This window comes from Nelumbo lutea, chromosome 1 (genome assembly GCF_056320005.1).
Source record: "Nelumbo lutea isolate HS-2025 chromosome 1, American lotus-T2T, whole genome shotgun sequence".
Classification (NCBI taxonomy): Eukaryota; Viridiplantae; Streptophyta; class Magnoliopsida; order Proteales; family Nelumbonaceae; genus Nelumbo; species Nelumbo lutea.
The window spans coordinates 139,571,705-139,643,793 of record NC_142684.1 but is presented as its reverse complement, the minus strand read 5'-3'; the positions used below and the strand labels follow the sequence as shown (position 1 = coordinate 139,643,793).

The 72,089-nt window shown below is 37.7% G+C and overlaps 3 protein-coding genes across 4 annotated transcripts; all 3 read right to left on the bottom strand.

Annotated features, from left to right (window-relative positions):
- Positions 1-15,995: 15,995 nt before the first annotated feature.
- On the bottom strand, positions 15,996-20,485 carry LOC148877920 (F-box protein At4g22280-like). The gene is given in 5 exon segments (XM_088970796.1): positions 15,996-16,548; positions 16,660-16,698; positions 16,806-16,970; positions 18,358-19,253; positions 19,256-20,485. Coding segments are annotated over 5 exon segments (1,455 nt in total). The 5' UTR covers positions 19,347-20,485; the 3' UTR covers positions 15,996-16,284.
- A 1,389-nt stretch (positions 20,486-21,874) lies between these two features.
- On the bottom strand, positions 21,875-25,143 carry LOC148877919 (putative calcium-binding protein CML43). Its single transcript, XM_088970783.1, has 2 exons — positions 25,121-25,143; positions 21,875-22,478 (listed from the first exon to the last, which is right to left on the bottom strand). Exons 1-2 carry the CDS (start codon positions 25,141-25,143, stop codon positions 21,875-21,877), a joined length of 627 nt encoding a protein of 208 aa, XP_088826909.1.
- Positions 25,144-28,993: 3,850 nt separating this feature from the next.
- On the bottom strand, positions 28,994-49,804 carry FMN/FHY (riboflavin kinase/FMN hydrolase). 2 transcript variants are annotated; one of them, XM_088946561.1, is made up of 11 exons: positions 49,488-49,804; positions 47,924-48,039; positions 47,175-47,361; positions 34,602-34,732; positions 32,629-32,698; positions 32,463-32,528; positions 30,258-30,412; positions 30,048-30,143; positions 29,650-29,801; positions 29,492-29,575; positions 28,994-29,390 (listed from the first exon to the last, which is right to left on the bottom strand). In XM_088946561.1, exons 2-11 carry the CDS (start codon positions 47,997-47,999, stop codon positions 29,265-29,267), a joined length of 1,143 nt encoding a protein of 380 aa, XP_088802687.1. In that variant the 5' UTR covers positions 48,000-48,039; positions 49,488-49,804; the 3' UTR covers positions 28,994-29,264. The 2 variants fall into 2 exon arrangements, with proteins under 2 accessions (XP_088802687.1, XP_088802697.1); XM_088946571.1 differs by having other exon boundaries at positions 47,175-47,372; positions 49,488-49,769.
- Positions 49,805-72,089: the final 22,285 nt, after the last annotated feature.

The following is a 72,089-nucleotide window of genomic DNA, read 5'->3' as shown; positions in this document are numbered from 1 at the left end:
AGACCAAAAAGATTTAGTGCATCGCACGTACAAACACTCACACCCGACTTGGCTTGGCGCACGCGTGTGAAAAGCACCCCCAACCCCCCTCACATGCATGGAATATCTATAGTCCTCTCCTCCTATGGGTCCCTACCCATACAGGGAGAAAAACTACAAGTATACTCCACTCCCACTCCTTTCCCAAGCAATGTAGGACAAGAGTCATTTAAGGGTGGGAAGAGGAAAGGACAAAAGACAAGAGACGGAGGAGAGAGATTCTTGTAAATTTGAATCTCCCTCCAACAACCTATAATATTAACTAATAGAGACAAGCAATCCTAGAAATCCAAAAGGACACCTACATCAAACCCTTCAGAAACAACCCAAAGAAACACCAAATAACCCACAAAAAAGCACTTAGTTCACTAATGGGACAACACATTTAGTCATTACTAAAAAAACCAAACCTAAGAGTGGGATTCTCACATCTAAAACACCCAAAACAAAGTGATGGCTCGAAAACATGCAACCAAAACAACAAAAAAAAATGGAGCAAACAAAAAGAACACCAATGGAACAAGACAAAACTTGTGGGCAGAAAGAAAATACTAAAAGTCATAAGAAGGAAATTAGTGTAAATAAATGAACCACAACTTGCAAGAAAAACCTTGGTTAGTAAGGGAAGAGATCCCGTAGTCTACCATGCCTTCTCCCATCGCTAGTATCTCACAAGTCACAACCCTAGAAAAAAAGTAGAGAAATAAATAGTTGAACAAGTGAAGAAGAAAGGAAGAAGAAAAATGAGAAAAGAAAAGAAGATGAGATAAATACAAAACTGTTGGATTTTAATCTCATAAGAGATTAAATCCAATGGGTTTGATTGATCAATTACATGAGAAATTGCACCTGTACACTTGATTGAAAAAAAAAAAAACAGTTTTTCTCTTATAAAACCCAGTTTTGAACTTGTCCCACATTAGAAAATTATAAGTTTTGTTTTCAGTATTTCAATAGGAGATGATTTACATTCCTTAGAATTAGTACGCAATGAGGTGCTTTAGAGGCACACTTTGCGCGCACCTGCGTGGCTCGCGATGGGCGGCTCTGGTTTTGGTGCATTGAAGACCATCGATCACTGTTGATGAGATCAACGGTCATGATTCGATCAAGTGTGATCAAGAGGCACAATTCAAAGTTAACAGTCACCAACTGTTAACTACTTTTTAAACAATCACAATATTTGAAATTGTGACTGTTCAATGTGCCTTCTCTAAACCAGCACCTACTTTTTCTTCATACCTCTTCACAAATTATTTAAGGAGCATGAATCAGACTCCAAAACACACAATTTCGAAATTCACTCACTCTCTCTCTAAGTCTGATCTGCTACAGTCTCACAAAATGTTTCTTTGGAGACTCTTCAACTTTGCTGGTTGCAGATTCTCGCCCAAGGCTCTGTTGTATCCTGGGAATGAATTTGCCTGTAACCCAACAGCAAACTCAGTAAAACTGAGTGGGGGCAAATAACATTCTAAAGACAGTGTCTTCAGACGCACCTCAGAGCTTCTCCTCCAAAGTTATAGTGACCCCATTTTCTCCAACAATTTTAGAACGTTATACTGCAATGGAGGCAGAAGCAAGCATGACTTCGATCAAGATGATGAACCAAGATCTTGTTCAACTAGACCGGTTCAATGGAGCAAATTTTAGCCGATGACAAGACAAGATGATCTTCTTTCTGACCACACTGAAGCTATACTATCTGTTAGACCCGAATATGCAATCACTTCCTGAACCCACTGACAAAGACTCAGAGAAACTAAAGAAGGAAAGAGCAAAATGAGAAGATGACTCACTTCTGTGCCGAGGACACATACTGAATGCTTTATCAGACCGACTCTACAACTTCTACAAGGAACTTACATCTCCAAAAGAAATTTGGAAGGCCCTGGAATTCAAATACAAGGTGCAAGAAGCAGGTACGAATAAGTATCTTATTGCAAAATACTTTGACTTCACCATGAACGGCCATAAACCCATACTAGAACAAGTTCATGAACTACAGGTGATAGTCAACAAAATTCGATCCTTTAACATCATCCTTCCTAAATCTTTCCAAGTGGGAGTAATCATTGCCAAACTTCCACCCTCTTGGAAGGATTACAGGAAGAAGTTTCTGCAAAAGGCTGAAGAACTTACCTTGGAGCAAATTCAGCAACACCTTCGTATTGAAGAAGAATCTCGAATTAGAGACAGTAGGGATAATACCCCGACCGGTAAGCTGAACTCTAAGGTCAATTTTGTGGAAAACGGATCGAAGAAGACTAACCCTGCATTATAAGTAAAGAAGAAGGATGTGAACTTCAAGAAGAGTAACAATAAGAAAGGATCCTGCTATGTTTGTGGAAAGAAGGGGCATTATGCCCAAGTCTGCCGAAATCGGAAAGGTGGAACCAAGTTTGCAAACATGGTAGAAGACAATCTCGTGGCCATGATTACTGAAGTCAACGTGGCAGAATTGTCTTCTGGATGGTGGTTTGATTCAGATGCCACTGTCCATGTTTGCAATGTTCAAGACATATGAAGAAGTGACTGATGGACATGAGGTATAGATGGGAAACCAAACATGTGCCAAAGTTGTTGGAAGAGGTAGTGTAGAGTTGAACTTCACCTCCAGAAAGACACTGACTCTCCTGAATGTTCTCCATGTTCTTGACATTAGAAAGAACTTGGTCTCAGTAAATCTTGTTTGTAAGAGAGGATTCAAAGTTGTCTTTGAATCTGACAAGCTAATCCTATCAAAGAATGGGATGTTTGTTGGAAAGGGATATGGTTGTAATGGTATGTTCAAATTAAGTATTAATGAAAGAAAAGTTTCTGCTTATATTGTTAATTCTTTCTCTTTATGGCATGATAGATTAGCACATTTGAATTTTAAACCCATAAAGAACATGAGCAAACTAGGTATAATTGCTTACAACAATGAATCAACTGAAAAATGTGAAATATGTGTAAAATCTAAAATGGCTAAGAAACCTTTCCCTAGTGTTGAGAGAAATTCTCTTATAGAACTAATCCATTCTGACATATGTGAATTCAATGGTGTATTAACTAGAGGAGGTAAGAGATACTTCATAACATTTATAGATGACTTTTCTAGGTACACCTATGTCTACCTTATGAGAACTAAGGATGAAGCCTTTGATGTGTTTAAACTATATATGACTGAAGTTGAAAATCAACTAGAAAAGAAAATTAAAATCCTTAGAAATGATAGGTGTGTTGAATACTTTAAAAAATAGTTTAATTCTTTTTGTGAAGAATTTGGAATAATACATCAGTGTTCTGCTCTCTATACCCCTCAATAGAATGGCCTGGCTGAAAGAAAAAATAGAACACTTACATAAATGATAAATTACATGTTGTTAAAAACTAATGCACCCTTAAACCTGTGGAGGGAAACACTTCTAACAGCCTGCCATTTACATAACAGAATTGTTTTTAGAGTTAATAACAAATGCCCATATGAATTATGGATAGGAAGAAAGCCTAATTTAGCATATCTAAAAGTGTGGGGGTGCTTAGCATATTATAGAGTTCCAGATCCTAAAAGAACCAAATTAGGACTCAGAGCTAAGAAATGTATGTTTGTTGGATATGCAGAACATAGCAAGGCCTATAGGCTTCTAGACTTAGAGTCCAACATAATAATTGAAACTAGAGATGTTGAATTCTTTGAAAATAAACTGTGTTCTGAACCTACAGTAAATGAATCCACAGAAAATGACAGAGAAACTCATATCTCAATACCTGTTGATAATAATGAGACTGAAAGAAGAAATGACACAACTGTAACACCTACAATAGGACTTAGAAGAAGTCAAAGACAAAGAACAGAGAAACACTTAGGTTCAGATTTTATCTCCACTCAGTCAATTGTATTTTTGGTTGAGGTTGAAGATTTTAAATAAGATACCTATTGTCCTAAACATTGAAAATGATCTAAAAACCTATAGTGAGGCCATGACCTCTAGAGATGCTGCCTTTTGGAAGGAAGCTATAAATGATGAAATGGATTCAATAATGTTGAATAACACATGGGTACTAGTAGACCTACCTCTAGGATCAAAACCAATAAAATGTAAATGGGTGTTTAGAAGAAAATACAATATTGATGAAACTGTACAAACTTTTAAGGCTAGATTGGTAGCCAAAGGATTTAGTCAAAAGGAAGGGATTGATTATTTTGACACCTATGCACTAGTGGCTATAACAACTTCTATTAGAACACTTATAGCATTAGCATCCATTTATCACTTGTCTGTTCACCAAATGGATGTTAAAACTGCTTTCTTGAATGGTGATTTAAATGAAGAGGTTTACATGGAACAACCAGAATGATTTGTTCTTCTTGGAAACAAGAAGAAAGTCTGTAAACTGGTTAAATCACTATATGGATTAAAACAAGCACCTAAACAGTGGCATGAGAAATTTGATTCTTGCATTTTAGCTTTTGGTTTTAAACATAATAGTGCTGATGGATGCATTTACTCAAAATTCACTGAAAATTATGGAGTAATTGTATGTTTTTATGTTGATGATATGCTTATTATGGGTATAAATATGGTTGGCATAAATGAAACTAAAAATTACTTATCCTCTGTCTTCAAGATGAAAGATTTAGGAGTAGATACCGTATTGGGAATAAAAATTAAAAAGCATAGTAGGGGCTATGCATTAAGCCAATCACATTATATTGAGAAAGTACTTGAGAAATTTAAGCATTTGGGGTTTAAAGAACATAACACGCCATATGATTCTAGTATATAAAGCTAGTAGAAAATACTGGTAGAGCAATTACACAACTTGAGTATACTAGTATAGTAGGAAGCTTGATGTATGCTATGTTGGGTACCAGACCTGATATTGCATTTGTAGTAAGTAAACTCGGTCGGTTTACAAGTAATCCCGGTGTAGTGCACTGTAAGGCAATTGGGAGAGTTCTTGGGTATCTCAAGAGAACCTTGGAACTTGGCTTGTTTTACTGTGATTATCCAGCTATACTAGAAGGGTACACTGATACAAGTTGGATTACCGGTAATGGAGATAACAAGTCCACATATTGATGGATTTTCGTCCTTGGGGGTGCAATCTCTTGGGCATCCAAAAGACAAACTTGTATATCTCACTCGACCATGGAATCCGAATTCATAGCCTTAGCGGTTGCTAGAAAAGAGGCTGAATGGATTGGGAATTTATTATTGGATATAAAACTTTGGCCTAGTCCTATGCCTCCAATTTTCATTTACTGTAATAGTGAGACAACTCTATCAAGGGCCTACAGTAGTACCTACAGTGGTAAGTCCAGACATATAAGTCTGAGACATGAATTTTTTAGGCAACTGATTCAAGATGGAGTCATCACTATAACCTATGTGAGGTCAAGTAAAAACTTGGCTGATCCTATTACCAAGGGTTTGGCCAGAGAATTGATAAGAATGACAACTAAAGAGATGGGATTAAAACCTTTTACTTGGTCACCTATAATGGTAACCCAACCTGAACTAAAAAACCATCAGTATTGGGTTTAATGGGTAACAACAAGTTACAGCAATGTGACTGTTAGCACTAACATTGAGAAATTTCCCATCACAACATAAATAGTACTGTCTGTTATGATGAGAGGTTGAGATAAACTCTTAATGAAGTTCTGAAATGTGTCAAATAACGGAGCACATAGTGGAACTTCACCTATGTGAACATAGAAGTGGTGCCACTTCTCATGAGGGTTTGGGTTTGTTCTCAAGATTGTTCATGAAATCAGGAAAGAAGCACATGGCTATAATAGTGTTGAGCAAAACTTGAAACTCTTGCAGAGACTAGACATTTTTGTGTGTATAGGTGTCTCCGGTCTGTCTTGAGAGTAATTGGTTTAAGGTCTTACCACCAATAACTTTGACAAGGCTCTGAGATAACTATACTAACAAGAGGTTTTAGTTGATAAAACACCTTTTGTATGCATAATTGTATCATAATAGTTTGGATTGAGAGAGAACTATGTAATTGATCAATCAATGTGGGGGATTGTTGGATTTTAATCTCATGAGAGATTAAATCCAATGGGTTTGATTGATCAATTACATGAGAAATTGCACCTGTACACTTGATTGAAAAAAAAATCAGTTTTTCTCTTACAAAACTCAGCTTTGAACTTGTCCCACATTGGAAAATTATAAGTTTTGTTTTCAGTATTTCAATAGGAGCTGATTTACACTCCTTAGAATTAGTAGAGGAGAGTATGGGGATTCGATACCGCGCAACGCGCGCATGCGTGTGTGCGCGTGTGTGCGACGCAATGAGGCACACTTTGCTCGCACTTCGCGCACACCTGCATGGCTCGCGTTGGGCGGCTCTAGTTTTGGTGCGTTGATGACCGTTGATCACCGTTGATGAGATCAACGGTCACGATTCAATCGGGTGTGATCAAGAGGCACAATTCAAAGTTAATAGTCACCAACTGTTAACTACTTTTTAAACAATCACAATGTTTGAAATTGTGATTGTTCAAGGTGCCTTCTCTAAACCAGCACCTACCTTTTCTTCATACCTCTTTACAAATTATTTAAGGAGCATGAATCAAACTCCAAAACACACAATTTCGAAATTCACTCTCTCTCTCTCTCTCAGTCCGGTCTGCTACAGTCTCACAGAAGGTTTCTATGGAAACTCTTCAACTTTGCTGGTTGCAGATTCTTGCTCAAGGCTCTGTTGTATCCTAGGAACGAATTTGCCTGTAACCCAATAGCAAACTCAGTAAAACTGAGTGGGGGCAAATAACATTCTAAAGATAGTGTCTTCAGACACGCCTCAGAGCTTCTCCTCCAAAGTTACAATAACCCCATCTTCTCCAACAAATACCTTTACAAAGAATAAAAGCCTTTGTGGAAGAGGAATACAACCTAACAATCCAATGGGAATGGGAAACAGAGGGAAGAGGAAAAAATAGAAGGACAAAACAAAACCCTTGCACAAAAGTAAAAGAAAAGGAAGTAAGTGACTAGAGAGAGAGAGGCAGGGAGAAGAGTTGACAGTTGAAATTTTTTGCCAACAAAACATGTTCCACTCCACTACCAACTTATTTAACACCACACGTGTCACCATAGACTAGATCCACCCATGTATGAAATATGTGGTGTAAGATCACGTTGGTAGAGGGTTGGGACGTGTTACGTTGGTAGGTGATCCAAACTCGAGAATTGGCGGTGGTATAATGAAAAAAGACTGGATGCGGGAGAGGAGGACTAGACCAACTAGTACACTTCGTGAATTGCACGTCGACTATCAGTTCTTAAGCGTCTATTGGCTGACAACTCAACTATCTTAAACATAGCCTAGCCGGTTTTCGTCAGTCCTCAAACATTAGTCGATTCCTGTTAGTTTTGGAACGTTTGCTCGTTGACAACTTAACTACCGTAAACATAGTCTGGCCAATTTAGGGTAGCTGAAAAAGAGGGAGAGAGACGGGCAAGACTCAAAGCGTGATTTTCTCACACGTTCACCTAACTTGCATGGGCTAAAAGGTTGGGTTTTTCATACGACACTCGCATGCATGGATTCCATTTCTTGGATGGGGAAGAGGTTGAATCTGCAACATTTTGCTTTTAGGCTATAGATATAGATATATAACGACTTTTTACAAAAAAAAATATACCAAGTTTGGTCATTTGACAAAATTAGTTATGCTTTTAAAATAGTAAGTAGGAAAGATTTTTAATTTTCTAGAACAAAATTACCCTCAATTAAAAGACGATTCATAAGAAGCCCCTTATCATTCTTTACTTTCTTGAAATCTCTCTTCTATCAAGCCAAAGAATCGTTCGAATGCTATGTTGGAATTGACTCAAAAATAAAATTAGTTATGGAAAGTGGCTATTAGTGCATGGTAACCATAAAGTTAGTTACAGAAAGTGGCTATTAGTGCATGGTAACCACAAAGCCAGTTATAAAAAGAGTGGTTGTCTTGTATCTTTTGCTCCTTCTACAATTTTAATGAAAAATCTCTCTCTGGAGTGTGTGCTCTTTCCGTGTACGTAGGAGGATTTTCTCCAAAACACATAAATTATTGTATCTTCATCTCTATTTGCTTGATTTTTTTGTTTACTTTGCCATTTTGCGTGTTCTCCAATTTTCTTCATGGGGTTAATTCAGGATACGTAATCCAACGCTTCTACACCAACAAATGGTATCAGAGCAAGGTTATTAAATCTATGAAGTACTTACGATGGAGAAGATGTTGACTTTAAAGTTCAAGGTGGAGAAATTTGATGGAAAGATAAATTTTGGGTTGTGGCAAAAGAGGGTGAAGGTAGTTCTGGTACAACAAGGTCTGCACAAGGCTCTTCTTGCAAAGGAGAAGGTAGGGAAGATGACAAGTGATGATTGGGCTGAGTTAGATCTGAAGGAATTGATCATGATTCAATTATACTTGGCAGATGAAGTGATGTACAACGTACTCGATGAGGAAACCACCATTGGCTTGTAGACAAAGTTGGAGATTGTATATGACAAAATCTCACACCAATAGGTTGCACCCCAAGAGGCAATTATACAGTTTGTGTATGGCCGATGGAACCAATTTATTGGATTATTTGAGTACATTCAATCGATTAATTGCATAACTTTTCAATGTAGATGTGAAGATTGATGAAGAAAATAAGGCGATTCTTCTCTTCTCATCTCTCCCAGAATCATATGACCATTTGGTGACAACCATCTTGCATGGAAAGGATACGTTGGTGATGGATGAGGTTACAAGTACTTTGCTGTCAAACGAGATGCGATGAAAGCCTACCTTTAGTGATAGTGAAAGTTTGACTACAAAGGATTCGGGTTATGAACGGGGCAAATCTAAAGAGAGGGAAAATAAGAAGAATAGAAGCAGATCAAAATCCAAATTGAAGAAAACACAATGCAAGTGGTGCAAGAAAGATGGTCACTAGCTAAAGGATTGCAAGAAATTTGCAGATGCTCAAAAGAACAAAGGAAAAGCTGCAGATGGGGCAAGTGTTGCTTCTAATACAAAGAATGATAGAGATCCTTTACAGTTTTCTCAAGTATGGATCCCTTGGATACTTGGATACTTGATTCTGGGTGTTCTTATCATATGTGTCCTTATAGAGATTGGTTTTCTGCATACGAGTCCCATGTTGGCGGCACAGTTCTTATGGGAAATAATGCCAAGTGTAAAATTGTTGGAATTGGGACAATTAAAATCAAGATGTTTGATGGGATTGTTAGAACATTAATAAATGTTAGACATGTCCCATATCTTAAGAAAACTTTAGTCTCACTTGGTGCTTTAGATGATCTTGGGTGTACATATAGTGGGGCTGATGGAGTCATAAAAATTAAAAGGGGTGTCATGGTTGTCATAAAAGGAGAGAAAAAAATATCAATATATAGGTTAATTGGAAAAACTGTCATTGGGGATGCAACTGTCACATCCACTTTAGATGATGATTCTAGTTAGTTATGGCACTTGAGGTTGGCACACATTAGCGAGAGAGCAGGCATGATAAAACTGCACAAAAGGAAATTACTTGATGGTGTTAAATCTTACAAATTAGACTTTTGCAAATATGGTATTTTTGGAAAGTAATGCAAGGTCAATTTTACAGCATCTACTAAAAGAATCAAGGAGATTTTTGAGTATGTGCATTTAGATACATGGGGTTCATCGCCAGTGACTTCTAGTGGTGGAGCATGATATTTTGTTAGCTTTGTTGATGATTATTCCAGAAAGGTTTGGGTGTACTTCATGAAGCATAAATCTAAAGCTTTTGAGAAGTTCAAGATTTGGAAGGCAAAAGTGGAGAAGAAAACCAGAAAACAGATAAAATACCTACGAATAGATAATGGTGGAGAGTTTACCTCTATAGAGTTTCAGAAATTTTGTGCAACAGAAGGGATTACTTGACATTTTACTACTCCAAGCACTCTACAATAGAATGGAGTAGTAGAAAGAATGAACAGGACACTACTAGAGAAGGCAAGGTGCATGAGAATCTTTGCAGATTTATCAAAGCAGTTTTGAGCCAAGGCACTTAATATGGCATGTTATGTGGCAAATAGACCATCTTCCAAAGCATTGGGACTCATGACAATAGAAGATGTATGGACTAGTAATTCTGTTGATTACTCAAATTTGAGAATTTTTGGATGCCCCTTGTTATGTCTTGTTGCAAGATAGAGAGAGGACAAAGCGTGATGCTAAGTTAAAACCTTGCATTTTTTTGGGATACAATGAAGGGTTGAAAGGGTTAAGACTTTGGAATCCTAACACCAAGAAGGTTGAGATAAGCAGAGATGTTATATTTGATGAAGTTTCTATGTTGAAGAAAAATCAGTAGCAAATCTGAGATGGTGAGAAGAACAATACCTTAATTCAGGTGGAGCTAAGTGAGGAAGAGAAAATAGGTAGTGAACCGGTCACTACAGATTCTTCTCATCAAAGCCAAGAAGTTGCACAATCCCAAGAGAAACCAACATATTCCATTGCTTCAAGCAGGGCTAAAAGGAACATCAAAAGACTAGTCAGACTTGATGATGCAGTTGCATATGCATTAACAACTAATTGTGATGATCCAATGACCTACAAGGAGGCAATGAAAGATAAGGACAACTCACTATGGATGGGTTCTATGAAAGAGGAGATGACTTCTCTTTGGAAGAGTGAAACTTGGAAATTAGTAGAATTGCCTAAGCGTAAGAAGGCTATTGGGTGCAAGTGGGTGTACAGAAAGAAAGAGGCTTCATCTGCAAGCGAACCAGTTAGGTACAAGGCAAGGTTAGTAGCAAAAGGATATGCACAAAAGGAAGGAGTGGAGTTCAATGAGATTTTTTCTCTTATAGTGAAACACTGTTCCATTAGAATCATGTTGGTGATGGTAGCTATGTGGGATATGGAGTTAGGGCAGCTTGATGTGAAGACTACTTTTCTCCATGAGAGCTTGGAAGATAAAATTTACATGGTGCAACTCGATGGGTTTGTCGAGAAAGGCAAAGAACAACTGATATGCAAGTTGAATAGGTCGTTCTATGGCCTTAAGTAAGCACCGAGACAATGGTACAAGCACTTCGACACTTTTATGACTTCACATGGCTACATCAAAAGTAACAAAGACAATTGTCTTTATTTTCATTTCCTTCATAATGACTCCATTATACTATTTATGCTTTATGTCGATGGCATGCTTATTACTTGTAAGAGTTTTCATGAGATTGCTAAGTTAAAGCAGGAATTGAGCATGGAATTTGAGATGAAAGATTTAGGTGGACAAAGAAAATCTTGGGTATGGAAATTCAAAGAGACATGCGCAATGGGAAATTGTGGTTGACCCAAAAGGGTATATTGAGAAGGTATTGACCAAATTCAATATGAAGGAGACTAAGACAGTGAGTACACCACTAATTCAACACTTCAAACTATCTCTTCAACATTGTGCAAAGACAGAGGAAGAACGTGAGGAGATGATACATATACCATATGCCAATGTAGTTAGATGTCTTATGTATGCTATGGTATGCACCAGATCAAACTTATCTCAAACAGTTAGTGTTGTGAGCAGATTTATGGCTAATCTGGGGAAGGAGCATTGAAATGCTGTAAAGTGGATTTTGCACTACTTGAACAACACCCAAGATACATGTTTACTATTTCAGAATGGTTTGAAAGGAAACAAAGTGGTTGGGTATGTAGATTCAGATTTTGCGGATGACCTTGACAAAAGAAAGTCTACTACGTGATATATTTTCACTCTTGGTCAAGGTCCTATTAGTTGGAGATCTACATTACAAGACACGGTGGCTTTGTCTACTACAGAAGTAAAGTAGATGGTAGCAGTAGAGGCAGCCAGGGAAGTTGTATGGTTGTAAGGATTGGTTCAAGAGCTTGGAATTGATTAAAAGAACATTTGTGTTCACTGTGACAGTTAAGTTGCTATATGTCTTGCAAAGGATCCAGTATACCACGCAAGGACTAAGCACATAAATGTGTGGTATCGCAGGCTCAGAGATTTTGTAGCAGATGGTGACGTTCAGTTGGAGAAGATTTCTTCCCAAATGAACATAGGAGATATGATGACCAAGCCATTTCCAAGGGTGAGAGGTTCAAGCATTGCTTGGATCTTTCAAACATATAACAGTGCTAAGTTGTGAAGGCCCCAGGAAGAGGGGATATTCTAGATAGAAAAATGGAGCAGGGTGAAGAAGAGAGCTGGAGATTTTTTTATTTTAGTCAAGGCGGAGAATGTTGGAATTGACTCAAAAATAAAGTTAGTTACAGAAAATGGCTATTAGTGCATGGTAACCACAAAGCTAGTTATAAAAAGAGTGGCTATCTTGTATCTTTTGCTCCTACAATTTTAATGAAAAATCTCTTTCTAGAGTGTGTGCTCTTTTCATGGACATAAGAGGATTTTCTCTGAACCACGTAAATTTTTGTGTCTTCATCTCTATTTGCTTAAATTTTTTGTTTAATTTGCCATTTTGTGTGTTCTCCATTTTTCTTCACGGGTTGATTCAAGATGCATGATCCAATGCTTCTACACCAACACACTATTCACCTTCTTCTACCTTTCGACACCAAACTGGGCACAACAACGACCATCTTCTCTCTAATCCGATCTCTCTTTCTCTCTCTCACCTTCTCTTTCCTTTCCCTTCTTTTCTCTTCCTTCATCTTCCTCTTTCTTTTTCTTTCTTCTCCTTCCTCTCATTCTTCTTCTTGACATCGTCATCAAACCATTTACTAGAAGTTGGTTTAGTAGATGCCTCATCACCAATTCTAGCAAATTTTCCTCAGATCATGACCGCTTTGTGACAAAATGTAAGGGATTTGACTCAAAAGAACACGAAAATGAAAATAAAAAAAGGAAAATGAAATGCATGGAACAATAAAAGAGCTTACTTGGCCCTATTTTGGCCTGGGTTCGTTTGCTGCAACAAGGGATACCACAATCTGTTTCAATTTGTTATTTGTCTTCAAGTAGATCAATCCACAATATGATCAATGATGCAATAGGAAGAAGCGATGCTTCAAGCGTAGCTCGTACTCAAGACTTATCAACCAGTGGTGCGGAGAAACTATCCACTACTACTAACGTCTTTCAACTGGCATATGAAAGAAACTAGTGCGACCATTTTGGGACAAGTAGGATTCCAGAAAAATGGTGATAAATCACCAAAATACTTATAATACTATATCAAAGTAGTGACAGGCCGAACCACCACTATTGGCTTGAGTTATAGCGGCGAGCAGAGGAAGAGAGAGGGAGAGAGAATAGGAGAAGAGATCGAAGGAAGACTTATCCTACCGAGTTCTACGTCGGGAGGAGGAAGACATTGAACAATAACTTCGATTTTCTTGTCCCACTCATTATTTTAAAAGCATAATTGATTTTGTCAAATGACCAAACTTGATCATTTATTTCTATATCATAGATTTTTCTATATATAATATATAATTATATAATTATATAAATAATATAATTATAATATATAATATTTTAAAAGTAACGAATCGGATCAGGTCGAAGTATATCCAAATAACTCTTACCGGATCGAGTGGAATCCCATCCGACTTATTTGCAGGTATAGGTTTTCCTTCATTTTTCTTCAACCCAAGTGTATGGGGTTGATCAATACAATTCTTTCATAAATGTCTCTAACTTCAACTGAAAGATAATTGGCGCTTATTGACACGTGAAAATAGCAATTTAGATTGATCAACTCAAAAAAAATCTGATGAAAAAAGAAAATCTTCTCACAATTTTGTATTGACTAACCCATACATAGAGGTATCAATTCGACTGGATTTGGTCCAACCCGATCCAGTCCGATGTGAGTCCACTTGTAAAAGTGTTTTTGTAAAAATACTTGACTTTATGCCGACTTCAGTTTTAATCGACTTCAAATTGAACAAAGATTTGACCTCAAACAGATTATTGAAAATTTGGCTTAGATCCAATTTAAACTAATAAGAATATGGACCAATTTATTTTGAATTGGCCTAATCCAATAATTATAATGATCTATCCAAATCTAATTTGATAAAATTTGAATTAGATTAGATCCAATCCAAAACCAGATTTATTTCTACCTACCCATACGTTGTAGGTAGAAACAGCAATGATACAAAAGTTTTTTTATGATTAAAAAAAAAAATATATATATATATATAAGAATTTACATAAGAAAGCAACCAGTCTGGATGATAACTCCAAACCCCAATCTCTAGCATGCTGAGCCATAATACGAACTGCCGTATTAATTCTCCTAGAAATATACTTAGGCCATATTTGGAAGTGTTTAAAAATAAATGCTAGTTCAAAATAAACACTTATCTTGGCCATTAATCACTTATTAGTATTTAGGAAATAAATCCAAAATAAATGCTTATTTTAAAAATAAAAACTCATTTTTTAAATGCAAATTTCCAACTTTTTTTAAGCACTTGTTCAAATTTTTTATTACAAAATTATTCCTAATTGAATTTTAAAATACCACTTACAAAATTATTCCTAATTGACTTTTATTATTTTTATAAAAACACTTACAAAAATACTTTTACAAAAACACTTTCAATAAAGTAATTTTTTAAAAGCACTTTTATAAAATCATTTTTACAAAAATACATTTTCATAAAAGTGCTTTCACAAGTCTTAAAACTACTTTCATAAAAATGCTTTTATAAAAATATTTTCATAAAAGTACTTTTATAAAATTTCTTTCATAAAATAATTTTATAAAAGTAATTTAATAAAAGTGGTTTCAAAAGGATATATTTTGAAAAATTGAAAAAAAAAATGAAGGACAAACATTTATTTAAGTGCTTATTTAAAAAAAAAAAAACTACCAAACGTTCATTTTTCTCTAAGACTATCAAACGTCCAGTGAACTTGAGAAAGTTAGGGTGCCAAATGCAAATAAATACTTATTCAAATAAACACTTATTTTTACCTAAACACTCCAAAACATAGCCTTAAAAGACAGCATTATCAGAAGGCTTTTTAATTTGCCTTATACAGCGCAAAATAGACCAGCAGGACCATGACAGACAAAAGAGAATCTGAATTTAAATGAATATTCTTCCATCCATAGCAAAACACATTGAACTTTATATATTGCCCTTAATTCAGTTTCTGTACTATCTCAACACCTCCCAAAAAAGCCCCTGCAGAAACCAGAAAATTTTCGTTAAAATAGCCAACAAAACCATAATAATTTTTTTTTTTTTTTGGAGTTGACAACACAACCACAAAATCCTTGACAACTCCCATTCACTCCTGCATCACATTTTTTCTGATCAGCAGCTCCATCAGATTTATTATAAACTAAGTGATCTCTGATCATTGCGGCAAAAAGTAGCTCTATTATCCTTGTTCAGTACTTACCTGAAAAGAGTCCCTACTAACCAAAAACTGTTGCCTTTCATATATTACTTGATTAGTAGGATTCACCATCCGGTATCCACAGCACTTTTAGTTTGTTATTAAAACAAAATCATTCTAACATACCACAAATAGTAGAAAGCAACAGCTATCCAACACAGAAACTTGTCACTTTCTATATTGTCCATTAGTCCTTCAAGTTTGATAACTTTTTTTATGCACAAATATCTTAAAAAATTCCAGTCAGAGAGGAAGAATGTATCTCAGACCATCCTTTCTGTTTGGCAAATTTTTACCAATAAATGTCAATGATAACAGGTATCTTCTACTTTCATAAATGATGAACTACAACCTATTTCGAAAACTTCTACCAAAAACAAATCTATTTGGAAAATTAAATAGCAGCGCTTATTCTCCCTCCAATTAAATGGAACTTAGATCAAAATATATTTCTAGCAATGCTTTTTGCAATCGAAATTCGAAAATGCTAAATTGTTTATTATTAGATTTCATACATTCAAAATATAACAATTTTTAATTCATTGGGTCAAAGTGGAAGAAAAAAGAATCCTCATTATAGTCGCATTATCAGAAAACATTATCTGTTGAATGTTAAAGCTCTTGAATTAAAGCTAAAAACATGATTATTTCAGAAACTCTCTGCCTCATCCATCCCTTTACCAAGTGAGAACTTGCCACAGCATTTTTTTTAGTGCTATGTATGTCAGAGATTTATGGTGATCATCAGGTACTACAACTAAAACCCTCACATATATAACAGGTTGAATACATGAAGGTTGCAGAAGAATCCCATGACCAAAGACATAAAAAGCTCCATAGGTACATGGAAGATTTAGGTGACGACAGCCATAATACTAGGAGAGTCACGCAGAAATGATTTTATAGTCTTCCTCCATTTCCTTTTCCGTTTAACAGTTGCCAGATTTGAAGAAGTGATTATGATTTTTTCCAACTTCATTGCATTCTTCAACAAAAACCTCAAAAACCGGAGTTCATTCTCACATCCTAGAAAATTTGAGATCTCAACAGACTTGAGATGACACGATGTGAACTCTGGTTCCGGTTTTCCTGTATTGCTTTTGGAATAAAATGATTCCTATACAACAAGCAAAACATGTTAGTTAAACAATGTACCCCAATAGACTTCTATTAATTAACCTAATAAAGATCAAACCTAATATATAAAGTACTAGATGCCAGAGATTACCATAATGTAGCTCCTTCTTATATCTAATGGGCAACTTCGCTGAATGAAAGTCAAATTATATAAAAGACCATAAGTTGACATAGCTCAAATGTGAATTAATGGATAAAATAAGCAATAAGCCTGAGACAAAAGTGTATAGGAAATACCTCCATTAGTTCCATCACAAGGGCTTCTATAATAGGAGAATTTTCGAGCAAGTATGTTATTAAACGTAAGGATGCAGTGCTACACATTGTTGTCAGCCTCAAGCATCTAAGATTACAAAATGAAATGTGAACTCGTTCTAATACAGCTGGAGCTCCTGAGACAAACTTAACCGATAGAAAAAAAGGATAAAGAAATCCATTTAGATAATTGTGGCAACTAAGAGGCGAAAAATTTTATATATATACATATATATATATATATATATATATATATATATATATATATATATATATATATATATATAAACAGGTGCTCTCTGGTTCAGATGAATCCCTTGAGAACTTGAAGCTAGTTCTCAGTAGATTTTTCACCAACAAACCCAATACTCAAGTCTATAGAACATTTTTGTGTCATTCAATTTTTTCATATTACAGAGACCAAGAAGCATTTAACTCAAGAATATAATGTGTACAGCAAACTACAAAGTTGCCAAAATAGAAATCTCTCGAGCAATTAGCAATCTTATTCTGAAGAAGATATACACCACAGAATGCGGTATGCTGAATTATCTAGCACATTAATAATTTCTAATTTTTAGTAATATTTTGATGAACTAATTTGGATCTCTGAACATGCTTAACAGTTTCTAACATCTCTAATTAATAACATGTTAAGAAGATCTTTATGTATAATTGAAAAGTCAAATTATACTACGATGGTATAGATTCATCTAAATATTACCATGATTAATAACATGTTAATAACTTAAGACTCCATGATTGAGAAAATTTCTTTATGATGATATTACCATGTCAGTATTTGCACAAATATCATCATCATCATCTGAGCCTTGTCCTAACTATATGGTGTTGGCTACATGAATCCTGTAAGTTCCATATCCATTATTAAATTATGATAGCATTTGCAAAATATAGAAGTACAAGAAAGGAAAAAGGAGGTTCAATAATTCAACAGACATTTTTCTCATTTTTCTCATACTCATTCCCCCTGCCATCCACCTCCCCCCCCCCCCCCCCCCCCAAAAAAAAAAAAAAAAAACGAAATAAACGAAATAAAAGAATACCCTTTTCACTTCTCTATGGAAGCCAATCTTTCAATTCTCATCCTTCACATATTGAATTTATAACTTGTATGAAGTGTCTTTTTTAATCCAATAAATGAATTAGTTGGCTAGGTATTTATTGATGATGAACAACCGAATACATATTAATATCTTCAATCTGAAGAACCCAATACTGAAAGTTGCAAAAGAGAAGAGTAAAAAAAATTACAAGCACCCCGCACAGGCAAATGCAATTTGGGTGGGGCTTAGATTGGGTTAGAGCTAAGCGGGCCTAAGTTGCACCCGTAGCAAAAACTTAATGATATCATCGGTGAATCAAGGGAACGAATGATGGCCTAGCAAAAAAGAATTTTAGTACAAGGAATGATGATGAGTAAGTCCATGCTATGTTATTTTACTTCAATTAAAATAAAAGGAAAAGGAAATATTACCTCAACCGCCCATGGTGATTAGGATAGATCTTTTGCTTTGCCAAGACTTCTGAGAATCTTCATCATGCGTTGAGCATATTCTTCTCTTAACGACCTAAGTATCAACATCGCCATCGCCATGTCCGATTCCATGCGATTATATATAAAATCCATCTCATCTATAATTCTCCTTCCAATGTTAGCCTTGTCCAGAGAAGGCATGTCCAATAGAGTATACTCATTTCTTATGGATCTTCCGCACCTGAAATACTTTAGGTTGGGTGTATCTATCGTGAAGTGGCACCCGCTGTCATAATCGTCATCACTTCCTATAACCAACTCCTTTAGTAAAAGAGAACTAACGAGGAGATACTTCAAAGGATGGAAATAGCAGTAGTGAAAGAATAATTTTTCCAGGACGGGACACCCCGAGAGGAAGTTGCGTATCGACTTCTCATTTATGAAACTAATTGATCCAAAAGACAGGTATTTGAGAAGAGGTAAACTCACTGAACCGGGTAAAGTTAGAGCAGAAAGTCCGAATGAATTAGATTTCAACTTCAGCGTCTGCAAGGAATTGCAGATGTATATCTCACGGGGTAATCGAATATCTATATCACGAAAAGCTTGAAGTTGAATTTCTTCAATATTATAGCTTATCGCAACAAGGATCCATGCAGTGAGGCTATCAACACAACAATGTTCATCACAGGAGATATTGAACTTCACTATGTCAGTTCTGTGGTTACGAAGGAGGAGTGCCCTGGACACAAAATTCGTAAAGGATTGCTCTCTTTTCCTAGTTTGCTGTCTGATCGAAATCGAAGAGAATAGGTTGTGGTCAAAGTTTAGGTACTGAAGAGATTTCCAAAGGTGTCTCCATCTTCTGGACAAAATGCTGGTCCGAACAACATGCTTCATGTCAAGGAAGGAGAGGATATGGAGGACTATGTGGTGGGTAAATTGCTTATCAGTCTGTCTTTTACCTCCCTCATGTTATCTTCATCGTTCGATTTCTTCCGTTCCTTTGTATTCCCTTCCATCATTCACTGGTTATCGCTCTTCACGAACCAATGCAACACAGAAATAATCACAAGTCACATAAACCTGCAGATGTGCAAAGCAAAAACGAAAGCTGAGATAGTGAGAGCCTGAGACGAAACCCTAAGCAGAGGAAGGAAGAAAAGGAGGGGTCTGGAAATATTTGCCTTGTGCCGGAAGCTATCTTCTTATTTTAGTTCTTCTCTAACAGGAAATACAGTTCTTGATTCTGTTTTGTAGCAAGCTGTGTCCAAGCCCATCCGAAACCCACATCAAGCCCATAATTGAGGACTGTCTCATTGATGTTCAAAACTTCAAATCCCAAGCCCATCCGAAACCCACATCAAGTCCTACTCCTACATGCTACATGTGGTTTATTGCTACTGCCAGCTGGAATACAAGCCAAATTGAAGAGCTCCAGCTGTCGAAATATTTCTGCACACGTGGCTACTTATCATTCCAAATCTTCAAGTTGCTTCTAGATCCTTATTCTCTTGCTCTGTAAATATTCTCTCCGTATCTCGGCTCCCTTGTGTTTCCCGTCTCCCGCTGCTCTCTTTCTCTCAATCTGTTAGATCCGACATCCGATAGCCAAATCGCCGTTACTTGCAAACTTTTCGCCATTGTTTTCGTTTTTGTATCCGTATTCATCGCGTCTGTTGTTTTGATATCTAGAAGGAACAGATGCTGGTTAGCTTGAGCAGTGTCGAGATTACGGAGTGTGTTTGCTGATAACAGCTTCGCACAATGATCGGCTGCTTTCAGACGCCAGCTATATCAAATCTTCGATCATCCTATGGAGCAGGTTCTCCTCTCCCATGAACCTCGCTTTTGTCCCAGATCGGATACATTTCTTCCTTCTTCCTCTTCTTCTTCATGTTCCTCGTGAGACGTCTTTAGGCTGTAGACTTGCATGGCATTTCATGTAATTTTAATATAAATGGACCTGATGATTTGCAATCATCTGATCAGGTTACTTCTGCTAAAGCAATTTGTTTGGAGAAACTACTCTGATCCTTTGTTTCAGTCCCTCTTGCTGGTCTGGCGGTAACCGGATGTGTGTATAAAAAATTGTATGCACGCAATGATCGGATAGAATTTCAAAAACCAGCTACAACAATATCGGATCTTAGGACCGAGCAGGTTCTCTTTACCTTTCCATGAACCTTGCTTTTGTCTTGATCTGATACAGATGCTTTAAGAGTTTATCATGCTATCATACCGAAAATATGTGTGGCACCTGAACGTCTGACGCTACCTTGGACAATTGTCTAAGTGTTACTAGTATAACGACATGGACGAAAAATCTAAAATGTCCGTTACCTTTTAAAATTTACATTTTCATCACTGTTCACCGACTCCAAAAAACCTATTAAACCGATCCAACTCGAAACAATCCTACTGTATACCCCAACCATGGTGACTCCACCCAAAATCTTAACCGATCTAACTCGACCTATGAACAGTCCATGGTGACTCCAGTCAAAATCTTCCCCTCAACCCCAAAAGACAGCAAGCGTGAAACCCAGTGCAAATCTTCCCCTCAACCCTCGCCCCAACAGTGATGGTTGAATTGAACGCCGGATCTGTTGAGAGAGTTAAACGCTGAGATTTGAGAGAGTTAAATGCCAAGAGCCGAGAGCAGAAATGATTGTTATGCACCTTTTCATGGAGAGTTAAACTCCTCTATGTGCTCTCATTTCTCTCTGGTCAGTCACTGCCACAGTAAGTTGCAGTGGCGGATTTAAATGCCTCTCTCATTTCTTTCTTTGGTTCTCCCTTGCCTGCTAATACTATTGCAAGGCCCGCGGGGAAGGAAGATGAGTAGAGGAAGGGACTTAAGAACTCGCTCCACAAGAAATAGAAATCCGTCCTATAGACAGTTGTTGGCTTTCGAACTCCTCTCCCCTGAATTGAAGAAGCAAGGAAGAAAGGAGAGAAACGGAGAAGCAGATATAACATTGAGAGAGTTAGTATTGTCTTTGTTAGATATAACATTGAGAGAGTAAGTATTGTCTTTGTTAGATCTGCATTTGGAAAGTCTATTTTTTAATGATTTTTTCAAAAGATAGAAGACCAAAAACCGTTTGACAAACACGTTTGTTCTGGGATTCGGTAACACAAATAGTACTTGCAGGTCCCACTTTATATTTACTTTTGCACAATATTAAAATAGGCCTTGTGAAAGCCTGTACTTGTTAAAATAGAATCAATTACTTCTGGGTTTATATTAGATTAGATGGAATTTAAACTACAAACAAAATTACCAGGACTAAGGATGTAAGGATATATAGATGCAACAGCACTGTGACAGGGCTCTGTGTCTCAACTCTCAAATAAAAATTTTCAAATACAACAGTTATAAAGAGAGAGAGAGATAGATTTCTGATTTTTTGGGCCTGATGGGCATTGTAATCAAGTCTGCCAAAAAAAAGCAGCACCACCCATTTGGCCATGTCTATTGAACTCAACAATCCATCCATTTCTATCCCAAATAATATAATTCTCTCGAGAGAATAATTAAAGAAAGAAATCAAGAGCTGCGGACCAAGACATTTTGCATCATAGCCTTGAACTCGTAAAAGTCAACACGTCCATCATGATTTCGATCAACAGAAGAGATCATCTGCTCAACTCTACTGATCTCCCTTCCCTCTGGCAATCCCAACTTCCCCAGCACCACCTGCAACTCTCTCGCCGATATAAACCCATCTCCGTCCTCGTCAAACACCTTAAATGCCTCTGTCAAGTCCGACTCCTCCTGTGACAAAGGATCTGCGACACACACCCTTTGGTCCTCTGCTTGGTCCACCCAGTGATACGTTTCCCCCAATGACTGGTGCAACACTTCGAAGTCATCATATTCCAACCCTGTATTGCCTAGCTTTATGAAGCCATGCACGATGGAGTTTAACTCAGAGGGGTTAGTGTCCAGGCCGAGAAGGTCAAGAGCTTGGCAGAGCTCATGGACAGTGATTGTGCCGTCACTGTTCTTGTCAAATATATCGAATATGCATCGGAGGCGAAGGCTGTTGAGGCTTGGGCATTGAAGACTGAAGGGCAACGAGAAGGGATTTACTGGAATCAATGTGGATGATGGATAGCGACAAGAAGCATCTCTAAAAGACAGTGAGAAACTGCCGAAAACCCGAGTGAAAATGTGATGAATATATGCTGCGATGGCCGGAGAACAGGGGTGAAAAATATTTAGAAAAGCGACATCGACGAGAAGAAAGGAGGGGAAGAAGCTGAGAGTTCAAACACGATGCTTCTCAGTTTAATTGCTGGGGCAGAGAGTATGAACTCTGGGTCGAATTTTTGTCAAAATGTCGGAAAGCTGAGAAGCCCGAATTGACAAGCTTGGCTCGAAGCTTCTCAGATCTAGATCATTTTGGTCTTTTTAGGGATTTTTTAGCATCTGTCTTTTTGGTCTATTAGGCTTTCAATAGTCAAATAAAAAAAAATACCATTTTTTGTCTATAGCTTTCTAAAAAGTCCAAACGATCTTTTAAGATCACTTGTTATACAATGCCGAGAAGACAGTATAGAGGAATAAGGCCCAGTCGCCTAGAAGAAAAGGTTTGAGTATGGATCAGGTGAAGGCTTTAGAGAAAAAGACTAATGTAATTTTTCGGATCAGTTACCGACTGGGTTTGAGAATCAGATTGGGTTTGAGTGTTAGATTGTAGGAAGGGGTGCTGGTCGAGAGGAAAGGGATGAGGGTAATATTGGATTTTAAAAAATCTTAAACATCACGTGTCTATGGATTTTGATGAAATATTAATGGATATTAATGGCAAAGGTAGAGCTAGACAATTGTCAAAAAAAAGTTATCCATTATTTTAAACATTACGTGTCAAAAAAATTGTTCAAATCTCTTCAAGTTTCATGTTAGTAAAATCTCCCCTTACAATAACCTCCCTTATCAGTTTTTTAACTACCCCTATTATTTAGTCTAAGTAAGTATACCCTTACTTATCAATTTTTTAACTACTACTATTATTTAGCTTAACTAAGGGGCTGTTTGGCAAGTTTTTTTTAGGAAGATTGTTTACTAGCTCTGACAGTCAAAAGATGCATTGAGTTTTTTGCATTAAGATTTGAGTAACCTGAAACTAGTTTGGCTACCATGCATCTTCTTATGTGCCTTTTCGTGTCTTTCTACAAGAGAATAAAGCAAGAAATATGCATTGAATTCAGTCCAAAATAGGTTTTTTGTCTTTTTTTAGAAAGATCTTTTACTAGCTCTAACAGTCAAAAGATGCATTGAGTTTTTTTGCATGAAGATTTGAGCAACCCGAAACTAGTTTGGCTTAGACCTATTCATGGGTCGGGTGGCCTGACGGGTCGGCCCGACCCCCGGATGGGCTTGAACACCTATATAGGCCCACAGGCTTAACCTCGGGCCAAAAAGCCTGGCCCGTAATAAATTCGAGCCGGGCTCGGGATTTGCCAAAATAGCCCGGCCTGACCTATAACTAAACCTAAAAACCCTAATCGGATACCCCTCTTTTTTTCACCTCTTTCCCTTCTTTTTCCAACCGAATTCTTCTTCTCCACATCCTCTTTCCCTTCTTTATATTCTTTTTTTAATATAAATAAATTTTGAATTTATATATTTTTTTAATATAAATAAATTCTTATTTATATTGATTATTGAATAGGGAAAATATCAATTTTTTTTATTAGGTCGGGCTTTCGGCTCGTGCTCGGGCCCAAGTTGTAAGCCCGTTGGTCGGGTCGGGCTCGGGCTCGAGCCTAACATATTTCTATTAATGAAGAGTAAAAGCCCGACCCGAGCCCAGCTTGGTCCGGCCCATGAACAGGTCTAGTTTGGCTACCGTGCGTCTTCCTATGCGTTTTTCTATCTTTCTTCACGATAATAAAGCGAGAAATAATGGAGCTTTTCGAATTCAGTTCAAAATAGGTTTCTTGTGTCTTTTTGGTGCATCGAATTTTGGCGGCTAAATCCGCTACGAACCAAACAAAAAAAAGACCGCAATGTGGTCTGCTTAGGTTGTAAACAACCGAAAGACGACGCGAAAAGACACGCCAAACAAGCCTAAGTATACCCTTAGGCTATGTTTGGAAACGATACAAATGGTGTAAATCCCAGTTCTAGGTAAATTTGCACTCTGGTTCAAAGCAAGAAATATGCGAAAAGATCCATTTGGAGCTTTTCAAATTCAACTCAAAATGGGTTCCTTGTTTCTTTTCGACGCACCGACTTTTGGCAGTTAGATCCGCTACGAACCAAACAAGAAAAGACTGCAATGTGGTCTGCTTGGGTTGTAAACAACCAAAAGACAATGTGGAAAGACATGCCAAACGAGGCCTAAGTATACCCTTAGGCTGCGTATGGAAACGATGCAAATGGAATGTAAATCCCGATTCTAGATAAATTTGCACTCTGGTTCACTTTTGCCTATGTTTGGCAACATTACAATTATGCATTGACAAATGACAGACCAATGCATATTTACATTGATAATAAGATATAAAAGTACATCAATTAAAAGAAGTAAATTTGCATTCATGTTTGCATCCATTAATCTAAAAGTCTGTTTGGTAAGAAGGTAAATTTGTTAGTGCAAAGCTAACCCAATTTTGCAATTTATATGAACTGTTTTACACTCTACATATTTGCATTCACAATTATTTGCGTCCTTTCCAAACGCAGCCTTATTGTTTAACTATTATTATCTTGCACAACCCTTACTCTCATTATTGTCTTGCACCATCAATGAATTCAACGGAAAAAGTGAAATGACAAATTTACCTTCCATTATTTTTTGCCTCCATTTCCGTTTTCTGTTTGCCTCTGTTTTTGTCTTCCATCTTTGTCATTGTTTCCGTTTTTTGCCTCTGTCTCTGTTTCCCATCAGAGTAGAATCCCTTCTTTCTTAGTTGGTAGGTTCTTTGACTCGTCGGAATAGAGACTTGGGATCAAATCCCGCTGCCACCAGGAGTTGGGGGGTGAGGGAAAGGGGATGGGCTACACCTGTTGTGTAGCCCCATGAAGCCAAAAAAAAGAATCCTTTCTTTCCCGCAGCGATTTCAACAGAATCTTGCCTGAGAATTTTTCCCGCATTCCTCCGCCATCCGACAGTAAAAGCGACTGGTCCATCCACAACCACAGAGATTGTAGTATAAACATTTTTCTGTGTCCGTCCTTACCATTCTAATTGAGTAAATTTCACTCCTAAAATCAAAACAAAATTTCATCATGTCTTCACTCTGATTACACTGTCCCCAAGTAAACTAGCATGGTGTTTGGAATAGACATGTTCATGGGCCGGGCCAGGTCGGGCTTTTACTCTTCATGAATAGAAATTTGTTAGGCCTGAGCCCGAGCTTGGCCTGACCAACGGGCCTATAACTTGGGCCTAAGCCTAACCCTGATAAAAAGCCCAAAGCCCGAGCCCGAGCCCAGGCTTTTACTCACCGCTGGTGACTGTGTTCGCTGGAGCTGAGTTCGCGATGAGTTGCGATTTTAACAGTGAAAAGTGTTTCAGTTCGCGTCTTAGAGAGAGAGAGAGAGAGAGAGAGAGAGAACTCACCGTCATTGCCGGTGCCTATATTCGTCGCCTCGCCAATGTCTGAGATTTGAAAGAGAAGTGAGAAGAGGAACAAGACAGAGAGAGGAGAGGACTCACCGCCGGAGTTGTTGCGTCGGTCAATGTTCGTCACCTTGTCGGTTGTGTGGCTACCTGAGAGTGTGAGGACTGAGGAGGATGTGAAGAGAAGAGAGGTTTGGCTAAGGGGAAAGAGGTGAAAGAGGTGAAAGAGAAGAGAGGTTCGACTTAGGGTTTTTTAAGTTTAGTCTATAGGTCAGGTCGGGCTGGGCTATTTTGGCAAATCCCAAGTCTGGCTCAAATTTATTACGGGCTGGTCTTTTTGGCCCAAGGTTAAGCCCGCGAGCTCATTTGCATGTTCAAGCCTGTTCGGGGGCCGGGCCACCCAACCCATGAACAGGTCTAGCTTGGAAGTGTGGACGCTTTTTGGAATCGATTTTCAAGAAAAAATGCTTATGCTTTCAAGACCCATTTTTCACAAAAAAAATGCTTCTACCATGTATGCAATGAGCAACACTATGCTGTTTGGTAAGGTGATTTTCATCACCGTTTTTCATGTATGTGCTAACAGGTAAGCACTACATAGGATACATATTAGTCAACCGTTGGGGGAACGGTTCACCGATGTGGATCCGACATAACGCCATCGGTGGGGTCCCAATTTTCGAGACATGCCAGATTTTTTAATAATCGGTTGAACCAAACAATGAGATACATAGGCATTTGTTGAAATGCCTATGTGAATCCGACGTAACACCATTTTTTTAAAAAACAGCCACGGTTCCAAACATCCCCTTACGAAACAACCGTTATCGGGGTTATATGGTCGATAACAATCGTGTAAGTCCTAGAAAAGACCCGCGGTCAATGACATGGTGCTCGACGTTGTCAAACAACAACTCTCTTAGGATTGATCGGAGTGGAAGTAAGGGTGTCAATGAACTGGTTTTGGATTGGACCTTGTCCAATCTAAAATTAATTTAAACAGATTGAACGGACCAATAAGACATAGTGGATTGGACTAATCTGATCTAAAATATTTATTAGATTGGATTGGACCTAGTCTATCTGTAATAAATTTATATTAGATTGAATTGGATTAAGCCAATATCTCCATTGATATAAAATAAGAATATGTATCAATAGACCGGATTTGAGTTGAAACCAATCTAAATCAAAATGAATTTGAACTGATTGGACAGTTTAGGCATTGAATTGGACTGGTCCAAAATTGGTCCAAAACATTCATTGAATTGGATTGAACCTGATCCATTTATAATGGAATCACATTGGACTGGATTGGATTGGATTGGACTGGACCAAATCCAGTCCAATTGACACCCCTAAGTGGAAGAACGTTACCCGCCATGAGATTAGTCTTCTTAGGGCAATAGACAAACTGGCTGATTTACATGCCCTCTGCAGTGATGAAAAGCTCCTTCTGATGCTTGTAGCGGAAAGAATGGCAGAAGGTTACCCAAGCAAGTGGTGCACCACGACCTGGGTCATGAACAATCTCAGTGACGACACCCTTGAGGTATCATTGCGCTTGCCGAAGTTAAGGCTTCTGAATCTAGCCGGTCGCTTCCGATGGTGGGTGTGGGACTTGAACACTGATCCAATACTCTTACGTGTACCCTTATGTTGCATTCTAATCGTACAACCCATCTCCTAGGGTTAGGGTTTTGCCGCGGTGGCGGAGAAAGATGCTCTCATTCTATTTCTTTCATTCTCTTTCTTCTCTTTTCTCTCTTTCTCCCATTTCTCTTGTCTCTTTCTCCCCTTTTTCTTGTCTCTCTCGGTCGTATGCATTCTCGGCTCTGCCGCATAGAAAGAAGATTTGAAGCCGTTGGCTCTACTATATAGAAACACTATATTTGAGAACCGACATAACAGTCCCGCTCACAAGTGGTGAATAATATTGGGTTTTAAAAAATTTATTCCTATCAATGACGGGTTGAATTAGTTAAATGTCAGAAATAATAAAGGTGATAAGTGTAACAAACCACTGAAGTTTGATAATTGCAATTACTTATACCTCTCCTAAGCATTCTGATGTAACCTTTTGTAAAAATTCTCAAAAACTTATGCAGTTTGTTTTTTTTTTTTTTGGCTTCATGGGGCTATACAACAGGGAGTAGCCCATCCCCTTTCCCTTAACCCCCTGGTGACAGCAGGATTTGATCCCATGTCTCTACTCCAAAGTTGGTAAAACTTATGCAGTTACTTTGACCATTTTTCTCTAATCTCTTTTCTAATTTGATTTATTTTTCAATTTTTTTGTTCATATCAATCAAAGGTAAATATTACCAAAAAAATCAAAGGTAAATGTATTATTATTTTTTCTTTAGGATCAGCCTAGCCTCCCTCTTTTTAGCAGATTCTAATAGAGGGGTCTACTTGTAATTGTCAAAAAAATAAAAAAAAAATAAGGGAGATGATTGCAATTACTAAACTTTAAGGAGAAATTTTAGCAATAGTTCAAACTCAAAACTTGAGGGGAGGTTTCAATAAATACCTTTTCTTAGTTTTTATAATTATAAAATTCACTTATCTGGTACGGTAGTTTTGAGTCTTTTGACAATTGGATTAGTAAAAGAAAGTTTTTAGCTCTTAGGTTATACAAACTTAGGCTTATTTTGCATTAAGTAGCAAGCCTGTTGGGCTTAGATTTTATTCTTTTGAGTGCTGATCTATTGCTTATATTTTCTGATCATTAGTGAAAAATATTCACTATAGGAAAGAACAATCAGAAATCTTTACCATAAAAAAATCGGAAATTATATAGTTTAAAATCGTATGTATGATAACTATGAGTAATAAGAAGTGAAGGCAGTTTCTTCCATTAGATCAAACAGTGGATTATTCGACCTTCCACTTTGCCTGGTTATGAGCGGCTGAGGCTGCCTGGGCTGATCACTGATCAGGAAACTTGCTGAATTGCAATGCTTATAGCAGTAATTGTTAACGTGGCAGTCCAGTTTCTTTCCATTCTTCAGTCTTAACTTCTGCGGTTCCGACTCAAATGTCGTTTTTTATTCATGAAGAATAAGATCAGACATCAAACCAGGGGAACGTAATTGAACAACCATGATTTATTGATTTTAGAAGCTTCATTGAGTCTCTACCAAGAGTTCTTATGAAAACAGAATATGAAGCGTCCTTGCTGCCTCTCGGAGGACTTACATCACTCACATCAATTCAAAATAAATTGATAAATTGTTTTGCAAGTTGTTTCACACCTTACGTTTGTTTCGGTAATGGCAACATCTCCTCATTGAAAAAGTTTTTCATCAATTATTTCGGTAAGTGCTTATGATGTATGAAACCTTACTGTAGCCATGAGTATTAAGAGGTCCTCAAGTACTGATCATTCCTGTAGCCAACATACAAGGGAAGATCAAGAGCCTTTTCTGCGATCTTCCTGTCTTCGTGAATCTTTTCTATCAGGCTCTCTAGGAAAGGGAAATTAGCCTGGTACATTTCAACCCAGAGACAATGTCATTAATATGTTACAAGACATGCACTGAAATTATAAATCTAACTACTCAACGAACAAAGCATTTTTATTTTACCTCTGGTCGTATATATCCAACAATAACAAGATGTAACTCCTCTCCATAGAAATCCTCATCAAAGTCATGAAGCAACCATGGTTCCTGCCATGATGAGTATATAATTTAGGAAAATGGATGACTCCCTGAAGCAATGATCAGTTCTGTTTTGTACTCACTATAGTCTTCTCAGTGTTATTGAAGTATGGGTTCCAACCACTACTCATGACCATCTTGTAGATGCCCCGCGTTGATAGTCCAGCCCAACCAAAATATACACCTGATGGGTGTTCTGATAGAAGTTCTGAATAGCCTTCAGTGGACAGATTAGCTGAAAGAATGAAATAAATTAATAAATTCCAGCTATGAAACGCAAGTGATAAACAGATTTATTGCATCTGGAAGACAATATGGTCCATGTGTTTATATTTGCTGAGAACAAACTAATTTGAAGAATTTAAAAATCAAACGAATATGCAAATGCGATACCATTACTAGAAATAATACTTGGAAATCAGTGATAATTAATTAGGTTTTATAAATCAGTTAGCGAATTGCAATAAGGTAATTCACCCACCTGTAGGTATTCCAAGTACCTTTGAACCACGACCAAATCCCTTAATGACAGGACCTCCAATATACCAAGCTTCAATTGGTAAAGTACTCTCAACCCCTGAAAATTCCAGTTGGTGCCTTTGATAACGATACTCGTACTTAAGAAGAATCTTATGAAGTTATGATCAAGAAAAAAAAAAAAAAAAGGCAATAAAGTTATTAGGGGGAATACAATCTTGAAATGGTGGCAGGCTCCACTTCTCTGGTTGTAGATCGAGCAGAGAGTTGATCACCTCATCGGCAGAAGTATAAAGATGGGATTGTTTTGGAAGGGATGGAACAGCAACCACTTCCATTCCAGCAGCCTTACCAGCCATAACACCAGGTCTGAAAAGGGTTGTAGCATTCTGATAATCAGAAAGATATCTGCTAATCGTAGGTCAAAGTACTTGAAAACAAGAAAGGTAGAAGTCTGTTTTAACTATACTACCACCGGATAAACATCTCATATAATAAATGCATTCTATTATAAATGACACATTCACTCATACTACATATATCTATTGTAACCAGGATAGTACTGAGGATCAAAATAACTATCACATGAAAATATGGATCTTGCTGCTATCAATTGAAGCATCATGAAATACTTTATAACTCCATCGTTTTATAACACACTAGTGAGCCTGGTATGCATGGAAAAAGATGTTAGGGTTTATTGGGCTTAAAACATATTGCTCTATGGGACTACACAACCCGGGGCCGGGGTAGGGATGGCAATTTTTCCCATCTCCACTGAGTACCCAGCCTCCCCAACTAAGCAGGGTTGGGGATGGAGATTGCCTTAGTGGGGACAGGGTGGAGATGGGATTAATAGGAATACCCGATTGGGGATGGGGATGGGAACGGGGAATGAAGTCCACACTCAGAAGGATTTATCTGAATTGAGTACAGGTTTTCATGTCTAGAGATATTGTGCAGGTTGGAGATTAAAGGGCATGGGATGGGAGGCTAAGGTGGACTTATGTAGTGATGAAAGACTTGATTACTTAATAAATCAAAAGAAAAAAAACTTGAGTGTTTATAATTCAACAGAAGATAAAACCTTATACAGAAAGATACAGCAACATAGAATTTGACCAACTCGAGGTAATTGAAGCAAAGCTAGCCAAATGATTTCCTGATGTGGTAGAAATAGAGGAGTCCATGTAAAGAAAAAGTCCAATCAACTTGATTAGGCTACCTTATGTGTCCTTTCAGTTACCACCTCTATTTAGTTCAAATATCCAATTGACTAAATCATATGAGGATCCCTTAATCAAGATAGAAGAACGGTCTGGAAATACATGCTATTTAATTTCCAGGGTTCCATGATGGAAGAAACCACGTGCTCCAATATTTACTCTTAAAGATAGGACCACAGTCACACTGTTGAAAATGCTCAAAGGCTCAATCTCTTTTTGAGAGATGAGATGTAAATGCCATTCAAAATCAACCTAACATTAGGGTAAAAATGATCCCTTCTTAGATCTCTCCACACTCAAATATTTAAAAACCATTAAATTCCAGGATTTCTTTCTTGGGATTTAATCATAAGTGCTCAATAAACAACAAAATTTCAGGAGGTTCATTTCACTAGGAAGCGAGTCTGAAATGCATATTGAAGCTTGTAAATTTTCTTATGATGTCTAATGCTGAAAACAGATTGAATCAAATAGGATATATTTAGATCCAAATTTGATTTGTATAGAATCTTATCCATAGGATTTAGACTGCACTTAGATTGGATTTGGATGTGGAATATCAAAAAGTTAAATTAAAAATGATCAGAAAATAAGCTAAAAAAACAGAATTTCATATTCTGTATAATGAATAGAAAATGACCTACAACATTCAAACCAACTTTATTACTTTACTAATAGATACATGTTAATTCTATGTAGATAAAAGACTAAATATAAATGTTTAAATATTATCAGATTGAATTGGAGTATATTCACATTTGGTCATCCAATTATAAATGGATTGAATTTGGATTGCCTTATTTAGATTGGATTGGATAAATAGATACCATTTGCAGTCCTCATAATGCCCTACAATATGCTTCTTTTGGAAAAATACTTGCATGTAATTTAAATGCATTGGAAAATAGCTGCCATCAAGAATAATCCCTAATCAAGTGGCCATGATTCAAGAGTCCCAGTGAATAATTATTATAACATCAGCTTCTGACAAAAGAATGCAATTTTAATTAGAAATTGGTATTTCTGGATCTAAAGAAAGTGCAAGAATTGTGAGGAATATTTCAGTCAAAAAGGTAAGAAACCTTTTTTTTTTTTGATAATTAAGAAAGTAAGAAATATTTGATCCCTTGAAAGTATTAACCAGGATGCTTGTACCAAAAATATTTCATCATAAAAACCATTACATCACTTACAGTGAATCTTCAATTACCAAGCAACTGGAGGGTTCAACATTCAACCTTTTAGCAGCTTCAAGGAATCTTTTACATGAAAAAGGAACAGAAAATAAATTAAGTAATATTAACAGACAATGTTATTCAATAGGAAAATCATATATAGAAATAAACCTTTGCATCTTACATTTCGGGAGATGGTTTCCCCATTCTCACTTCGTCACCACTAACGATGGCAGAAAAGGATTCTTTCCAACCTATAAATGAAGAATAACAAAAGGTCAATGATAAGACAAATGCTGTATTGAACCCTCAAAGACATACTAATTTGCATCTTAGTATGTATGTTTACATACTAATTTGTTTTTATTATTATATTATTTGTTAGGGTTTAATCAACACAAACATTGCTAAATGCTGTATTGAACCCTCAAAGACTTCAAAACCTGAACCACTAAGTAGGGGTGGCAATTTTTCACCCAACCCGCTGAACCTGCCCAATCCACCCAAAATCTAACCCGCCCATTTACTTGGCGGGTTGTGTGATCAACCCATCACCCAACCCACCCATTTAAATGGGTTGGGTTGGGTTGGGTTGTGGATAACCGTTGGGTTAACCATTACAAACATAAGTATTAATTCTTTAGCCTTTTTTATTATTTTCTTCATTTGAATTAAATAATTTATGATTAATGCATTAATTTTCTATTAATTGTTGACTAAATTTAGTTTTGTCTTGAATCAACACACTTCACCCAACATAAATCCAGATCAATTTCACCCAAGTCCGGATCAGTTCAATGCAGTCTGACCTGATCCAACATATACCGACCCGGGTCAACTCAAATTTGAAATAGACCTCAAACGGGATGGCTCGGTATCGCTTGCTTTGCCTGGTTTGGGTCGTCCAATCCAACCATTATTCACATAGCCCGGCCCAACCCAACACAAGCTTATTTGGGTCGACCCAAATCCGAAGCAAGTCGGGTTGAGTGAAGTCTATACCCTAAACCACCCCACTTGTTTTGCCCAGTTCGGATCGTATCCATACAACCTGACCTGAATCTGGCCTAGGTCAACAATGCTAGCTGACCTAGATCCTTTGGAGCCTCTGACCTGGGACCGACTTGAATCCGGATCGGTCCGGTCTGACCAAAGTGAACCGGTTCAATCGGGGTCTGGCCCGACCGAGCTGAACCGGTTCAGTCACCGTGATCCCGACTGGACAGAATCCGGTCTGTTCGGGTCTGGTCCGACCGGTCCAAACCGGTTCAATCGGAATCTGGTCCGACCGAACTAGTCCAAATCTAAACGGTTCAACCACTCTTGATGTAATTAGCTCAAAGACAATCCAATTAGATAGTTCAAGTTGGTCTGACCGGTTTGAATCTAAGTGGTTCATCAAATCCGAAGCCGGAACATAATTAAATGGTTTTAATGCCTATTTAAAAATAATGCATGTAATGTGATTTGAACCTTCACCACTTGTGTAAATAACAACTACTATTACCACCAAGCTATGACCAACTTATTTATTAGGAAGGAGTTAATTTTTGGTTTTAAGTACATAAATATAAAATTAATGGGTTTCGACGGGTTGGATTGGGTTAAAGCGGGTTTGGGTTGAACCCAACCCATTTAATTTTACATAATTGGGTCATTAATGGGTTGGCGGGTTAAATGGGTTGGGTTGAAACTCAACCCAAACCAAACCCAACCCAACCTGCCCAATTGCCACCACTACCACTAAGTAAGGAAGAACTTAAAATGTTGTCTAATAAACACATTTTCTCCACCTTTTCTTTTCTTCTATTCCTATAACAAAAATAGGGGTTCAGCCCCTATGTTTTTTGAGTTTTCTTTATTTTTTGTCTTCTCGTGAATATGTTGTTTTTCTAAACTTAACATGAAGCATATACTTTTCTTATGAAAATTATGGATAATTATTAAGGAAATATGGTTATGGAACCTAGGAAGCTACCCTAGGACATATGTTTTTTACTTAAAAAATCCATCACCAAGGTGCCACCTAGGCAACTAGGTGACAAGGCGCCCCCCTGTCGCCTAGCTTCGCCTTGGCGCCTTGAAAACTATAACCACTAGCTTATCACACATGAGAACTCAAGAACTAAATTCTTTTGAATTTTAATGGTATTATACCTGGTTGATGAGATATTTTCAATTCTATGCTTTCCCTTGGGGAGTTTGAAGCCAATGCCATCACCACACCATTAACCTTCAAATGTTTAATTATCCGGTTGGCCCCTGGAAGAGGTTTGATTTTGCACCATCTGCAAACAGAAAATGCAGTACTAAAAAGGTAACCTGTGAATCATTTCAGGTTAAGGGATACACTTGGAGAAGACTTTTGTTTTTGTTTTTGTTTTTGTTTTGTTTTTTTTTTTTTTTTTTTTTTTGGATCACTTGGAGAAGACTAAGCATACAACAAAAATTCAAATCCGTATGTCCATAAAGGAAAAGATAAATGAAACAGAGCATAGTGGCAGCTATTTCAAAGTGACCATTTTGTTTCTTGTTTGTTGTCAATCAACAGAAAATCCAGTCCTTTAGATTGTATAGATCTTTTCTTGAAACATTTATTTGTTGAATTACTCAGTATACTGTATAGATAATCAAGAACCAAAAAGTGTCAAAAAGATATTTGTTTCTGTTTTTTCAATTATCGTTCCCCATGTTGCCATGCATTGCCATTAGAATCTAAACATATGATACACAAAGTAGTTAATTGGATATAAAATAACATACCTCTCAATTTAAGAATGCACAAGATATTGAAGGAATACTTTCAGACAGGTTGGAATACTGAAGCAACAATATATATTATTACAAGTTTGAATGCTCAAATTTTGGCAGTTCATGTTAGTTACCATGAGAGGGAAGCAAATTCAAGCTGGATTCCCACATACCTTGTTCTTGGATGACCATCCAAATGATATATGAGATAAAGGAAAAGCAGACAGATAAAGGCACACAACCACATGCAGAAACACACAAATGGAGAGAGGAAGGGGGGAAAGGCTGTAATAAAATGTAGGACCATTACTAAGAGGAGAGGTGAAAGAGCATGAATTGGGCATAATAATGCCTGATATTTGGAGTTTAACAAAAATACTGAGAGCAAGTTTGTTCTGATGGTCAAAACCTCATTCTCAGTTAAAAAATGATGGAGGAAAACTTAATTTTTATGTTGCTCACTAGGAAAACCTGAGTCTTCAGGTTTTGATAGCAAAATTTAAAATATAAGAGTGGTAGAACCAGTCAAATAATTTGGACCCATGAAAGAAAGTAATTCAAACAGAAGCCAAAATTGTGTTTAAGATCTTGGATTTGACAATGCATGTTCAAGCCTGCAAGTAACCACTTTGGGAAAAATATGCCAAAGGTTAGGGCTGTATCCAGTCTACCCCTCCCAAGACCCCAGATAGCTGGGACCAACATTGGGTAATGGGCTTTCTTTTTATCTTGAATTTGACAACAATTTACTGCTGAACTTAACAACACTAATGCTATTTCTTGGCCTCCAGAATAGGCAAAGTCCATCGAAAAGTATCATATATTATGAAGGAATCTCATGGGTAGCTGTGTCATAAATCATAGAGAAAGTTTATTCAAATCAAATCATGAGTTGTACTGTAGTGACAGAATTAATTCTGTTAATTGCAAACTTGTAAAAAAGTTAAAAATACATAAACTAAAAAAACTATATATATATATATATATATATATAAGTGAATTTTCCCTATTTTTAATCCATATCTACCATATAGGTACCTAAAACAATATAATTTAGTAGAAGCCTAAGATGATATAATCAAGTTTTACTTGAAAGTCAAATAATCCACAAACAATGGCTCTTTAACCTACATATGATGGATAATAAACTCAATAGTGTTTCTAGAAGGTTTAAATAATCTTAATAAATCATTTTTTAGTAAGTGGATTAAAACAATTCTCCTTTCAGAAACTAAATAGAAACAAATAAATGGAAAAGTAGAGAATTAATTCTTATTCGAATTGATTTGAATAGCATGAATTGTATTCAGACATAAGATTCAAATTGAAACCCTTGGGATTCATGATTCAAATTGTGAACCATTTTGTAAATTATAAGGTTTTGATTACATTGATGGGTAGGTCTCATGCCTAAAAGAAAACCTACAAGTTAATCTTAAGTTGGATAATCTACTCTCCCTTTACTGAGGTTTGCACTCAGGCCCTTCATTTAACCCAAACCCCAAAGTACCCATGTCAACAGAGCATGACAAAGCAGTGCATATGGAATCATCTTTCTGATCCACCAAACTCTTTCACCTTTTTGGTTCTGAGTGCTAACAGATTGAACACATTCTACTTCTTCTGAACATGCACCCAAAGTACCCACGTCAACAAAGCATGACAAAGTAGTGCATATGGAATCAGCTTTCTGACTCACCAAACTCTTTCACCTTTTTGGTTCTGAGTACTGACAGATTGAACACATTCTACTTCTTCTGAACATGCACCCAATATCGACCATAACTTGATTTGGTAGAAAAAAAAAAGATTATATTTAGAAGTTAGTTGAGTAGACATTAACCTTATGCACTAAAAACTTGTAACCCACTTTTACATTGAGTTGTTAATTATAATGCTTAATATTCATTGTTTCATTCCTTTCTTGCTAACAATTCCTTTATAGGTTATCAATGATGGAAAGCATTTAGATCATTAAAAATAGCTTGCTTTCTGACTTGAAATTATAAATTTATTGTTCAATGTATGCCAATTCTCAAAGATTTAGGACTCAGCCAGACTGGGCTCCTAAACACATAATGAAGCCAAGACCCATTGACGAACCCTGTAACATAGGTTCTGAAGTTATGCAATAAATAGTTTCCTTTCCTTGCAAAAAGAAGGGATTGTTGGATCTCTACTGTTTTGACATGATGACTTGCTGAACTGATTATTCTCTTTACCTAATCTTTTCCTTGTTGCTGTTCCCTTTTAGCTGTAATAACGTTTCCTTCTGTTAGGGGCTAAATATTGGCATAAATGTTTACCTAATCCTTTCCTTGTTCCTGTTCCCTTTTAGCTGTAATAATGATTCCTTCTGGCAGGGGCTAAATATTGGCATAAATGTTAGACAGTTTTGTATGCCCTTAGCTTCAATCAAAATGAGGTACTTTATGAATTTATTGTAAATGAATAAAAGTGCATATTTGATTCATGTTCCCTTGGTATGTTTCTGTATAATACCCTTAAACTGGACACTTAATGAGACTCGTGTTAGTTTAGAATGTTCACAGCCAGTGGGCTGGTCTGGGGAGACCTGTCCTGACAAGGCTGATACTGTGGTGCCACCAAGTCGGTTGGGGTGGCTTGTCTCAGCTGCCGGGGTAAGACCCTAGGCACTTATAGTGTACGATTAATTGAATCTTTGAACTGGACCAGATTTCCAGTATTGCCCTGGACCTTGGAGATTGATGGGCAAAAGTAGAAAGTTACACCCGACCCCTAGACTCGATTATGATACTGCACTAGGTGTCAGATTGGGCTATCTTTGATATACCAATCAGTGAGATCCTTAGTGGGGGTCAAAACCTCGGTATGTTGGGACAGTCTGAGAATTCATCTGAGTGGGTGATCATAGTGACAGGATCAGCCCCTTTGTCGGACAAAGGTAATGATCGGGGATGCACTCTCACTGATGGAAACCAAGACTGCCAGTAGCCAATTTCAACCGTTGAGATTTGTTTTGCAAAATATATTTTATATGAGATATAAAATTATATATATATATGGTTTCGAAATGTTTGCAAGAAGGTTTTAATTCCCGGGATCCATATAAGCAGAGAGTGCAACACTGTTCCTTGCAGCCGAGGGAGAGGTCCTCTCTTGTCGGGCAGTGTATGATCATTATGGGCTGAGAGGTTAAGTGTAAAACCATTGAAGATAATACCTGATGAGATGATCTTGCATTTGCCCACAGTCCCTGGGTGTTACAAGGTGGCTTGGCCCAGGGACCACTTAGGGTAAGTGTTGGGCCCATAGAGCCCATCTGATGGGTTTCAGAGGGTGCACTGTCCATAACAGTGTATTCGGCCAAGCCTTGTAACAAAGGCTGGGCCGAACCCATGTGGCTGATGTGTAGATCAATGTTAGGGTCCCACGCCATACAAGGAAGCCCAACTGGGCAACAGTTTGGAAGGCTAAATGAATACATAACCTTAAATGGGCCTTAAGCCCATTTCAAACTGGGCTAATTTGATTAGTTACTTAAGGGGCGAATTCTGAGATGGATCAACTGATAGGATTGGGCCCAGACCCTATCCACTTAGAGAGCCCAAGATCTAAATAAGATTTAGATCTGGAAGCCTCCTAATTAGATTAGGAGATGGCTGATCTAATCTACAGATAAGATAAGGGTTATCCCTTATCACTTAAAGGGACTTCTAATCCAAATATGATTTGGGTTAGCAACTCCTAATAGGATTAGGAGCTGATTCCTTTGAGATTATAAAAGGAGGGGGCGGCAGCCTTTAGACATGCAATGCAATTCATAGATCCTTGTCTTCAGAGCTAAGATTACTATAAGAGAGAATTTTGCACCCTACAAATACTCTTTTGCCGCCTCCTTCCTGCAGTCGCCGCCTCCAATAGTTCGATCTCCAGTTCTTGGGAGAAATCAATATTTGATCTTGATACCAATCTTTTGGAGAAAAGATTGGTTGGAGTTGTATTTACAAACCATCCAGTTGATTCTTGCGAAAGGTCAAGTTCTTTTGGCAGAACACTATTGATTCTACTCCACCCAGCACTGCGCCATCTTCAGTGGGAGCAGATTTTGGATCCTTCCTTGGGCGTGAACACCTCCATTGGGAGATACTGCTTCTCTGTATCAGGTATTATCCCTCCCTACTCCTTTTGGTTCAGAGCTGGTTCAGTTTGTGGTTCAAGAATGATCCTTGAAAATATGATTTTCTAAATAGGGAATGCGATTCCCAGTTGAAGGGAGAGAAAAAATTTTTAAATTCGCCCCCTTATTCCGCAATCTTTGGGCGTCCATGTGATGGATATCCTATCCCTTCAGTGGTATCAAAGCCATGGTTCAAATCTTGAACCATTCTGTTTCAGATCTGAACCTGCGCAAATAGGGAGAAGGCGTTCTACCAAATTTGCACAGATATGGGTTTTGGGAAATTTGTTCCCAAAATTGATGGGCAAATAATCTGAAATTAATTTTACATAAATCTGATTAATGTTTAGAATAGTTCTTTATGATTTTCTTGATTTATGGACTGTTCGTACAAGAGGAGATTGAATTCTTGGTTTGCGTAGGGAGAACTGCAAGATTTGCAGTTTCTTGATTTATTTATTACATTTGGTCTGTAAATAATTTTTTTTTTATTTTTAGACTCAATGTATAGGCATTCGATCTGATGTAATTATTAATAGAAATATGATTTCTATTTATTTTTATTTTTGGATCGAAGATGGCGGCGCGGAAAGGGAGATTTCGCAGAGAATGAGATTTTGCATATGGGACATTCGCTATCTGCTTTGCAGCTTATGAAACTGCAAACTGTGATCTAACCTCTGTTTTGCAGGATGGAATGTGTGAACAGCCCTGTTTAACTGATTCTTGATTTTCTTTTATCAGTTATTTAATTTCAGATTATTTTCTTGAATTAAGAATTTAATTAAAGATCAAACCCTAGACCCATTCGAACCAAGATTGGTTCAAACTGTTTGGACCGAATCCAGGGTTTAATCAAGGCTGAAAGTCAACCCTATTTTTCCCACTAATGGGCCTAAGGATTGATATTTAATTAAATGGTTAATTCGGCCCAACCTGTAAAGGCCCAGTTTTAAATAGTTAAAACTGCTAAAAGTCCACTTCAAAGGATAAAGCTATATGGGCCGAACTGGGTAACACTAATTCAGCCCATATACCTAGATAATATTAATGGTTAATATTATGGATTTAAAATGGGCTTCCAATGGGCCTTATAGATAATTAATTGATTTGATCAATTTATCCCTACATGAGATGTTTGGATGTGTGATGTGCTACGTACATGGGCCATAAGTGCTTGGCTCATGCTCATTCGATAGTGGCTCTTGCGCACACCATGGCTGAATGCACATCATTGCCATGGTGTCCCTTTTGGTCATTGGATGACCTCCCTCAGTGGTGGGCCCCACACCTCATCAAGAAGTTACGTGCGGAACCCTAGCCGATTTAAGGCCCACCGAAATCTGACTTTATGAAAGTCAGTGGGAGCCACTTTGGTTTGACCTAAATCAAACTAGGGCGTAATAATTGTTCCCTCTAGCTAATATGAGTGCATGTGATAGGGAGATTCATATGATGAACTCTCTAAAGGCCTTCCATCATTAGCATGAGGATGGGTCATTCAGTAATGAGGAAACACACTAGAAAATGGGCTATCCATTTGATGTTGGGCTTATCTGAGTGTTTCATAAGATGATAGGGGCGTCATAGACCGATGTGGGAGGAGCTTCACCAGAAAATGGGAACTCTCTCACTGTACTTTGGCGTTCACGAATATGATGGGTAAGCACTCACTGGACAGAAAGGTTTACCTGAAAACGGCTCTGAACCTTGTCTGATAGAGGCCAAAGGGAAAACTCATATGATGAGTGGATATGATCCTTCACAGAAAGGTGGTGGGGTTATGTAGCTGAAACAGTTGGCTCCATGCACCCTATGTGATTTCCCACATTTCCAGAGACAACCCGTAGTCTCCATCACTGAGAAATGAGGGAAATCTCAGAGATGAATAAATGGAAATGGATCGTAGATTAAAATCCATATCTATGAAATGAACATGAATCAAATTAGGTTGTGGACTGATGTTTGCTCTTTTATCAGAAAATGGCAAACGGATCTTTTGCAAAGCTTCTCGACGACAACAAGCTTAAGGGCCCAAACTCTGCCAACTGGTACAGGAACCTTATGTTGGTCTTAGCTTCTGAAAAGCTGGACAAAGTGGCAAAGAATCCTGCCCTGGGCGTCCGGGTGATAGGGTTTCTGAGGCCCGAAGGAGAGACTATTAGGAATGGGAGGAGAAAAACTCCCTTGCCCGGTGTTACATCATTACCTCCTTGGACAACCCAATACAGAGGCAATTCGATCAAATCGAACTTGCCAAGGACATATTGGACAGTCTCAGGACGATGTATGAATAGCAAAATCGTTCTACTCGACAAAAGGTTTTGAAACAGTTCATGACTGCACAAATGTCCAAGGGCCAACAAGTTCACGACCATTGTCTTCGGATGATGGGATACAACAACGAACTGGAAGCTCTTGGATCCGGGCTGGACCTTGCAACCCAGATAGATGCTAGCCTTAATTCTTTGCCACCTTCCTTTAATCCGTTCATCATGAAATATAACATGAACAAGCTGAATGTCAGCTTGCAAGAGCTCAGCAATATGTTGCAAAGAACCGAAGAACTGATTAGAAAGGATGAGCCTGTAGCTATGCTTGTTGAAACTAGCAAGACAGGCAAGAGAAAGAGGAAGGCAAAGAAGCTTCAGAAGAAAGCCACTAAGGGTAAGAAGCAGAAGAAAAACAAAGCATCGGATGCCTATCACTTCTGCAAGAAGACCGGCCACTGGAAAATGAACTGTCCTGCCTACCTGGAATCCAAGAAAGGTAATTTCGAAACTTGTGTTATAGAAACCAATTTATTGGTAGCTTCTGCATCCTATTGTATTGACTTTGGGGCTTCAACTCATGCGTGTAACTCACTGCAGGGGTTCAAGGTAAGCAGAAGGCTGAGTGAAGGAGAAGTCACTCTCTACTTGGGGACTACTGCAACTGTTGCAGCCGTGGCCATAGGAACCGTGGAGTTATTTTTTAGAGAATGAACTATTGTACTGAAAGATTGTCTTTATGTACAAAATTTAAGGAGAATTTTGATTTCTGTCTCAAAACTGTGTAGATGGTTATTCTGTCTTCTTTAGTAATACGATTACTATTAAAAGAAATAACATATTCATCGCATACGGGGAACTAGAGGACGGTATCTATGTTCAACATCCTTCTCTAGAAACTAACATAACCGAAACTACGTCGGCTGAAATCTCCAACAAGAGAGCCCGTGATACAGTTAATCCCACGTGTCTGTGGCATTACCGACTTGGCCACATCGGTGTTGACCAAATCACAAGGTTGGTAAAAGATGGTCCTTTGGATTTTCTAACTGTAGAAGATCTTCCCACCTGTGAGCCTTGCCTACAAGGCAAGATGACGAAACGGCCATTTAACGGTAAGCCTGAAAGATGTATAGGCACACTTGACCTAATACATACTGATGTATGTGGTCCCCTGAGTGTTAGGACACGAAATCAACACGTGTATTTCATCACCTTCACAGATGATTTCTCACGATATGGTTACGTGTACCTAATGAGACACAAGTCTGAATCCTTTGAAAAGTTCAAAGAGTTTAGACAAGAAGTCGAGAAACAATTAGGGAGAGAAATTAAGGCCCTTCGATCAGATCGAGGTGGCGAGCATCTCTTTGACGAATTCAAGGACTACTTAAAGGACAATGGGATAGTATCACAATTAGTTCCTCCTGCTACACCACAACTTAACGGTGTTTCAGAGAGGATGAATAGGACCTTATTGGATATGGTCCGGTCACTTCTCATTCACTCAGAGTTACTCACATCATTTTGGGGTTACGCATTAGAGACTACGATTTACGTGCTGAATCGGGTTCCAACCAAATCGGTTTCAAATACTCTATATGAACTTTGGACCGGAAAGAAACCAAGTGTCAGACACTTGAAGATTTGGAGTTGTCCAACACACGTTAAAAGAACGAGTACAGACAAGTTGGAATCCAAGACCAGTCGTTGCCTATTTGTAGGCTACCCAAAAGGCTCTATAGGTTACCTATTCTATGACCCAAGTGAGCAGAAAGTGTTCTATAGTCGAAATGCACAATTCTTGGAGACCGATTTCATCCTGGACACTCATCGTCAGGAAATTGTTCTTGATGAGGAGAGCTCAGGAGCAGTGGGAGATGTCCCACAAGTTCCAGGTAGTGACCAACCTAGAAGATCCACTCGGGTATCCAGGCCACCAGTCCGTTATGGTTATGGCCAGGATAGTTACCTGGTGGAAACCTTTGACTAGTGAAGAGGATCCTGTGACTTACACGGAAGCTATGTTGGACATAGACTCTCAGAAGTTGGTGGAGGCCATTAGAGCAGAGATGAACTCAATGGAGACCAATGGAGTCTAGACTCTAGTAGATCCACCCTCATGGGTAAAAGCAATCGGATGCAAATGGATTTACAAGAGGAAGAAGGGCCCCGATGGTAGGGTTGAGACCTTCAAAGCTCGTCTAGTGGCGAAAGGGTACACTCAGAAAGAGAGCATCGATTATGAGGAAACCTTTTCGCCTATGGCCATGCTTAAATCCATTAGGATCCTGCTAGCTGTAGCAGCATACCATGATTATGAGATTTGGCAGATGGATGTCAAAACTGCATTCCTGAATGGAAATCTTACTGAAGATATCTATATGCAGCAGCCGCAAGGCTTCATAGCTGCGGGTCAGGAAAACATGGTATTTAACTTATTAGATCCATTTATGGACTTAAGCAAGCTTCTAGAAGTTGGAACATCCATTTTGACTCTGCTGTCAAATCGATTGACTTCGAGTAGAATCCGGATGAACCCTGTGTTTACAGGAAGTACAGTGGAGATAATGTTACCTTCTTGGTTATGTATGTAAATGACATTCTACTCATTGGGAATGATGTAGGAATGTTGATTGCGGTGAAAGTATGGCTTTCACAGCAATTCTCCATGAAAGATCTTGGAGAAGCTTCCTATATACTGGGTCTTCGACTCTATAGAGATAGATCGAAGCGGATAATAGGATTATCCCAATCTGCCTACATTGACAAAATAGTCAAAAGATACAGCATTGAAAACTCCAAGAAAGAAAATGTTCCTTTTAGGCACGGAGTCACTCTCTCCAAGAAGATGTCTCCCAAGACTTCTGAGGAGATTGATGGCATGAAATACGTTCCCTATGCCTCTGCCGTAGGGAGCATCATGTATGCCATGCTGTGCACTCGTCCTGACATTGCTCAGGCACTGAGTGTAGTAAGCAGATTTCAGGCCAACCTAGGGCAGGAGCACTGGATTGCTGTGAAAAACATACTTAAGTACCTTCGAAGGACAAAAGAGTTATGTCTAGTATTCGATGGTAGTTCACTACAGATCCAAGGGTATACAGATGCCGATTTCTAGTCGGATCCAGATGATAGAAAGTCTACATCTGGATGTATTTTCACGATAGGATCGTGTGTTGTTTCCTGAATGTCAGCAAACATGGGTCCTAAGTAGCAAATTAATAATCCACAACCCAAGCCGAGCGCATTGCCATAAGTGAGGCTGCCTTATGAATGAAGGTGTTCATTCCTGAATTTGGAATTCAACATATCACCCATTCCACTGTTGTATGACAATACTGGACCTACGGGAAGATGATATTAAGAAGTAGCATCAGCGGAGAATGTGGTAGACCCATTGACGAAACCACTATCACAGAAAGTGTTTGAGAAACACGTGGAAAGCATGGGACTCCGGCTAGTACCTGATTGGACCTAAGTGTAAGTAGGAGCTGTTAGACAGTTTTGTATGCCCTTAGCTTCAATCAAAATGTACTTTATGAATTTATTGTAAATGAATAAAAGTGCGTATTTGATTCATGTTCCCTTGGTATGTTTCTGTATAATACCCTTAAACTGGACACTTAATGAGACTCGTGTTAGTTTAGAATGTTCACAGCCAATGGGCCAGTCTGGGGAGACCTGTCCTAACAAGGCTAACACTGTGGTGCCACCAAGTCCGTTGGGGTGGCTTGTCTTAGATGCCGGAATGAGACCCTAGGCACTTACAGTGTAGGATTAATTGAATCTTTGAACTGAACCAGATTTCTAGTATTGCCCTGGACCTTGGAGATTGATGGGCAAAAGTAGAAAGTTACACCTGACCCCTAGACTCGATTATGATACTGCACTAGGTGTCGGATTGGGTTGTTGGGACAGTCTGAGAATTCATCTGAGTGGGTGATCATAGTGACAGGATCAGCCCCTTTGTTGGATAAAGGTAATGATCGGGGATGCACTCTCACTGATGGAAACCAAGACTGCCGACAGCCGATTTCAACCGTTGAGATTTGTTTTGCAAAATATATTTTATATGAGATATAAAATTATATATATATGGTTTCGAAATGTTTGCAAGAAGGTTTTAATTCCCGAGATCCATATAAGCAGAGAGTGCAACACTGTTCCTTGCAGCCGAGGGAGAGGTCCTCTCTTGTCGGGCAGTGTATGATCATTATGGGCTAAGAGGTTAAGTGTAAAATCATTGAAATAATACCTGATGAGATAATCTTGCATCTGCCCACAGTCCCTGGGTGTTACAAGGTGGCTTGGCTCAGGGACCACTTAGGGTAAGTGTTGGGCCCATAGAGCCCATCTGATGGGTTTCAGAGGGTCGACTGTCCATAACAGTGTATTCGGCCAAGCCTTGTAACAAAGGCTGGGCCGAACCCATGTGGCTGATGTGTAGATCAATGTTAGGGTCCCACGCCATACAAGGAAGCCCAACTGGGCAACAGTTTGGAAGGCTAAATGAATACATAACCTTAAATGGGCCTTAAGCCCATTTCAAATTGGACTAATTTGATTAGTTACTTAAGGGGCGAATTCTGAGATGAATCAGCTGATAGGATTAGGCCCAGACCCTATCCACTTAGAGAGCCCAAGATCTAAATAAGATCTGGAAGCCTCCTAATTAGATTAGGAGATGACTGATCTAATCTGCAAATAAGATAAGGGTTATCCCTTATCATTTAAAAGGACTTCTAATCCAAATATGATTTGGGTTAGCAACTCCTAATAGGATTAGGAGCTGATTCCTTTGAGATTATAAAAGGAGGAGGGGGCGGCAGCCTTTAGACATGCAATGCAATCCATAGATCCTTGTCTTCAGAGCTAAGATTACTATAAGAGAGAATTTTGCACCCTACAAATACTCTTTTGCCGCCTCCTTCCTGCAGTTGCCGCCTCCAGTAGTTCGATCTCCAGTTCTTGGGAGAAATCAATATTTGATCTTGATACCAATCTTTTGGAGAAAAGATTGGTTGGAGTTGTATTTACAAACCATCCAGTTGATTCTTGCGAAAGGTCAAGTTCTTTTGGAAGAACACTATTGATTCTACTCCACCCAGCACTGCGCCATCTTCAGTGGGAGCAGATTTTGGATCCTTCCTTGGGCGTGAACACCTCCATTGGGAGATACTGCTTCTCTGTATCAGGTATTATCCCTCCCTACTCCTTTTGGTTCAGATCTGGTTCAGTTTGTGGTTCAATAATGATCTTTGAAAATATGATTTTCTAAATAGGGAATGTGATTCCCAGTAGAAGGGAGAGAAAAAATTTTTAAATCCGCCCCCTTATTCCGCAATCTTTGGGCGTCCATGTGATGGATATCCTATCCCTTCAATAAATTCATCTATTAAACTACTTTCAGATATCTATTAGTTATGTATATGCTTCAAAATGAAAAAATAGAATATCCAAACTTAGGTTTCAAAGGGCACTTGTCAAGAAAGTGCGAGATGTCTATGCATGGCAAGCTAAAAATAAAGTTCATTAAGTGATTACTGATCAGAGAACAATGGATTGATTTCTGTAATAAGTTCTTCTGGTGTGCAAGGTAGCCCATAGTCTTCCACAACAGCAGCTGCAGCATCCAAAGGTGTCTTTCCTAGCATTTTATGAGCTTCTCTCCCATCCCACTGTTTGCCATACTTAACCAAAAATACTTTCAACACTTTGCTCACTATGCCATCTGCCATTTAGCTGAGTATAAGTGAAATTGTAAAACCAAGTAAATAAAGATAACGGTACTACTACCAGAGGAGATTATAACATATAAAACAAACACAGTTGCATACTGTTAGGTAAGTAACAACAAAGAAATATTTGAACTGAGGATCATGGGATGAGAATAAAGGGGTCATTGGGTGTAACAGTAAAATCATGGGCTGATAAGCATGAAAATGCAGATTCAAGTCTCAGAGTGGCCACTTTATCTCTCCCAAAGCTCTGGATGGACAAAATATCATTACATAATGGCCCTCTTCCCATCCTCCCTGGTTGTATTGCATCCATGGCAAACAGACAGGAATTATCACAAGCTATTTGATGTGTTGGCTGTGTCCCACATGGAAAACATCCTATTGGAATAACTTACATGTTTTCTTGTATGATTGAAAAGATAGGAGGTATCCTAAAAAAGACTGTTTCTAGGCCCCCAAATATGTATGGCATGACTTCATAGGAATGGCATGGTTAAAAAGGAAATAGGAAAACTTTAAAAAGAAACAGTAAACGAGAGAGTACAAATTCACCTGTATTAAGCAGTGTACCATCCAAATCTAGGATGACACATGAAATCAGCTTCTTTAAGGGTTTTCCTGTCGCCATTTTTTCAACTTAAGCTCTCAAACTAAGATTATGTTTCCATCTGCAAAACAGAGTAGTTTAATTAGTGGATCATCAACAGATGGCTACTAACAAGACTAGGATATCTACATACTACATATATATGTTTACATATACAACACACACACAATCTCTTCTAGCAGGTTGAGGAGTTAGATCCATGAAAGACTTCACTACTTATTTTGCACAGTGGAGAGTAATTGCGTTTGAATCATACTAAAAAACTTGATCTCTTCTAGCAGTATAGCACCATAAAACACGTTATGCTCAGGAAGTGCAAACCATCTTTATTTGCTTTAAAAGAAAACATGAAGATAGAATGAAGGAAAAAATGAGTGGTTTTGCATGAGAAGCTCCATTCCTAAAGATATCATTATCCATTACTCTTTCTTTCCTAAAAAACTCAACCTCTTCTAGCAGTAAAGCACCATAAAACATGTTATGCTCAGGAAGTGCAAACCATTTTTATTTGCTTTAAAAGAAAAACATGAAGATAGAATGAAGGAAAAAAATGAGAGGTTTTGCATGGGAAGCTCCATTCCTAAAGATATCATTATCCATGGCTCTATCTTTCCTGATATAAAAACGAAACTGTCATAACGAAGAGTAATAGGTCTTCATAGATTTCCCTTCAATGGGGTGAAATTCTTTTACTCTCTTTTCATGTAAGATATTATCTTTTTAGTTTCCTTTTGAACAAAAAGTGTTTTTACCCTTTCTCAGTCTATCTTCTTTGGCATCACCCTGGATTTTTTGAGGGAGGTATCCTGATTTTGTTTTCTTTGTATTTCAAGTAGTTATTGCTTTTTCTTGGTTCTGGTTTCTTGGATTTTGGTCATACGTGGAGAAATTTCTTGGTTTATTCTTCTGAATACTTGACTTTACTTTAGCTTACAATTTGATGCTTATCCTCTGGCTCCATGGAAAAGAATTTCATCCCTTCACCTCTAGGGATTAATCCTTGTAATTTCTTATTTATGGCTAACATACCCTCAGTAATGTTTGGAACGTTGTCTGATTCATACTTTGACAAGTCTAAAATAGAGATAAAGATCAACTGCAAGAGATTCAAAGTAAGCAAGTACTACCAGGAATGTTGGTTAATTAAGGAAAGACAGAAGTCGGAAATATTTTCCAGTTTCAGGACTCTTGTTGTAATGAATGGTGGCGGAAGTAAGCAAGTACTATCATCTACTTCATGCATTAAACAAAAATAACAAATACTCAACCATCGTTCATAACCACAACATATGGTGGCGGAAATATATGTAGAAATAAAACTTGAACAACTAAAGCAACACTATAATTAATGAACAATCACAATTCCAATATAAATTCCTTATTCCTTAAGCAAACCAGTAAAGTATTGACCTAAATTCTAACTTCAAGCAACAGAAATCTTTAACAATTCTTTTTGGCGTGTTAATACCGTGGGATTTTATAATAGTACGTAATGAGAAAGGGTATTACCGTATTAGCAATTGGTGAGAAAGACGTGATGGAGCAAGTAGTGTCGTTGGTCAATTGAAGTCGAGAGTGAACTCCATGATTGTTTTCTCAGCAGAAATGGATAGCAGAGGCGTACGTACCGACGGTACGGTGCCGCAAGAGAGACCCAGAGGAAAGGACTAACCCGTTTAGGACGTACGCTCTGCGCAGGCTCTTCAGGACAGGGCCGACAGGAGTAAGAAACCAATTCAATTCGAGGAGACTGTTTCATTTGCGACAAAGACCCCTCTCAACTTTTACATTGCAACAAATACCCTAGAGTTGAGATGATAAAAGGCATTAAATTATTAAAATATCCCACTAAATTCTTTTTATTTTTCCCCATTTTCTATTAAAACTTAATAAAAAATACCTCTATTGCTTTTCACGAGAAATACTTTTGTCCAATGTTTTAAAAACCGATTCGGAGGCCAAACCGTTTTTGCCTCTAGGTCGCAGGTCATCGGTTCGACTGATAGAACGGTTTAGATCGTGCCACATCATATATATATATATATATATATTGTGTGTATAAATGTGTATTTTATTAATAAATAATATATTTTAGATATGTTATATGTATTTTCATATTTAATTTATATTTTCTAACTCATTTTTTATTTTTTTATTTAAAAAAAATATTAAAATTATAATTTAAGGCCAAAAAAGGGTTTTTTTTGCAAAAATAATGGGCATGGCACCTTGAGACGCATGGATCTCGAAAAGTTACCCAAAATAAAAAAAAAAATCACCTTAATCAGACATCGGAGTGCAAAATTATGGCCTCTGAAAATTTGCATACATTAAGTGTGCAACTTGCGACTCAATGACCGGGTCAACGATTGAACTGGCCGGGTCAAATGATTCTTGACCAAGTCAACGATTTTTTATCGTTTGACGAGTCTTGACTAAACCGGACCCAAAATCTTGGTCGGGTGATAGTTGAAACAATTCGATTGATCGGGTCAACGATAAGTTGAAAACATTGCTTTTATCATCTTATCCGTGACCATTGTCGAAAAAGGAAAAAAAATCTCCTATAAGTTAATTAAAAAGGACACTCACCCTAAGAAAAAGAGAAAAAAATCTTTGATTATGGATTTTGAAAACTTTGGAGAGGCTTTGATACGTTATATAAGGGAAAATTCTACTTTAATTAGTACCCAACTTTGTGAGTAGTGTTAAGTTACCACCCGAACTTCCAACTATGTCGTTGTAGTACCCAAACTTTTAAAAAGTGTCAAATTGGTCCCAAAACCATTAATGAATGTTAAATATCATATAAAAGGACAAAATTGCCTTTTACCTATCATTTAATTTTCTTATAATTGAAATTCGATTTCTTTTTCCAAGGAAAAAGAAAATCTGGGTTTTATTGTTGAGAACAACAACCACAACATAGAAACTACAGATCAATGGGGCCCTTTCAACTGGCTACAGTAAGCATCAGCTTGGGATGTTAGAACTGCATCAAAGCCTTGAATACGATAGCAGTCTAGAGGTGTCAATTGGACGGATTTGGTCCAACCCGATCCAATCCAATGTGAGTCCACTTGTAAATGGAATGGACCCAATTTAGCCCAAATCCAATACAAGCCAAATCCAATCCAATCCATTAAAATGTAAATAGATTGGATGCAATCCAATCCAAACCGAATGAAATATCAAAAATTATATAAAAGCACTTTTGCAAAAGTACTTTGATAAAAATATTTTCATAAAAGTGCTTTTACAAAAGCACTTTATTGAAAGTACTTTTGAAAAGTGTTTTTGTAAAAATACTTTTTTAAAAGCACTTTTCAAAAAGTAATTTCAGACTTATAGAAGTACTTTTGTAAAAGTAATTTTATAAAAGTACTTTCATAAAAGTGCTTTCGTAAAAGTACTTTTATATAAGTGTTTTTATAAAATTACTTTCATAGAAATGTTTATAAAAGTACTTTCGAAAAGTACTTCAAAAAAGTGCTTTTGTAAAAGTACTTCTATATAAGTACACTTTTCAAAAAGTACTTCCATAGACTTTTAGAAAAGTACTTTTGTAAAAGTTCTTTTGTAAAAGTTCTTTTGTAAAAGTACTTTTATAAAAACATTCATAAAACTGCTTTCGTAAAAGTAATTTTATAAAAGTACTTTCGTATAAGTGCTTTTATAATTTGTAAAAGTGCTTTCGTAAAAGTTCTTTCGTAAAAGTGATTTTCTAAAAGTTCTTTTATAAAGTACTTCTACAAAAGTGCTTTTATAAAAGGCATTTTCGTAAAAGTATTTTTTGTAAAAGTGATTTCATAAAAGTGCTTTTGTGTAATAGTACTTTTACAAAAGTGCTTTTATAAAAGTGCTTTCGTAAAAGTACTTTCATAAAAATGCTTTTATTAAAGTGATTTTGTAAAAACACTTTTATAAAACTACTTCTATAAAAGTGCTTTCATAAAAGTACTTTTGTAAAAATGCTTTTGTAAAAATATTTTTATAAAAGTGCTTTCATAAAAATATTTTTCATAAAAGGACTATTATAAAAGTGCTTTTATAAAAATGTTTTCGTAAAAGTACTTTCATAAAAAGTGATTTTATGTAGTTTTCATTTTTGAATGATTTCAAATTGGACAAGGGTTTGGCCTCATGATCGGATTATTGGAAATTTCGTTTAGGTCTAATTCAAATCAATAAGAATATGGAACAATTTATTTTGGATTGGCCCAATCCAATAATTATAGTGGACCGTTCAAATCCGATTTAATAAGGTTTGGATCGGATTGGATCTAAACCAAAACCGGTCGATTGACACCCCTAGATGGAACTTGCTCAGTTAAGTAGCCAAATGCTTTGAGTGAAATGAATGCCTCGGCTAAAGTTCTCTAGAAAGTAGTAGTCTTTGACCATGTAAGTTGTAACCCCGCATACTTGAACCGAATGAGATTTGGAGGAGATAGTTGGAGTTTGCACTTACTTAGACCACTGCAATCATCTATTGTCAAGCTTTTTAAGTGTTTGTGAAGAAACATTTAGTATCTTGAAGTTTATTAGTTGACGTTGACATTTTTCCATGCTCAAGTATACAAGAAGAAAAGTCTTCTTTTAGAAGAGGTGTCGACTTGTCCGATCTGAGTTCAATTAATTACAAATGGACTGGATCTAATCTAGTCCAAATCCACTACAAATCAAATTCAATCCAACCTATTAAAATGTAAATGGACCAGATTGGATCCAATCTAAATCGAATGAAATATAAAAAAAATATATAAAAAACAAAACATATAAAAAATTACAAAAATATATTAAAAAGAAAAATATACCCTTTTGGCACAGAAAAAACACTTTTGTAAAAGTGTTTTCATAAAAGTACTTTAATAAAAGTGTTCTCGTAAAAGTACTTTGATAGAAGTGTTTTTGTGCAAGTACTTCGTAAAAGTGTTTTTATAAAAGTACTTACATATAAGTGCTTTTGTAAAAGTACTTTCATAGAAGTGCTTTTATAAAAGTGCTTTCATAAAAGTGCTTTTGTAAAAATACTTTCACAAAAGTACTTTTATAAAAATACTTTCATAGAAATGCTTTTATAAAATTACTTTCTTTAAAGTGCTTGTAAAAGTGCTTTCATAAAAGTGCTTTCGTAAAAGTGCTTCTATAAAAGTACTTCTATAAAAGTTCTTTTGTAAAAGAGATTTCACAAAAGTGCTTTTGCGTAAAAGTACTTTTACAAAAGTAATTTCATAAAAGTACTTTTGTAAAAGTGCTTTTATAAAAATGCTTTCACAAAAGTACTTTTTCATAAAATTACTTTTATAAAAGTGCTTTTGTAAAAGTGTTTTCGTAAAAGTACTTTCATAAAAGTGATTTTATGTCGGCTTTAGTTTTGATCAGTTTTAAATTGGACAAGGGTTGGTCTCATGATTAGATTATTGGGAATTTGGTTTAGGTCCAATTTAGACCAATAAGAATATGAACCAATTTATTTTGGACTGGCCCAACCCAATAATTATAATGGACCATCCAAATCTGATTTGATAAGGTTTGGATCGAATTGGGTCCAATCCAAAACCGGTCAATTGACACCCCTACCTATGAGTGCCAAAACACAAGCTCTTCAAGGTGTAAACTTCCCATCAGTTGATTCAAAGTCACTCCGAAAGGCAATCTAGCTAGAAAATAGTACTTTGACTTTTTCAAAATGGATAAAAAGTTACTAGCAAAAAGACTGGAATCTGGAATGTAGTTGGCAAACTCCTTCCCTAATATATCAAGGACAAGCTCTTGAACTGTGCACCTTAAAGTAGAATTGATCCATGAGATGATACTATTCATATTGGCTTTCATTAAGTTCAAATGATACCGATAGACGGGAGTTTCTTTATATCCCATCTATCATGAAAAGCTAGTGAACCATCGACAAAGTCAATGAAATCCTCCTGCCTCATATATAGAGTAATGAAAATCTAGATTGGGACTAAGAGCCCACATGCGCACTTCCACCTTTTTGATAAAACACCGATGGCAACAACATTTCTTTTATTCATGGGGAGATGTTCCCAATGCACAGTTGAAACATGCTTTGAGGTTGGTGTGAGGCGTGCTCTGTGAGGAGCAAATCCGAAGTCATTTTTCTGTGGGAGGAAGGAGATGATGTGACAACAAATGTCATCTAGTAAATTGCTAATTCTATCTTCAGCTTCCACTTTTTGAAACATTTGGAGAACAAACACTCCTAAAAAGTTGCCCTCCATTATCATTATGGGCCCATTCTTTTCTTGGATTTTGATAGGGGAAATTGGTAAATGGGATTTTGGTTCCCATTGACCAAGATACACATGTTCTTTTTTCTAGATTTATGTGGGGTCTATGGAAAATTTATTTTTTCTTGTCAATCTCTATGTAGGTAAGTGATGCCCATCTCCCAGGTAGGTAAATAACTTTCCCACTTAGGCCCCGTTTGTTTGCATCTTTGTAACTTAGCCATGTTCTTTTATTTTTAGGATTCCCAAGTAATAGAATGACATTTTTACCCAATAAAAGCTAATACAAAAATGGGCAAAGTTTTCTCATGATTTATAAAATTTTACCCCAAGTGGGAAAATTACTTACCCACCTGGGAGATGGGTAATTTTTACCCACGGAACTAGAGTTTATTTTACCATGGGGCCCGTTAGTAAACGTAAAAAGTGTTAGGCAATGTATGCCCTTAGATCAAATCAAATTGATGTACATAAACATTTATTTGTAAATGAATATAGTACATTAATGTTTCATGTTCATATTGGTGTGTTTTTGTGTATTACCCCTTAAGCTAGAAACTTAAGAGACTTATGCTAGTTTAGAATGTTCTCAACCATTAGATTGACTTAAGGAGTTTATCCTAACAAACCTAACACTAGTGTCCTACCAAGCAATTGGAACAACTTGTCTCATCTGCTAGGATTAGACCCCAAGCTCAACCAATGGGTGTTTATTAGAAGCATTGGACCCAAACCAATTTTCAGTCATGCCCTAGACATTAGAGATAGATAGGCAAAACTAGAAAGTTATACATTACCCCAAACTTGATTATGATACTGCACTAGGTGTTGGATTGAGTTGTCTTTCACTTAAATGGGTGATCATAGTAATAAAATCGACCCCTTTGTTGAGCAAAGTGAATATTAGGGTTTACACTCTCTTTAATGGAAACCTAAACTGTCGGCAATGGATTTCACCGACTTGGCCATATCGGTGTTGACCGAATCACAAGGTTGGTAAAAGATGGTCCTTTGGATTTTCTAACCGTAGAAAATCTTCCCACTTGTGAGCCTTGACTTCAAGGTAAGATGACTAAGCGGCCATTTGACAGTAAGCCTGAAAGATCTGCAGGCACACTTGACATAATACATACTGATGTATGTGGTCCACTGAGTATTAGGACACGAAATCAACACGTGTATTTCATCATCTTTACAGATGATTTTTCACGATATGGTTATGTGTACCTAATGAGACACAAGTCTGAATCCTTTGAAAAGTTCAAAGAGTTCAGACAAAGAAGTCGAGAAACAGTTAGGGAGAGAAGTTAAGGCCCTTCGATCAGATCGAGGTGGCGAGTATCTCTCTGACGAATTCAGGGACTACTTAAAAGTCAACGGGATAGTGTCATAATTAGCTCCTCCTACTACACCTCAAATCAACGGTGTTTCTTAGAGGAGGAATAGGACCTTGTTGGACATGGTCCGGTCACTTCTCGTATGCTCAAAATTACCCACATCTTTTTGTGGTACGCATAAGAGACTGCAATCTACGTGCTGAATCGAGTTCCAACCTAATCAGTTCCGAAAACTCCATATGAACTATGGACCGGAAGGAAGCCAAGTATAAGACACTTGAAGATTTGTTGTTGTCTTGCACACATTAAAAGAACAAGTGCGGACAAGTTGGAGTCAAAAACCAGTCTTTGCCTATTTATAGGCTACCCAAAAGATTCGGTGGGTTATCTATTCTATGACCCAAGTGAGCAGAAAGTGTTCTGCAGTCGAAACACCCAATTCTTAGAAACCGAATATATCCTGGACACCCATCGTCAGGAAATAGTTCTTAATGAGGAGAGCTCAGGTGCAGTGGGAGATGTCCCACAGGCTCCAGGTGGTGACCAACTTAGAAGATCCACTCGGGTATTCAGGCCACCAGTCCGATATGGTTATGACCAGGATAGTTACCTGGTGAAAGCCTTGACTAGTGAAGAGGATCCCGTGACTTACGCGGAAGCTATGTTAGACATAGATTCCCAGAAGTGGGTGGAGGCCATGAGAGCTGAGATGGACTCAATGGAGACCAATGGAGTCTGGATTCAAGTAGATCTGCCCTTCGGGGTAAAAACAATTGGTTGCAAATGGATCTATAAGAGGAAGAAGGGCCCCGATGGCAGAATTGAGACTCACAAAGCTCGTTTGATGGTGAAAGGGTACACTCAGAAAGAAGGTATCGATTATGAGGAAACATTTTCGCCCGTGGCCATGCTCAAATCCATTAGGATCCTACTAACTGTAGCAGCATACCATGACTACGAGATTTGGCAGATGGATGTCAAAACCGTGTTTTTGAATGGAGATTTTAATGAAAATATCTACATGCAACAGCCGCAAGGCTTCATTGCTGCTGGTCAGGAACACATGGTATATAAACTTAATAGATCTATATATGGACTTAAGCAGGCTTCTAGGAGTTGGAACATCCGTTTTGATTCTGCTGTCAAAACATTTGACTTTGAGCAGAATTCGGATGAGCCCTGTGATTACAGGAAGTTCAGTGGGGATAAGATCACCTTTTTGGTGTTGTATGTGGATGATATCCTACTCATTAGGAATGATGTAGGAATGTTGATTTCGGTCAAGGTATGGCTATCACAGCAGTTCTCCATGAAAGATCTGGGAGAAGTTTCATATATACTAGGTCTTCGACTCTATAGAGATAGATCGAAGCGGTGACTGTATGCCATGCTGTGCACTCGCCCAGACATAGCTCAAGCGGTGAGTGTGGTAAGCAGATTCCAGGCCAACCCAGGGCAGGAGCATTGGACTACTGTGAAGAACATACTTAAATACCTTCGAAGGACAAAAGAGTTTTGTCTGGTATTTGATGGTAATTCACTACAAGTTCTAGGGTATACCGATGCTGATTTCTAGTTGGATCCAGGTGATAGGAAATCTACATCTAGGTATGTTTTCACGATAGGATCGTGTGTTATTTGCTGGAAAAGCAGCAAACAGGGTTCCACTGCAAATTCCACAACCGAGGCCGAGTACATTGCCGCAAGTGAAGCTGCCAAGGAAGCCGTGTGGATGAAGAAATTCATACATGAATTGGGAGTGATTCCATCCAGCACATCACCCATCCCGTTGTTGTGTGACAACAATGGAGCGATCGCCCAGGGTAAAGAGCCTCGGGCCCACTCGAAGTCAAAGCACATTGAGAGGAAGTACCACGTACTACAGGAGATCGTTGGTAGAGGGGACATCCTAATTCAAAAGGTAGCATCAACGGATAATGTGGCAGACCCATTGACTAAGCCACAAACACAGAAGGTGTTTGAGAAACACATGGAAAGTATGGGACTCCAGCTTGTACCAGATTGGACCTAAGTGCAAGTGGGAGCTGTTAGGCAGTTTTGTATGCCCTTAGCATCAATCCGATTTGATGTACTTTTGTTATTTAGTGGAAATAAATAAAGTGCAAGTTTGATTCATGTTTTTCGGTATGATCTGTGTAAGACTCTAAAATTGGACGCTTATAGAGACTTATGTTAGTTTTAAATGTTCATAGCTATTGGATAAGTCTGGGGAGATTTATCCTACCAAGGCTGATTCTGGTGTGCCACCAAGTGTTGGGATGGCCCGTCTCGGCCACCAGGGTAAGACCCAAGGCACATGCAGTATGAGATTACTTGAATTATTGAACCGAACCAAATTTCTAGTATTGCCCTAGACCTTGGAGACAGATGGGCAAAACTGGAAAGTTACACCTGACCCTTAGACTCGATTATGACACTTCACTAGGTGTCGGATCGGGCTATCTTTGATATGTCAATCAGTGAGATCCTTAGCGGGGGTCAAAACCTGGGCATGTTGGGGCCATTTGAGAATTCGTCTGAGTGAGTGATCATAGTGACAGAATCAACCCCTTTGTCGGACAATGGTAATGATTAGGAATGCACTTTCTCTGATGGAAACCAAACTGTTGGCAATTGATTTCAATTGTTGGAATTTTTGTTTTGCAAAATTAATATATATATATATATATATATATTGTATGTATATGTACGGTTTCAAAATATTTTCAAATGGTTTTAATTCCTGGGATCCATGTGAGTGGAGAGTGCGGCACTATTCCTTGTAGCCGAGGGAGATGTATTTTCTTGTCGGGCAGTGCTTGATCATTATGGGCTAATCTTGCATCTGCCCACAGTCCTTGGGTTTTTATAAGATGGCTTGGCCTAGGGACCACTTAATGTAAGTGTTGGGCCCATAGGGTCCATGTGATGGGCTCAGGGGTTTACTGAGTTTTTTCAATGAATTCGGTTGGGCCTTGTAATAAAGGCTGGGTCGAAACCATGTGGCTGGTGTGTAGATCAATGCTTAGGTCCCACGCCATACAAAGAAGCCCAACTGGGTAGCAGATTGGAAACTAGTTAATCATTGAACACTTAATGAGCCAAAAGCCCATTTTGAGCTGGGCTGATATGATCACCCATTTATGGGGCGGATCTGTGATTATGTTAGCAAAAGGATAGGGCCTTTTAACCTTATCCACTCTGGGAGACCAAATTCAAATCAGATTTGAATCTGGTAACCTCCTAATAAGAACAGGAGTAAGCTAATTTAATTCGCAGATAGGATTAAGATAATCCTCTATCCAAATACTGATTTGGATTGGGAAAACTCCTAATTAGGAGGTTTCTTAATCAATAAGAAAGGAGGAAAAACCCTAAGAGAGAGAAATACATCATATTTCAAACCAAGGGTTTTGGGGTGTGCAAGAAATTACCCTACGAACTGAGATTAGACCTCACACAAAAACTCTAGAGAGAAGAGAAGCAGTCAGCCATCTTCGTCCTAGGAGTTCTCCTCCAACCGCCGCTATTACTTCTTGCAAGATTCGATCTTTGTAGAAGAAAGAAGTCAAGAAATCAGTTCTTGACATCAGTCTTGCAGAAAAGACTAAAAAAAGGATTCGGTGTTCAGAGTTTCCAAAGGGATCTTGCGAAGGATCCAATGTGTAGGATGCCCCCTGCTGGTTCCTTTCCACCCACAGTTGTGTCATATTCAGTAGGAGTGGATCCTGGTTTCTTCTTTGGGCGTGAACACCAACTTTGGGAGATACTGCTTCTCCGGATCAGGTATATTCCTCCCTTTTACATTTTGGTTCAGATCTGGTTCAATTACGGTTCAAGTAGGATCTCTGAATATTGTATTCTAAATTTAGGGAATATGATTCCTAGTTGGAAGAAGGTAGGAAAATTTTTGAAATTCGCCCATCCATTCCGCAACCTTCATGGCGTTCACTAGATGGATCCTAGCATTCTTTCAGTGGTATCAGAGCCACAGGTTCGAATATTGAACCAAAAGAAAATCAGATCTGAACTTGCGTAGATGGACATAATTTGTTCTGCCAAGATTTGTGCAGATTGTTTTCTTTTTCAAGAAATTGTTTCTTGTTGAGGGCGATTGATCTAAAATTAATTTTTGTTAAATCCAAAATTTATTTAGAATTGTTCTTTATTTATTTTGATTTGATGGACTGTTCGAACCTAGAGATCGCAGTGTAGATTTGGCGCAGATGGTTTGTGCATCATTTTTCCTTTCTTTTTTTATTTTATTCAATTCGATCTGTAAATATTTTTTTTCTAGACTGAATGTATAGGATTTGATCAAGAATGTAATTAATTAATAGAAATAGGATTTTTTTTTATTTTTCTTGATTGAAGAAGAAGGAAGAAGAAGGCAGCGCTGGAAATTTGCAGATGGAGAAATCGCTTTTTGCGATTTACAGTTTGTGAAACTGCAACCCTAGTGATTAACCTTTGTTTTGCAGGTAGTGTGAACAGTCCATAGTTGTTTTGTGATTGCTTAAAATAAAAAATTATTAATTTCAGATCTTTCATGAATTAATTCTTGAATTGAAAATCAGTTTCGGACCATTTCAGACTAGATTGGACCAAAACTATTTGGACCGAATCTAGGGTTTGAAAGGGACTGTTTTTCAGTCCATTTTTCTCACACCTTTTGTTCCAAATCTAATGTTCAATTACATGGATTAATTTGGCCTACCTGTAAAGCCCAGTTTTAAAAGGTTAAAACTGCAAAAGCCCACACTTGTGAGAAAAACTGTATGGGCCGAACTGCTAACTGCGATTCAGCCCATACACCTAGTAGATATTAATTGTTAATGTTATGGTTTTTAAATGGGCTATTCAATGGGCTTTGCAGCAATTAATTGATTTGATCAATTATTCCTTTACATGTGATGTTTGGATGTTTGATGTGCTACGAACGTGAGTCATAAGCACTTGGCCCATGAAGACTCGTTAGTGGCTCTTGCACACACCATGGTTGAATGCACATCACTGCCATGGTGTCCCTTAAAGTCATTGGATGACCCCTCCTTGCTTGGTGGGCCCCACAACCCTGAAAAGGGATGTGCACAGAACCCCTAGCCGATTAAGGCCCACCAGAAATCTGACTTAATGAAAGTCAATGGGAGCCACTCTGGTTTGACCTAAATTAGAACTATGGTGTAATCTCATTCCCTCCAGCAAATATGAGTGCATGTGATAGGGAGATCCATATGATGGACTCTCTAAAGGCCTTTCGTCATTAGCACAATGGTGGGTCCTTCAGTAATGAGGAAACACACCATAAAATTGGACTATCCATTTGCTGTTGGATCTGTCAGAGTGTTTCATAAGATGATAGGGGCGTCATAGACCGATGTGGGAGGGGCTTCACCAGAAAATGGGAACTCTCTCATGGTACCTTGGCGTAACCTAAATATGATGGGTGAGCACTCACTGGATAGAAATGTTTACTTGAAAACGGCTTTGAACTTTGTCTGACAGAGGCCAAAGGGAAACTCATTTGATGAGTGGATATGATCCGTTACAGAAAAGGTGGTGGGGTTATGCAGCTGAAATAATTGGCTTCATGCACCCCATGTGATTTTCCACATTTCTAGAGACATTTCGTCGTCTCCGTCACTGAGAAAGGAGGGAAGTCTCAGAGATGAACAAATGAGAATGGAACATAGATTAAAAGCCATATCTATGTAGGTAATTTGAATCAAACTAAGGTTGTGGACTAATGATTTTGTTGTTTTATCAAAAAATGGAAAACGGTCAATTCGCAAAGCTTCTAGACGATAACAAGCTTAAGGGCTCAAACTATGCCGACTGGAAGTTATATAAGGTGGTGAAAAATCCTGTCCCGAAGCGTTCGGGTGATAGGGCTTTTGAGGCCCATAGGAGGGACTACCAAGATTGGAAGAATAAGAACTCCCTAGCCCGTTGCTTTGTCATTGCCTCACTTGACAACTCAATACAGAGGCAGTTCGATCAGATCAAACTAGCCAATGACATATTGGACAGTCTAAAGATAATGTATGAAGAGCAGAACCGTTCTACTTGACAGAAGGTCCTAAAACTGTTCATGACTGCGCAGATGTCCAAGGGGCAGAAAGTTCATGACCATTGTCTTCGGATGATGAGCTATATTAACGAACTCGAAGCCCTTGGATCCGGGCTAGATCTTGGCACGCAAATGAATGCCATCTTGAATTCTTTGCCCTCTTCCTTTAATGCGTTCACAATTAACTACAACATGAATAAGCTGAATGTCAACGTCTAGGAACTCAGCAATATGTTGCAAAGGACCGATGATCTACTTAAGAAGGATGAGCCTGTGGTTATGCTTGCTGAATCTAACAAATCGGGCAAGAGAAAGAGAAAGGCAAAGAAACCCCAGAAGAAAGCTACCAAACCCAAGAAGCATAAGAAGAACAAGGCATCTGATGTCTGTCACTTCTGCAAACAGATCATCCATTGAAAGAGGAATTGTCCTGCCTACATGGAATCCAAGAAAGGTAATGTTGAAACTTGTGTCATAGAAACTAATATGTTAGTTACTTCTGTGTCCTGGTGTGTTGACTCCGTGGCTTTATCTCATTCGTGTAACTCACTGCAGGGGTCCAAAGTTAGCAGAAGATTTAGTGAATGTGAAGTGACACTGTTTTTAGGAACAACTGCAAGTGCTGCAGCTGCGGCAATAGGAACCGTAGAATTAGTTTTTAGAGGAGTGCTTGTACTTAAAGATTGTCTTTTTGTATAGAACTTGAGAAGAAATTTGATTTCTGTTTCAAAACTATGTGCTGATGGATATACTGTTTATTTTAGTAATATGATTACTGTTAAACGGAATAACAAATTCATCGCATGTGGGGAACTGGAGAACGATCTCTATATTCTACATCATTCTCTGGAAACTAACTTAACTGAGACTACGTCGGTCGAAAATCCCAAGAAAAGGAATCGTGATACAGTAAATCCCACGTGCCTCTGGCATTACCGACTCGGTCATATCGGTGTTGACCGAATCACAAGGTTGGTAAAAGATAGTCCTTTGGATTTTTTAACCGTAGAAAATCTTCCCACTTGTGAGCCTTGCCTTCAAGGTAAGATGACTAAGCGGCCATTTGACGGTAAGCCTGAAAGATCTGCAGGCACACTTGACCTAATACATATTGATGTATATGGTCCCCTAAGTATTAGGAAATGAAATCAACACGTGTATTTCATCACCTTTATAGATGATTTTTCACGATATGGTTACGCTTACCTAATGAGACACAAGTCTGAATCTTTTGAAAAGTTCAAAGAATTCAGACAAGAAGTCGAGAAACAATTAGGGAGAGAAATTAAGGCCCTTTGATCAGATCGAGGTGGCAAGTATCTCTCTAATGAATTCATGGACTACTTAAAGGTCAACAGAATAGTGTCACAATTAGCTTCCTCCTACTACACCTCAACTCAACGGTGTTTCAGAGAGGATGAATAGGACCTTGTCGGACATGCTCCGGTCACTTCTCGTACGCTCAGAATTACCCACATCCTTTTGGGGGTACGCATTAGAGACTGCAATCTACATGCTGAATCGAGTTCCAACCAAATCAGTTTCGAAAACTCCATATGAACTATGGACCGGAAAGAAGCCAAGTGTAAGACACTTGAAGATTTGGGGTTGTCCTGCACACGTTAAAAGAACAACTGCGGACAAGTTGGAGTCGAAAACCAATCGTTGCCTATTTATAGGCTACCCAAAAGATTCAGTGGGTTACCTATTCTATGACCCAAGTGAGCAGAAAGTGTTATGCAGTCGAAACACCCAATTCTTAGAAATCGAATACATCTTGGACACCCATCATCAGGAAATAGTTCTTGATGAGGAGAGCTCAGGTGTAGTGGGAGATGTCCCACAAGCTCCAGATAGTGACCAACCTAGAAGATCCACTTGAGTATTCAGGCCATCAGTTCGATATGGTTATGACCAGGATAGTTACCTGGTGGAAGCCTTGACTAGTGAAGAGGATCCCGTGACTTACGCGGAAGCTATGTTAGACATAGATTCCCAGAAGTGGGTGGAGGCCATGAGAGTTGAGATGGACTAAATGGAGACCAATGGAGTCTGGATTCAAGTAGATCCACCCTCCGGAAAAAAAGCAATTGGTTGCAAATGGATCTACAAGAGGAAGAAGGGCCCCGATGGCAGGATTGAGACCCACAAAGCTCGTTTGGTGGTGAAAGGGTACACTCAGAAAGAAGGTATCGATTATGAGGAAACCTTTTCACCTGTGGCCATGCTCAAATCCATTAGGATCCTGCTAGTTGTAGCAACATACCATGATTACGAGATTTGGCTAATGGATGTCAAAACTGCGTTCCTGAATGGAGATTTTAGTGAAGATATCTACATGCAGCAGCCGCAAGGCTTCATTGCTGCTGGTTAGGAACACATGGTATGTAAACTTAATAGATCTATATATAGACTTAAGTTGGTTTCTAGGAGTTGGAACATCCGTTTTGGTTTTGCTGTCAAAACGTTTGACTTTGAGCAGAATTCGGATGAGCCCTGTGTTTACAAAAAGTTTGGTGGGGATAAGATCACCTTTTTGGTGTTGTATGTGGACGATATTTTACTCATTAGGAATGAAGTAGGAATGTTGACTTTGGTCAAGGTATGGCTATCACAGCAGCTCTCCATGAAAGATCTTGGAGAAGCTTCATATATACTGAGTCTTCGACTCTATAGAGATAGATTGAAGCGGATAATTGGATTATCCCAGGCTGCTTACATTGACAAAATTGTCAAAAGATACAGCATGGAGAACTCCAAGAAAGGAAATGTTTTTTTCAAACATGGAGTCACTCTCTCCAAGAAGATGTCTCCAAAGACTTTTGAGGAGATTGAGGGCATGTGAGACGTTCCCTATGCCTCAGCCGTAGGGAGCATCATGTATGCCATGTTGTGCACTCGCCTAGACATTGCTCAGGTGGTGAGTGTGGTAAGCAGATTCCAGGCCAACCCAGGGCAGGAGCATTGGACTGTTGTGAAGAACATACTTAAATACCTTCGAAGGACAAAAAAGTTTTGTCTGGTATTCGATGGTAGTTCACTACAAGTTCTAGGGTATACCGATGCCGATTTCCAGCCGGATCTAGATGATAGAAAGTCTACATCTGGGTATGTTTTCACGATAGGATCGTGTGATATTTGCTGAAAAAGCAGCAAACAGGGGTCCACTGCAGATTCCATTGATAATCGATGTAAATGTAAATATACATTTACATTGTTTATCACATCAAAAAAGCTCCAATGGTCCACTAAAAATTTAAACCCATTGATTGAGTTTTACATCAATGAATTTTCCACCAAAAACAAACATAAGCTTAGTTTAAAACACAATTACATCGTTGGTTAGGAGAAAATAATTCCTCATTCAACTTAGAAAGAGAAACGTAACAAAAGGGGCAAAGACATGAATTTTTTAGGGGGGGGGGGGCAAAACTTATGGATGGGCCATAGAGGGGCCAACCATTTGGTGGGATGTGAGGGGAGGGGGAAAGTTACATGGAAAAATGTATTAAGTATGGGGATTTATGGACCATGGGGGGGCCATGGCTCCCTTGGGTCCCCCTTTGGCTTCACCCTTGCATAACAATATGGCAATTATGCTATCACAAAAATTTATAATAAAAAAAATTAGTTAGTGTAACAATTCCTCATCCAACTTATGGTTAGGAGAAAATAATTCCTCATCCAACTTAGAAAGAGAAATGTAACAATAGGGGCAGAGCCATGGATTTTTTATGAGGGGGGAGGGGCCAAAACTTATGGATGGGCCATAGGGGGAGGGCAACCATTTGGGTGGGATGTGAGGGGAGGGAGGAAAGTTACATGGAAAAATGTATTAAGTGTGGGGATTTATGGACCATGAGGGGGCCATGGCTCCCTTGGGTCCCCCTTTGGCTCCGCCCTGCGTAACAATATGGCAATTATTCTATCACAAAAATTGATAATAAAAAAAATTTGGTTAAGATGCCTTTGAGATTTTTGTGTTTATGCATGACTTTTTCCCCATTATCAAGAGTAAGCTCTAGTAGTGTCTAATTTGGATAACAAGTTTGGTGACTCATTGAAGCTTGGTCCATTCTAAGTCAAGCTTGGTCATAATTTTAGGCCCACTAACTTGAGCTTGGGCCTAAAACACCGGGCCCGGCCTTTTTTTGGGCCAAGCTCAGGCTTTCTCAAAAAAACCCAACCTGAACCTAAGCCCAACTTGATACTATATATAACATATTTTATTTAATAAAAAGTATATATACAATATTTTTCTTTGTTCCTCTTGTCTTTTTTCAAGTACTAGTGAGATGTTTTATTATTTTTGAGTTTAAAAGGTTTTTATTATAAATAAAACACTTTTTTATTGAATAAAATGAGGGTTGGGCTTGAGGACTTGGGCTCAAGGCCTAGACCTGATGATCAGGCTCGTGCCTAAATGTATTCTATTGATACATAGACAAAGCCCGACCTGTGAATATTTAGTGACTAACTATTCAGACTTAACCAAACATTAGAACAATAGGAGAGAGAGAGAGAGAGAGAGAGAGAGAGAGAGAGAGAGAGTCAACAATATCAAATAGCAATCCCAACTTTCACAAAAATCTATATCAATATCCATTTTGTAAAGAATAAGAAGTTCTGAACCAACAAATCCCCACTCCAATCCCCTTATACCATAACACAAATAAGAGAGAAGAGAATATTATAGAAAAAACAAATAAAGAAGAAAAAAATAGGGTATCAATAAAGAATCAAAACTTGATTTATTAGAAATAAAAAGTTCACAATGGAATAGGAAAACAAATAAATATAAAACAAGAGCTAATACACGTAACTTTAACTTAGGTGGCATTTGATAACACTTTTAAGACATCTAACATCTAACAAATTTGTTTTTCTGAGGTAAAGGACATTTTAGATTATGCTTACCATGTCTTACCGGAATTAGATGCATTTTAGACATGATGAAATGACATTAATGCCCTCATTATTGTCATCTATTTAATACTAATATTTATTTAAATAATAATAATATGTTTAATAATAACATAACTCATATTATTTAATAATAATAAATCAATATTGTTATAAATATCTATTATGAATTAATATATTATTATTTCTTTAGGTTAGGGTTAAGGACCTTGAGGTAACCTTACCTCAACTCTACCTACAAAACTAGGAGGTAATCTCAGGAAAGTTAAGACTGAAGATTTTTTTTACTAAGCATCACCTAATGCCTGGTAAGGTGAGCCAATAATAGTTTTCTTGGGAAACAACCACTATCAAAATACTCAATGAACCATTAGTGTGATTGCTCATTTTTTAGATAGAACAACCTTTTCAATTGGAGAGAGAGAGGGAGAGTATAATACATGTAATAAAACATTCAGTATTTCTTTTTTCTAGTTGACAACAAGAAATTTAGAACATAGTATTTACGAATCAAGTCTTTCAATCAATCAGAGAAATAATGTAAGTTCCAATTTGTTTGGATTGGACTAAACCCATAGCTAAGCTGATAATCTAATCTAGATTGGGGTTAAGGGCCGGGTTCCAATATATAATAGTTGACTTATGGTCTTTGTGAATGACTTGACTATACAAGCCTTGGTTAACAATACACTTTGAGTTTCTTGAATTCTAATACTTTTCTAATTTGTTTGCATAATTGATATTTTATTATTTATGATTTTGATTCAGGTTTATTTACGATTTTGTGCTGGAACTAATCTCCGTAAGATTTTGGGAGAAGTAGAGGAAGTTTTCATAAACCAAGTATACTGAATGAAACTACATATTTCTGAGAATGAATGATGAAATTTGTATTAAGATGTGTTTGTGACTCAAGTGTTTTGAATGGAAAATGAATGTTTATATTTTATTTGTAATTGATGTTTTAATTTTTTTTTCCATCTAGTTTCATTTTGGATGAATGAAGAGAAAATAGGTTATTTGAAACAAATTACAATTTTATTTAAAAAAAAAAAATACAGGCATTTGGATTTTGGACAAAATTCCAGATTATTTTGGTAGGTAAAAAAAAAAAAAGAATCTTTAGTGGTAGTCAGGACTGTTGCTAAAAAAAATTTCTGTCTGCCTCTACATGCTTTTTTGGCGTTATATTGGAGATAACAATGGCTGGCACTAAAAACATATGCACCAAAATTAGAAAGTGCCAAAAAAGGTGCCAAACTTATAGTCCATTTACCTGGTAGCCGCAACTGCAACTAAAGATACAATTGCCACTTAGAAAAATAGTCTTTAGCGGTAGTTCTTGATTGCCGCTAAAAAAATAGTCTTTAATGAGCAGTAGTTTTTGGAGTTTTACAAACAGTCAAAAAAATTGCTATTAGAACTTTTAACACCTATTTTAGTGCTCCTTTGGAAACTGCCATTAAAACTTTTATCAACAGTTTTGAGGACTTTTAGATGGTTTTGATTGCCGCTAAAAGTGATTTTTTCTATAGTGATAGGGCTTAAACATACCTTCCATGAATGAAAAGACACATATGAGGTCATTTAAAAAAAATCCTATTTTGTCATTATAGGAAGAAAAGAAGAAGAAGGTGGGAGGAGAGAAGAGAAAAAAAGATGGTCAATTGACTGATTTACTTAACGAAACAAGAGGACAAGGAGGGAGAGAGAGAGAGAGTTTCAACGATTCACTTAGAGCCTTTTTGTGTTCCACATGAGGTGATCTCATTTATTTGATAAATTGGATTTCAATCACTAAAACTTAATTTATGTTGGCAAAATGAGTGTGTTTTAAGTTATATATATATATATATATATTTTGTTTTGGAAATGCATATTTACAAGTTTCTTATCATATTTCCTTATTTTGTATTGTTTCCGTCATTGGTTGGATCTAAAACAAAATTTCTATATTGCCAAATCTGACCATGTTGTAAGATTTAGAAGGATAAATGAGTTTGAAAAATCTAGGGTATATCTTGAAAATTTAAATGAAAATGAAGGATGCAAAAGCCATAATGTATATTTAAGTCCTTTTTTTTTTAAGTTAAAGTATGTTTAAATCAATTTATGAAAACTTAGGTCATGTTTGGTTCAGTTCTCATTCTTCTCATTCTTACCCAAATGAAATTCCTAGATGCAAAAAAAATGAGTAAAAATGGGAAGAATGAGAAAATATTGTTACGAACCAAACACTTTTTTCTCAAAAAATGATTTTTTTTTACGGCAAGAATGAGAGTAAATTTGTAACCTGTTTGGTTACAAATTTCATTCTCATTCATTTTTTCTTTAATCAAAATTATAATATAAGGGTGTCAATGGACCGGTTTTGGATTGGACCCATCCAATCCAAAATCAATTTAGATGGGTTGGACGGACCAACAAAACATATTGGATTGGTCCGTCCGTAATAAAAAATTATACTGGATTGGGTTGGATTAAGCCAATATCTGGTCAATTGAAATAAGGTTATATAGGTGCTGATGGACCGAGTTTGGGTTGAAACCAATCTAAATCATAACGAATTTGAACAGATTGGACAGTCTAGAACCAGAATGGTCTATTTCCTTGTCTTCTCTCCAATGAACATATATGCTTTCAATACAACAAAGGAAAGACCATGGTCATTCAGATTCCTGTTTGAGATAAGCAAAAGGTCTACCAAGTTCTCATTTAGATGAATTCCTTGATATGCAAATGAAAGGTCATTTGCCCATTCCAAGTACTGCTCATTTAGATGAATTCCTTGGTCTACCCCTAGCTCTTCTGGATCTTCAATGCGTAACAAACCACATTGAAAACATAGTCAATAGGGAAGAAAAACAAGTTTTGGCCTATTCAATAATTCTTTGGTCTGTCCCTTAGATTTTAGTGCTTAGAAATATATCTTCTAAAGCATTTATGACATTATCTTCTAATATCTGATTATCTAATGCCTTTGCTCCATATTTTCAGGAACATGTGTGACTATATATTCCGATTATCTAAAGGTTTTTCTATTCTATAGGGAAGGAAAAGAAGTTTTGGCCGCACGAAAGATACTGAAGAAACTCTGCCTATTTATCAAAAGGGCAGTCCTGTTTCTTCCAGTTATTTCACAAATCCTACTCAAATGCCATCACAAACAATGGATACCATAAGCCTGAACAGCACCCAAGCATCAGAATATGAAGATGTTGAATCTGATACATCTCTCATCTCTCTATTTCTACTTCAACATTCTTATATCATTTAATGGATGATGCAAGTATGCTTAGTGATCTGGGTTGATCATAATTTACTTAATATGTTCACTATCAAAATCCTATGTTTCATTGCAAGTTTGCTGAAAATTGACATGGCAGATAATCACCAAGCAAGTTCCAGATACCACTCTTCTTTTGAGTCACAAGAATGTGAAGGTTGTGCTGTGATGAACAAGCTGGACACTGGCCTGTTGAACTCGTACTATCCAGTGGACTGTCAAAGTATAAAAAAAAAAAAAAAAAAAAAAAAACTTCCATATATCTTCCCTCCTCCTCTTCTGGTGTATTTCTCATCTGTTACAGCCATATGGCATGAATGTATTTCTGTGTGTGTGGATGCTTAGCACCATATTTAGATTCACGAATGTATTTCTCTGTGTTATATCCATCTTCCTGAAGTTCTCTTGGTGATTCCAGGTGGTCTAAGATTGCACAACATCTACCAGGAAGAACAGATACAGCATGACGTTTCGGGATGCTATCAGATGTTTTTGGATGCCCAGATTGCTTCAGAAGATGGAAGAATCTTCTTCAGCCATGAAGACTCAAAATTCGTCAACTCTTCTTAATGTATTACATACAGCCTCAGCTGCTCTCCAGCAATGATTCAAAGCTCTATGTACGAATGAAATGATTTCTGCAGGAAGGCTCAAGCCCACAAGCTGTCACATTCCAATGGGCTCTAGATCTAATCTGTGTCAACCAAGTCTAGATTTCTATAGCTTTGTTTGCCCTAATTGTTATCATACCTATCGGTTCACCCAACTCTATATTAGCTTTGTCTGCCTTAGTTGTGCCATGTGTGTGGCTACAGATCAGTTACCATCTACAGATAGCCAGTATTGTTTTAAACTTTTTATTCCCATGTCTATGTAGGAGAACCCATTAGTTCATGCATGTTTCTGTTTCTCAATGCATTAATTGATTTGCAAAAACAAAAAAGAATACAGATCTGTAATTTCATGTCCTTTCATACTGGGAAAGTGATTTCAAATCTATGGGTCTTGACTATTACCATCCATTGAATAAATTAATAAGGTTGTCTTCCCCCACTAGAACACTTCTTTTCAGATTGCCAATTTGCCATTTCATGAAATCTGGGTCCACAAATGGATTATTTAGAATCTCATTAATTTATCAAATTGAAATCATATCAAGAAAATATTATGTTTTGTTCCTTAATTAGCGTAGGTTGACCAATTCTCTTGCTTTTTAACCAAACATCGGCGAAGCAGACCCTTAAAGAAGGAAATTGATTGATTTCTTCAATTCCATAATCAAAGGAATATTTATATTCTAGAAATTCAGAAACATGGTCGAGAAATCAGATTTTAATTTGAAGATTTCCATTTTCTGAAATGGCACAAATCCGACCCAACCATATTAGCAAATACCCCTCAGAATAATTGAGCTCAAGCCTGGCTCATACAATAAAATATCAAAATTAATATGAATATCTGCGAAGCTTACCTTAGTTTTCAGCTGATCAAATTCATTCAACCATACCAGACTATATAGTAAAGGGCGGTCTACTTTTTAACCATAAATTAATCTCAGTGGCTGCCTAATGACAAAGCTAGCTCAGCGGTCAGCTCAGAGCAGACCGCTTAATTGATAAACCACTTGAAATAAGCGTTAACTGTTTAAGTATGCCATTAATGGCAAAATAGTGGATTAGCAGTTTTCAGCGGCCAACCCAAAACCATGGGTACGTCTTAAGCTTCCAGTTCCAGGAATTGTCTTTCCAACTTCTAAATGGGTGGTTAGGTGCTCACGATGGAAGAAACTCTTAATCGTATTAGTGCAAATTATCTATCGAAAACGTCAAACATTACAAAACAAAGTGATGAAAGAAGATTTGGCCGGATCTCGTAATTACGCAATATGTGGCAAAGGCAATAGTTTGGCACAACAGCGTGTCTAAGGCGCAAACACCAAAGGGAGGAACTAGCAGCCCGAACTCCCTACCAGCAGTCCGAACTCCCTACTAGGAGCCCGAACTCCCTACAAGGAGCCCGTACTCTCTCTTAGGCCCCGAGCCTCACACAAGGCAACGACCTGAATTGGCCCGCCCCACGACTCCAGCACTTTGCCTCCAGGACGCCAAACTGAAGAACCGTACCTTGCCTGACACTGAGATAGTCCGTACCCAGGGGCGGCACGCCTGACTGACCTAGGATCTGACGCTTGACAACCGCACTCAAACGACCACCTGCCACCACCACCTGCTATCACCATCT

Bases quoted from the DNA above. Each gene is read 5' to 3' on its own strand.
- LOC148877919 (XM_088970783.1), bottom strand. From the start codon at position 25,143: ATGGAGGCAAAAAATAATGGAAG. The intron at 22,479-25,120 runs GTAAATTTGTCA...GGTTTTCGGCAG, and splicing joins GAGGCAAAAAATAATGGAAG to TTTCTCACTGTCTTTTAGAG.
- FMN/FHY (XM_088946561.1), bottom strand. From the start codon at position 47,999: ATGGCGACAGGAAAACCCTTAAAGAAGCTGATTTCATGTGTCATCCTA. The intron at 47,362-47,923 runs GTGAATTTGTAC...GCTAAATGGCAG, and splicing joins TGGTACACTGCTTAATACAG to ATGGCATAGTGAGCAAAGTG. The intron at 32,529-32,628 runs GTAAGATGCAAA...TTCATGTAAAAG, and splicing joins GGGAAACCATCTCCCGAAAT to ATTCCTTGAAGCTGCTAAAA.